Genomic DNA, 72,089 nt, shown 5'->3' with positions numbered 1-72,089 from the left:
TCCTATATAAAGAATAAATCCAGAAATAAGTTATTGCGTCAGCACTGCGTCACTCTGACGTCAGCTGGTCAGCGGGGTCGTCCAGGTCAAACCTGACGTGTGGGGTCCACACGTCAGTGTCACTGTTAGTTAACTAACTAATTTAGAATTAATTAAAAGTTAATCCAGGTTAATTAGCAGGCGGGCCCCACTTGTCATTGACTCAGGGGAGGGGGTCAGCCTGGGTCAAACGGGGTCAACTCGCCGGCGTTTAGCCGCCGGCGAGTCCAGACGTGGCGGCGAGCCACGGGTTTACCCTACGGGGCGCCGTTTGGCGCGCGGAGCACAGCTACGAGATGCGGACGCTCGTCCGCATCCAACCATGGGGGTGGCGCGGCCGGGGAGTGGCCGGAGTGGCACCGGCGACGAGCTCGGCGGTGGCGCGTTCGGACGTCCGCGGAGCGGCGTCTACGGCGTGCCGGGGAGGAAACGGAGAGCGGGGTTAGATGGAGAGGCTCACCGTGAGTGCAGCGGTGGCCTCGTCGAGCTCGGGGAGGGGCTGGTGACGACGGAAGGTCACCGGCGATCTCGGCGACCGAGAGGTTGAAGACGACGTCGTGGCGATGGAGCAGGGCTTCCGGCGAGGTGTGAGTCGACGGAGGGAACGTGGGCAGCGTGGCGATGCTCGTGGACACGTCGGGGAGGCGAGGGGAGCACGGTGGGCGCGACTACGTCGGCGGGACGGCGATGGCTGCTTCGGCCATGGCGAGGAGAGGGCGAGAGAGAGAAGCAGGGGGGAATGAGGTGTCGGGGCGGTCGAGCGGGCGACGTGGGCGTCGTCCAGATCCTCCAGAGGCGCGGGCGGCAAGCAGGTGACGCCGTGGCGTGCGCGGCGGCGTCGCGGTGTCCCTCCTTTGCCTACTGGCAGAGGTGGGGGATGACTAGCACCAGGCCAGGTGGGCTGAGCCAGCACAGGTGAGGCCAGGTAGGTTTCCTTTCTCTCTCTTTTTTTTATTTGTTACTGTTTTCTAATATTCTGTAGTCTTTAGGGCTTTATTAAAAATACTTAGACACTTCCAAAAATCATGAAACTACTCATGATCACTGTTGGGAATATATCCTACAGTAAACATTTTAGTTTATGATTATTTGAGCATTTAAAATATTTAATAGCATTTAAATGCCCAAATGCAAATAGAGTATGATTTAATCCAGAGCCCAAATATGTCATGGAAAAATGTGCATCACCTCTCGTTACTGTTTCCAGCATTTTCCAAGAATGATGAACATTTTTGAAAGCCATTTGGATTTACTGGAAATATTTTGGTTGAACCTAGTGAATTCCTTTAATGCTAGGGTTTTAGGCAATCCCCATTTCAATTTTCTGCAAAATTCAAACATGATGCACACATGAAGCTAGCCTAGTGCAATACGAGAAGCTAGGGATGTGACAGCTGAGATTATATCGAAAGATTATCAAGAACTTCCAGCAGAGTTAAAGCATTGGCTGGGATACAGTTCATTGTATTGTCTTGTGTAGTTCCAGTAAAATGTATGATTGGCACAACATGATCCCTGTTTGCACAAGTAGGAACAAGGTGAAACCTTCATTAGCTTAGTGAGAAAGGATAGGAAGACATTAGCATATTACTCAAACAATAGCATCAAATTCATGATGGATAATACGCAAAACATTGCCTCATTGAACCAATGGCAATAAATTGACATGCAAAACAATAGCACTATTATGTCATGACACTAATAATATTCCCTCCCTCCTCCACCGCATGATTCACCTCCATAGACAAATATACACACGTACATGATTCAGCATAGGGTCCTACTAAAGATTTGTTTAACTCCAACAGGAAAATTAGGCAGTAATAAATTAGTGGTACTTAAGTACTCCTAATTAATTAAGTGAGACAGCAGAAGTGGAAGGGCTCCCTGGAGGATCGTCTCACATGTAAGGTAGTCATTGCCGGAGCCCTTGAATGGCCTCGACTGAGGCCTCTGGCTTCAGCAAGATCGCCTTGGCACTGTTTATTCTTCTTCTTCCTCCTCTTCATGCTCTGTTTCTCTTTCTCCTCACCAGTTGGTGAAACCAAGTACATGATTGGCCTTCTAATTCAGAATTGGTTTTGTCAGTGAGGGAGTACAAGTGTACTAGTAAAAAACAGCATTATTTTCTCATGGCAGTCGGAAAATAGAGATGAACACATGCATTAAATATCATTCTTACCTAAAGGAAGGTTATGGTGCCAATATGGATGATGAGGATTGGAACACAGATCTCCCTTTGTGCAGTTCCACCAAAATGAACCAACTGTTCCATTCTGACATTCCAGTTAAACACCACAAAAGTCACTTCTTTTAAGAAGAGTTTTGTGCAGTGCACCAAAAGGTCACAACAGCAACCAGGTGAATTGGATATCCCTGTTTGCACAAAAAGGCACAAAGAAAACAGTCAGAGTCTCAAACAATTACAGGCAAAAACATTTGGCTAAACTTGTCATGGCTTATAACAGTGGCATGGCTTCATTTTTACCAGGGACATTAGATTAAGAACAGCTAAGGCTGCGTTCGGTTCACAGGTTTGGTGCAGGATTTTCGTAGGAACACAATTCCTACGGTATTCTTTCCCTTCCAACCGTTCGGAACACGGGAAAGGTGAATAGTGTTTCATAGGAAAGCTGGTCTGGTAGTACTGATTCCATAGGATTAGAAACATCCACGCGCTGCTCATTTTTTGGGTGGAAGCCCGAGGCAGGCGCTCGCTGCCATGCGTTAGACAGGTTGCTGTGCTGTGTTGCCGGAATAAAAAAATCAACCTATGTGTGGTACGTGAGGTGAGGACAAGAGTAGTCACTGTGCAGCTGAATAAACAAATAGCATCTCATACTGCCAAGCATGCTACTCTAAAAAAACAAATCTGTACATTTCGTAGTCCATCCGAACACATTCTCTTGAGAGTTTCCTCCGGTTCACTGTTCCATAGTTTTATACCTACATTCCTTTCCTATTCCTCTATTTTCATCAAGAGCTATGTTTTCTGCCCCTTTATTCTGAACGTAGCCTAAATATTTGGTATAAGGGCATGTGACGGTGGGTGCACCAGCAGTCCAGCACCATGTACGTAAACAGGGGCATAAAGTGGTGATTCATAGTTTGTTGCCCCGAGAAACAAACATCCAAGAAACATATCTGGGTTGGTCCCATTTTTGTTCACTCTAGCCACCTACTCCTATGTGTGGATAGCAAATCTAGTCCTGGTCATACCACTGTGTACAGCATTACCCCTATATTTCCCTTTTCGACCAAGAGACCGGTTGGATGACCAGTCTGTACTACTTTCACCCCCTTTCCTTCCTGTTTGTACCAAGTCCGATGTACATACTAAATTCCCCCACCCCCACTTTATTTCTTGTTTGGACCAAGTACTCCCTCCGTCCGGAATTACTTGTCATCAAAATGGATGTGTCTAGAACTAAAATACATCTAGATACATCCATTTCAATGGCAAGTATTTTCGGACGGAGGGAGTACAAGATTCGACTCCATGAAGTAGCTTTACCTCTAACAATAGAAGAAAAAAATATGTGACGTTGGACCATCTGATCGAGAGGGGCTGAGAGGTACAAAATGATGCACATGCAGCAACGTAGCGAGCTGGGGAAGTAGAGCTAAGGCGGTTTCGAACGAAGATATACCTGAAGGTCGTCGGGATGTGGATAGGTGGGCGGCGGGAGGCCGGATCCGCCCAAAGGCAACGACGAAGGGATCCGAGGACCTCCCGCGCCGGCGCTCGGCCAGAGATAACGGTGCGGCCGGCAGTGGGTCTCCTCCCTCGCTGTCGACGATGGCCTAAACGCTGCCCCTCCTCCCCTTCACCGGCGGAGGGGGATACGTCCGGATCTGTAACCAGCGGTGAGGATAGAAAGCCAGTGTTTTTTGAAGGGAGAAAGACAATGTTACTACCCCTATCTTATTTAGATCTGGAGAGGATGAGAGTGTGTGAATAGAGCAACCCTAGCAAGCAAGCGCGGAGGCTCCGGCCTATATATACGTAGTGGGGTAGTTTTCCTTTTTCACTCCATCAAAACAATCGTTTAAAATTGTGTACTACTACATGCCAGGTCGCGGTTTTTTTAGTTGTTGATTGTTTTTTGAGATAGCTACCTGCTTGTTCCAAGTGGTGTTACGGTGTGCCAGGTCGCACTTTGTATCATTCAAGTCTGGTACTACAAGTCCGTCCATTAAATGAACAACCACCCCCTCGTAAAAATTGTGAACAAGCCCACGGCTAAAATTAGCGGAAACATGGGTTGCCCCAACATGCATTATTATTTATATTTTCTACTCCCTCCGTTCCTAAATATAAGTCTTTTTTATAAGCCACACCTAAGACAAGAATTTTTTTATTAGCAGTGAACCCCACATGTCATAGACACAAAAATTGTGGCAAGATTCCCTTAGGCAAGCCAAAGTGTGTCTAACAATTTGAGCAACTCAGGTTAGGCAAGTGTGGCAAGTGTGGGAAAAATAATGTGGCAACATAAGGCAAACATAGTCACAATCCAAACAGCCCCGTAATTTTTTGTGACATGCATGAATATTTGGTTAGTTAAATTTATAGTCAAAATTTGGCAAGGTGCATCAAATCAACACATGCAAGTATCAAAAGGAAAGTCACGGCATGCATGCATGCGTTGTACTCCCTCCGTTTCCAAATATAAGTCTTTTTAGAGATTGCAACAAGTGACTACATACGAAGCAGAATATGTCTACTCCTACATACGAAGTAGCCCATTTGAAATGTGTAAAAAGACTTTATATCGAGTGCAGTGCTTTGATGTGTCGCGTCAACTCATACAAGACCGAGAAATTTGATTACTACAACGCCCTCTCCCTCGCGGACTGAGCTCCGGTGCCTTAACCGCACCTGCCTTTGGCTGCATGACAGGAGGGCCAACCACCTATTGGGCCCACCTGTCATAGACGCAAAGGCAGGAGCAGTAAGTAGAAGCTTTCGCTACACGCTATCCCTCCCGCACGAGGTGGACAGACATGCAGCAGTGGATTCGATACTATAGAAGTAGGAGTAACATCATTGTTCGTCTTCTCGAAGAGGCGAAGAGCCAAGCGCAACCCGAACGTGGCAGTTGCGAACGCTCGCGTGGTGCGGTTCCTTGGAGTACTAGCCAGGCTCTTGCATGAGACAAAATTGCTATTGTTTAACAATTAAACTCCATTATCCATTGGTTGATACTCATTCTGCATAGGTCCACGCGCTTAGCACCGTTTCGTCCTGGGGTCACCAATGTTTATTTGCTAATTAATAGCATTGCATGCAATGAACTAGCCATTGCAAGTCATTAAAAGCATGCACACCTCTCATCTCTTATTGGTTGATATGTCAAGAAACAAGAAACAAGGTAGAAGATAATGCACTGCGCCTAAGTGTTTTGGGACTATTTGGTTTTCGTAAGATGACTTACACACCTAGACGGAGGGAGTAGTATAGCCCTGTAAACCGGAAAGGAGTATTTGCCTTTCTAGAGATTTCAACAAGTGACTAGACTACACCGTGTGTAGTACTCCCTCCCTTCCGGTTTATAGGGATCAAATCTCAAATCTCATGAACCAAGGCATTTTGCGATTGGAGGAATGTATCTCGTACTTTACAAAACTACCCTAATTAAACTCATGCATTAATTACGTAGTTCTCTCGTTTTCCTCTCCGCCTTGGTCGCGGTGCACAATATTGAGCACTCCTATATGACTAGCCGCTCTATCTACATGCGGGACATTTCAAAGCATCCAGGCCCGCGTGCCATCCACCAAATCACAGCGAGGTGCTACAGTCGAGACTCGCCTGTCACCCCGGTCTGGCCGTCATGACCCGTCATATCACAAAACCCACACCTTTACCAGCAGTGGTAAGGTGGCCTCCAAGTTGGACTGGACGAAGCAACCATCATTTCACTGGAACGCTCGTTCAAGCCCTTTCTTCCCTTTCTTGAAGATCCCCCGGTGAGCTGCACAAGGTAAAAAATAATGGCTTATTACCATAGTTATCATTTTTGATTATTTGCAATGTGCTTGCTAATATGTTAGGGTTGTGCAGGTGCCGGTGGACGTCCTTGATGATTCCGATGGCATGGCCCGTCCTGTTGGCATCGCCCCGGAGATCGATTCCTATGCCGCTGTCCATCCTGTGGACATCGCCCCAGAGATCGATTCCGATGTCGCGGTCAGTCCTGTGGACATCGCCCCAGAAATCGATTCCCATGCCGCTGTCCATGCTGTGGTCATTGCCCGAGAGATCGATGACAAGAAATAGTTGGTCGCGCTAATCCTTCAGGGTAGTTTGCATTGCCCTGTGTTTAATTACCAGAACGATGTGTGTTATCAAACCATCTTAGGGCTAGTGCACTGTCTTGTGTGGGCGGATCTTGCTACTTTTGTTTGATAGTGAATCATGCGATGAATCATGCGAACCCTCTCCGAGTTATGGAAACAGATGTATCCTCACCAGCTTTTGATGTAATATATGGCATGCTTAGATGTAAGTTTGAACTGTTTATCATATTAGCAGGGCTTGTTTGATGATTCTTGGTGTTAGTAGGCTAGCTACTGTGCGAGCTATAGTACTTGCAAAACACTCACCGAAGAGAAACGTTGGGGCTGATGAGCTCGTGGTACGCTTATACTTATCCCTCGTCGATCGACCAATAGCCCTAGCTCCTAAAATTGTAGGCTTAGCGATCGATCAGACAATAGTCGACATACATTCAGGCCTCATTTGGTTCATAGGGTAGGAAAATCGTAGCAAAAGTACAGAGAACGTGCAACACAAAATCATAGCAGTGCAGAGACGTACTCCCTCCGTTCCAAAATAGATGACCTAGGCGGGCTAGTTTGGCCTAGTGGGTTTCAGTGATATGACGTGGTACAGTGTCGTCCAGTCTTCGCGTGTGGTAGCAGTATTGCGGGTACAGTAAGTTTTCTTGAAGAAGCGGAATTCAACAAAGTCATGATGGTTCCTTCGTCCGAACAACTTACAGTGGGAAAGGTTGGGCCTGCGATACGACCGGGGTAGACCAGGATAATTTTGTGCATGGCAGGTGGAACAAGATGGTCGACGTCCCACATGTCGGTGAATGAAAGTATTCTTTCTGATATAGAGGACGAGAAACGAGTATTCATTGTTTATTTTTGATGAAAGCTATTGTCTCCACTGTTACGACGGAGGAATGTGAAACACGGCAGCCCAGTGAACTTGGCATGTGCACCACTCCCTCCTTCCTCATGTAATGCCCAGGTTACAGCTTTTTCTCACTTTCTCTCTATCTATTTCCTCTCAAATGTTTTTTACCTTTCTTTTTTAAGACACAATTGTTTTTATGCCTTTTTTAGAATTATTTTTTTATACCTAGGAGCACGGTAGAGACGGGCTCTTGCAGAGCCCACTCCTTGACTTTGTCAATGCCTCTCTCTCCTCCACATAAGGAGTACTACTTGCTATGCATGCATGCGGCAGGCAGCTGGCGTCTTGAGGGGCCAGGGCGGTGAGAGCGGGCTCCGAAAGCGGTCCTGACTCCAGCATGGCCCACCTCACATTATCACCATATATTTCTTGGAGTCCATGCGCGGCGGGCAGGCGATCTCTTCTCCCTCCCCCGTTTCTCTCTTCTCAGCCGACACCCGCCGAGCGATTAGATTTCGGCTATCAACGGTTTATTCAATTACGGTCCCACATGTCAGTGAAATTGCAAGACAATGCGTGTCCCCTCTGGTGAGCGGCGTGCGAGCCGGACTGTCGAGGTTGCGACGCGTACGAGTCGTAAGTGTGCCGCCTTTTCCTCTAGAACTTGCGAAGCGTAACATTTTCGCGTGATCGATCAATAGAAATCCAGAACAAAATGACGAGGGTGGTGCTTTCCCGCTCGTTAGGCGGGCTAGTTCGAGTGATATGACGTGCTACAGTGCCGTCCACTTGCTCCATTTTTATGTAAGCAAGAGTTTACACTCTTACGCGGGAGGAGTGCGAAACACCGCGGATCTGATTTTGATCGAGGGATAACTGTTCCCTGCCAAATAATGGAGGATTGTTAGCGATTATAGCATGATAGTTAGGGCATCTCCAGCGCTGGCCCACAAATTTAACCGGCATCTGTCCGAGGACACTGATGGATGCCATCCGATGCTGCCCGCATACCTTTCGACAACTATATGAACTAATCGGACGAAATTCGTGCAAACAAAGCAAATTTCAAATTAACCGGATGAAATTCATTACATTTCGAAAACTTTTCCTACAAACCGGACGAAATTCATTACATATTTCGCACAAACCGTACTAAAACCTACTGTAAACCTAATCTAAACGATCACCGGCGCCCGACCACCATGTCCGGCCATGAACCTGAGAAAGCCGGCCATTGCCTTTGCCTCCGCCTCATCCGCCTCGATAACCTCCTCCTCCGGAGCACAAGGTTCTGAAGATTTCCGCCTCCACGTCGTCGTCAAGCGGCTAATCGGCCGCCGATGTTTACCCCACCAAGCTTGGCGTCGACTGAGTGGAGTAGCGGTGGCCTTCCCGGGACCAGAGCGGCGGCGACCTACCGTGTACTACTCTTCCTCGCTGCCGGCTGCGCCTGCGCACGCGCGCCGGCTTCGTGGTCGTGGCGGCGGAGGGCGGCCGGGGGGGTGCCGGCGATCTCCTTCATTTGCTCCTGCGACAGTACGTCAAAGAGAGCTTTGGAGCGCGCCCGGAGCGGAGCCGCCGATGTCCCTCGTCTGCTCCTGCGACAGTACGTCCAAGAGAGCTTCGGAGCGCCAGGAGGCCATGGTTGAAGTGGTGCCGACAGAAGGAAGGGACCGGAGGAGAATAAGTGTGGGTCTTTGGCTATGGCTGGGAGCTGGGGCTCAAGTTAGTATAGCGGGCGAATGGCAATGAGCCGCGGCAGACGGATGGACAACTGACGCCAGAGTAGGTTCGTCGGGCGTGAATGCGGACGCTGCTTCAGTGACTTAACTGCAGATGCGTTTGGGTTACTGACATGTGGGCCCAACGGGCATCTGGCCCGCATGTCAGTGACGCACCAATTGCACCAGCAGTTAAGTCCGGTGAATGCGGCATTGACATTCTGGAGAGACGGTGACCGTTTCAGGCGGGAAGCGCGCGTTAGCGATGGAAGGGGTTTCGGTGTGCAGTGGCACTAAGATCGGTCGCTCACGATAGTACATACTCTGTACCATACTACCATAGTACCCTCTCTAGCTTAGGCTGTTTTATAGATTGTCGTTGTGATGGATGATATACATGAGCAAGGCAGTCCGAGTATGACCGTTGGTGTTGAGCCAGGTAAATACATGCTCGGCGTTCGCGTAGGCCTCCATCAAACGTCTAAATAGTAATGTCAGGCACCGCCGGGGCGCGCAGGTGATGGGCTCGCCGTTTGCGTTGCGCCATGAGCAGGACTTCGATTTAGAGGGCGACGTGCATGCATTAGCATGCTTTGACAACGTGAGTGTGAGTGTCTGACGCGAAGTATTTCATTTTCATTTGGCTGACGAGGGTGCGTTGCAGCGACGAGTCCGTGGTTTGATTCCCCACATACGCATAATTTTGGTTTTTACAATATTTCTTTCTCCATTGACATGTAGGCCCGCGTAGATAGATAAAGAACACGAGCTGATGAGGCGCATGCGGACTGTTTGACTGGTCAACCAGACAAATACGGAGCTATACGCTGAGCCAGTGACCATATAATCACCATATCTCGTATACAATGATCAAAGTGAGCTATCAAGACAAGTTCGATGACCGCCAATGCATTTTACTCGGTAATAAATGACCAGGATTGAAGGGGAATCCAAATTTGCTTCGTCTTCTGTCCTTGAGCTCTTGACAAACCAATGCACTATACGGTTGTCCGACCACTCCACCCCAGAGCTCTCACCAAGCGTCGTTCATGCCACCGCGCCGCACACTAACCGGTAAGGCAGCGATGGCATCCCGCCGCGCCGAGTTCCTCGCCGCCCATGACCGCACACAAAATGGTAGGGAAGCGATGGCATCCCGCCGTGCCGAGTTCATCGCCGCTCGCGACCTCACAACTACGTGGGAGGAATTTGAATATGCCAAGGCCGAATGGGCGGTAGAGCAAGAGGCGGCCAAAGCCGCACAGAGGGAGCGGAAAACTCAGAAAGCACTCAAGAAAAGAGAGGCCCGCCGCCGCAAGAAAGAAAAGGACGCACGCGCTGCTGCGGAGAGGTCGGCGGAGATCCAAGCACGGTGGGGTGTCGCCGACAAAGCCGGGAAGGAGAACGACGGCGTCTGGCCAGCATGTGAGAAGTAGTAGTACTAGTAGTTAGTGTGTGTGTCTGTGTCTGAGTACGAGCATGTACCAATACTACTAGTTACTACTGTAGTTTTTAGAGCAAATTACCAGTACATTAGCCTAGACTAAATGGAAAAATTCCTATCCTAAGCATCAAATGGCATCTCTTTCTCTATAGGAATTGAGATGCATGTCATCTCACTTCCTATGATTTTCATATTCCTATCCTATGAACGAAAGGAGGCCTCTATTGGAGTAACTACTGTAGCTAGCAGTACTGCTGGTATAGTAGTTTTCTTCAAGAAGCGGAATTCAACGAAGTCATGATGGTTCCTTCGTCCGAGCAACTTCAAAGTGGGAAGTGGGCCTGTGATTTGACGGCTCATTAGTCATTGTTACTGCGGCGCGACGACCTGGGTGACTCTCCCTTGGAGTTCTGCGTGCATGGCAAGTGGACCAGGATGGTCGACGTCCCACATGTTGGCGAACAGAAGTATTCTTTCCGATATCGAGGAGCAAGGAAACCGTGTGGTATAGTATCACTGCTGATTGGTTCGCAAAAAAATAGTATCACTGCCGATTTATAATTATTTTTTATTTCTGATGAATGCTAGCATTTCAACTCTTACGACGAAGGGTGCCAAACACGGCACGTGCTGGATGTCCCACACGTCAGCGAAAGGAGTGGGACATGAACAGCGTGGTAAAGCCCAGCGTAAAAAAAACAGCGTGGTAGAGCGTCTCCACTTCTTCCACTTCTGGGTCGGAGAGCACACGTAGTAGTACTTAGTGATATGAACGATACAAAGTGCGACCTGGAGAGAAAGACACGTCTAGTTGGAAGGTCTCGGGGCATACACGTAAACAAATATAAAAGTTAATATGTGCCTCCAACTAATATAGTAGTAGTAGAGTACTTAGGCACGTACTCCATAACATCACCGTGCATTGCACGTACAACATTTAGTGGTAGTACGTAGTAAGAGACAAATGTCGCCCAAGAGTTCCCTTCTCGACCTACTTTTGGGTGTTTGGTAGAGTGTATGGAGGGTGCATGAGTCCACACTAGTTTAGCACAAAAACACTAGAAGCATGCATGAAGAGAGCATGCATGAAGAGGGGTGTTGAGTTGAGCATGCATGAAGAGGGAACAACTATGCTGAGATGAGAACACAACCAAACACACCCTATATGCCACGCATGTTCATACCATTTGTGCCTTTCTACTTCACTTACTACGCTACATTACTCAGGTTCGTACGTCCACTCCTAGGTACATGTCCATCTCGTAGTTCCAGTCCCACGTGTTCTTCATATAGATGGAACGATCCTTGCATAACACGTGCACCTTGATGCTAGATGTCTTGCGTGTTGGCAAAAGGATGAACAAAGCTCACATAAAAAAATAGAGTGGAAGAACATAGATTCCGGACGACCGAGAAGGAGCAAGGAACCTCGTGGTGGAGCGTCTGCACTCATAATATTTAATATTATTCAGCGATATAAAATTAACCAATCATCTCCACAGTGGACTGCAAGAGTACGAAACACGGCAGCCCAATGTAGTTACATCATACTAGTACATGGCTAACCCACGCTATCACCATATTTCCTGGCTTCCGTGCGACACCTATCTCTAGTAATCTAGCAGCCTGTATCGCTTATCCCTCCTCGTCTCTATCAAAATGCGGCGGGCTGGCGTTTCTGCCGTCTATTGAGGTCGGTTAACTATCACATGTTAGCGACATGCCAAGAGCATTCTAAAAGAAATTCCTTTCACGTTCCGTTTTCAAAAAGAAAAAAATCATTTCACGTACGAATTTGCCTGTATGCTTTGAGCAACTTGCATGTCCTATACTGCTCCTGTTTGATACTCTAACTTAGCTAGAGGTTAGACTAACTCATGACTAACCCTGAACTAACTGTAGCCAAAGAGGTGTTTGGGTGACAGGGTTAGATTGACAATAAATGCACTTCATGGAGAGAGAAAAGTGATTTTTCAGTGGTCCCAATGAGAACTATCTCCAGTTAGCACCTCTTGGGTGGGATAGTTTTTTTTGGTGGGTTCGGTGCAACTTGCTCCAATTTAAACCCTCATGCTTAGATACTTTAGGGCTATTTGAGCCCCAACTAGCTCAAACTAACTCTAACCCATTGATCCAAACAGGGCCTATGGCCAGTCTTGACGCGGAGCAGTCGCGTGCACCGGGAAGCGACGCTCTCTCGGCCGTCGCGCCACTTCAAAGCCGGCGCTAGTGAGAGGTCGCCTCCGCTCTGGCCGGGCATTAATGCGACACTGACGCTCCAGGGCGACGCAGACCGTTTCACGCGGGAAGCGCGCGCTGGCAGGGGAGTATAGGTTTTGAACCGTTTCAGGTGTAGTACTAGTAGTTTGCAAAACTACTCAATTATTGCACTCAGTTTCCTAAGAAATTATGGTAAAAAAGTTACTCCACAGCCCGCTTCCCTTCTCCTTCCTCTTCCACCGCCCGCGCACGTCCGCGGGAAGCGACCGGTCAACCCTTATATAGGAGTGCTAGCACAAAAAGATGCATGCATGACCACTAAAATTTCCATATTAAAGCGCCGCTCCGGCGGGAGTATGGCGTATGTTGTTACCTTCGGCCGGCCCATGGCTACCGGGCGACAGCGACCAGAGAAGAGGCGGCGGGAGGGGAATGAATGTAGCTACTGTTTGGGTTCGCCTTCCGGCTTAAATAAATGCGCAGCATCACGTGTACCCGCGGGTGCACAAATTGTAACATACGTGTCTGCTTAAGTGGGCGTCATGTAACTGGTGTGTGTGTGAGAGAGATTCTGAGAGACAGAGTGCGTGTGTGCGACTCTACTCTTCGGACATGTACTCAACCTTTTGCATCGGGATATAAGTATAATGGTATTTACTTTAGCTAGTGATTTACGTGCCCATGTTAACGTGGTTGTGTCAAAAAAATGTCACGTCCTGCTCATGATTTGCGTTATATAATTACAAGCAAGATTCTCGTGCATTGCACGGAACATCAATATACATTTTTTTAAGAACACCTGTTGTGATTGACCTATGCAGGAGTAATCCCATGTGTAAAAACTAATGATATCTCGAGAATTTTATCGGAAAACTGGTATCTCGAGAATGTCATCGAAAAAATGAAAGATGAGAGATAAGGCGAGGAGGAGTGGAGCGTGGTGGTGACTGGTGGTCGGAATGGGCGGAGGCATGGGGATGGACGGCGCCGGCAGGCGGCAGCGGCCACCATGCATGTTAGATTGTTCCAGAGACTTATTCCTTTTTTAATTGCTGAGCAATGAGGTTGCGGGAGATAATGATGTGGAGAGAGGTGCGGGTATCTTTTGTAAAATTATCATAGTTTGCTTTCTATCCTCAGATATAGATCATACGGTCTGTATTACAAGATGGCAGGCACACCATCACCGCCAACTCGTTTTTTTATAAGGGTACAGATGATAAGTTTGTTGACTACTAAAGTAAAGTGGAATTTGTCCATGTTATGCAAGTAAATAAAGGTGATTGTTTATCATACGGGTAAGGTTGGATGAAGGGTGGTAGGAACAAATGCTCCGCCTAGAGCATGTGTGTGTGAGATGGAGTCTTAGTGTGTGTGTGGGGTGTGTGTGTGTGAGAGAGAGAGAGAGAGGAGAGAGAGAGATGGAGTCTTAGTTTGTGTGTGTGTGAGAGAGAGAGAGAGATGGAGTCTTAGTGTGTGTGGGGGGGTGTGCGTTCGTGCGTGTGTGTGTTTGTGTGTGTGTGTGAGAGAGAGAGATGGAGTCTTAGTGTGCGTGTGTGTGGGGGGGGTGCGTGCGTGTGTGTGTGCGTGTGTGTGTGTGTGTGTGTGTGTCGCAGGGTCCTCTGTGGAGGATGTAATTTAAGTGTGCATGGCTTCATCATAGAGAGGTGATGTGTATGGCAGAGGCCACCAACGATGGGGTGCGAGAGAGAAAATGCCCATAGAGAGGGAAGAGAAGGTGTGTGCGTGTGAGAGGAGTCGACATCGAGAGAACGTGTTTGTTCGAGAGACACCGAGGAAGACTACTATATATCGATGGTGCATGTAGGCGGGAATTAAACAAAGGGATGGTCTTATTGGTTTCGGGGATATAGGGGAAGAGTGAGAGGCGGGGGGTAGCTAGAAGGAGATTGTTAAGTGTGAGTGTGTGTTTTACCCATCCAGGCGGAAGTTATGTGCACAAAAGAGGAGAAAGATTCGATGTGGCGTTAGGATTGAGGGTAATTAAACGTATGGAGACATAGAGACCTTGAACGTGCATGTGTGAGAGGTATACATGTATAGTGGGATGTGTGTGTGTGCGCGCGCGCATGATCGAGATAAAAGAAAGAAGACATAAGTCATAAGATCAACGACATGGGAGAGACGGATCAGTATGACAATATGCATGCATGTGAGAATGCAGGGAAGAAGACCCGACAATTGAGCATGTGTTTTTGTCTTTAAGAGATAGTGCCGTGGGCTGGAGCATGCATCTATGGCGAGCAGAGGGAGTGAGGCGCAACGATTGTGCAAAAGAGACCAACCTATAAATGCATATGTATGGAGAGACATATATAGTGTGGGTGATAGGAAGCAAGACTCCGTGCGAGAAAGAAATGTTGATGGAGAAACTACAGATAGATACAGAGATGGAGATGCTAGCTAGAGGGACATCCGCTAGTTTGGGTGTTGGAGATGACCGTCGGGTGGTTCAAAGGGTGAAGTTATATATGTGTGTGAGAGGGCACTTGACTGCATGTAGAGAGAAACATATGTAGTGTACGTGATAGGAATCAAGAGTGAGGGCGAGAAAGAAGGTTGATGGAGAAACAGATAAATAGAAAGATAAAGATGCTAGCTAGTGTGCGTTAGAGATAGGAGTCGAGTGGATCAGAAGGCTGGTTTATGTGTGTGGGTGTGAGAGAGATAGAGAGAGGGTGCATGTGAGTCACATACAAACAGATATCAGAGAGAAATGAGATCCAGAGAGACGGAGTTTTGTGTCTACGAGAGAGAAAGATATTTCACAACGAGAGTGATAGCTAGAGAGACATACGAGGGAACACAAGATATCTCTAGGGAGAGAGGGTGTGTGTGAGCGACATACAAGAGAACAATGGAGAAATATGAGACCCTGGGAGACAGAGTTTGTGTTTGTGTGTGAGAAAGAGATATTGAAGAGGAAGAGTCGTAGGTTCTCATATCTAAGGAGCGAAAGACATCTCTGTATGAGGGGTGTGCGAGTGGCACACATGGGAATAGTAGAGATAAATGAGACCCCGGGAAACAAAGTTTTGTGTTTGTGTGAGAGAAAGAGATTCCACATGGAGAATCATAGTTAGAGATACATAGCAGGGAGCGAGATATACTTAGAGAGAGATAGAGTGATGAAGGTCGAGGGAGAGAATACCGTCAGTGTGTTACGAAGATAAAAGATCATTGTCGACATACAGGTAGCACGAGAGATACCTGAGAGACGATGAACGCGTATAGGTCCAGAGGGATAGTCCTATATAAGCATGAGTGATAGCTATATGAGACGAATATCTGGATTAAAGGGGATTCAAATATTTAAACTGGAGATCACGACATCGATAATATCATAATGCAAATTGGTGTATCAAACATGCATATTCATTTGAATTTGGGCACACGTGTAATGTTATATAGTTTATCAATATTGGTGATCCATAGATTCTTCAATTACAAACAATGCATGGTTTATATGCAATTAATGTCTAAACGGGATTACACTATATGTTGCGTGTGTGAAACACATTATACATGTTTGAGAAGTAAAAAAACCCGCATGAAACACACATTAATTGGAGACAGTTAGCGAGGAATGCATACATTGGATTTCAACATAAAGTGGTTTCAAATATTTGAAAATCCAAATTGATGGATACAACCTTATGAATCTAAGATCATGCCATTTGTAAACCATATTTATGTATAAATGGTGTTGTGCTTTTGAAAGTATATATAAAAAAATGATGTATATAGAATGTAATTCCAATTGAAAATGGATCCCGCCCGAAAAAATAGAATACAAACGGGATTCGAATTGAGTTGGCACGGTAAACGTGCACTCTGCAAAATTTGAACGAAGTGGGGAAAGTCGCAGTAACCGCCCGAAACCAAAATCTGCGAGATGGAAATCACTACTGCCTATCCCTGCCACGCAAAGCCTATCTGATGGATTTCTATAGGTTTCGATAGGGGTAGGTTTGTAATTTCACCCAAACGTGATGTAACCACCTCTCACCCGGATTCATACACGGTGGGCGCCAAACACACAGTGTGTCCTCGGCCGAAATCGACTCCCTCCCCGATTCATATTCGTACACGGTGGGTGCCAAAAACAAACCCTCGTCAGCAAATATTCGGTGTATGCGAGATTAGCGTCCTATCCCCAACCGACTAATGTTGCTGTGATGTAGTAGAAATTTGAAACGGGGGTTAAGTTTGTAAATTTTCTCGCATTTGAGACAAGCGCGCCCTGAATACATGGTTCCCCCCTTCCTCTCTACCTCCCTTTTCCCCATTCGTACTCCGTGGGCGCCAAAACACCCTCTCCACTCCACCCTCCTCCGTCCGCCGCCGTCCGCCACCCCATCCACCGCCGTCCTCCTCCACCATGCCGGAGCTGATACCCCGACGCTGCCGTCCATTACAAGAGATCGACCTCTCTCATCCACGGCTTCGGACCGGGATCCTTGCATCCCGTCCTCTCGCTTCATCCCCGCAGTCGTCCACCTTGCCGGCGCCGCTCCTACGACCGTCTCGTCCACCGCGCCCCGCCGCCACCATCTACCCTCCTAGATTTGCTTCCACGTCGCCGACAGCCATCACTACCGCAGCACCGTCAAATTCTCAGCAGATGCGTACACGGCGCCGCACCAGAGGCGGTACTCTTTCGTATCTGCTCAACTTATTTATCGCAGCAAGAAAATAGATCGCCACTGCTTTACTCTGATTTCTTGTCTTGGTTGCGAAGTTGCCTTTGTCCGGGTTGCACCTTCAGATCCGCCATGGCACGCTCAACACTATACTCCCAATGCTTATGGTTTTCCCCTTTTATATTCCACACTAGTTAAATCACAGTAGACTAAATTTCAAAATTGGGTCAGTCGATTTTTCAGAGCTCGCCGGAGTTCGCCGGTGCGATCGAAGGGGCTCGGGTGGTTGTGGGGCCTCGCCGAACGAAGAAAACTCGACGCCGGTGGGGGTTGGGGCGGGGGTGGGGGTGGGGGTGGCGGAGGAACACAGGCGGTGGGGGTCGGTGGTCCGGCCGGCGGCCCGTGCGGTGTTCTGTATGGGAAGAATCAGAGACGAGGAAGAAGAAGGGTTAGGAGACGTAGGATCTTCATCCAACCGCCTGAAATGGTCGAGAGACAGCTGGGAGTTGCATTCTTAATGCGCTCTGGTTCATCATGTGTGGGCACTGCGCAACCAACATTTTATTATCCAAAATCTGCTTGCTCTTCTTTACCATGTTCCTCTTCCGTTCTTCTTTAATATGTACTCTCTCCGTTCCTAAATACAAGTCTTTGTATAGATTCCACCATGGACTACATATGGAGCAAAATGAGTGAATCTACAGTCTAAAATGTATCTGGATACATCTGTATGTGATCCATAGTGGAAATATCTACCAAGACTTATATTTTGGAACGGAGGGAGTATGATAGTAGTACAATATGTTCCTTGTACTGAAGATGAGCAGGGACATTTGCAGTGTAGAGGTCTATACGGTCGATTGTGATGGACACTTTGAGCCTCTTTGATTCGTAGGATCTTGTAAACATAGGAATAGGATTTGTAGTAGCCTGCCCACTTGAATCCTATAAGAATAGCAAGGAAATGCGGGGAGCTGTGTCGCCTTTGAGAGTTACACTGATATTACACCTTCACTTGAAGAGAGGTGGTATCCGAAGCCTTTCTAGCCGTACCGGCAATACTAGCACATATATTCCAGCAAGTTCCACTTTGCTGATTTTACTCTGACGCTTAAGGTTTTCCCGTTATATCTACACTATGATCTGTGTAGCTGCTTTGTGTCGCACTAGCAGCAGTCCACTCTTGAAGCTAAACACTGCAATGACTTACAAAATTGGCACCAAGGCATTGAGTGCCATTCTGGATGCAATGAAACTCATACGCTCCCCACATGTTGATTCTTGTTCAGAATATGATCCTAATGACTATTCTAACCTCGAGGAGTCAAAGGCAGATGGCCTGTCCTGTTCACCCATCAAGGTGCCTGTTCTAATTTGGCAATGTTTTATTGATTGCGGGTATCTTGCATATGTTGTCTTGCATTTCTTCTACTTTGTTGCACCGCCATCTGCTTAGTTTACTCATCATATATGTCGAGATGCCATGCCCATCCATTATCAATACATATTCCATCTGTCATCATACCATGTTTTTCCACTCAAATGTTGTTCTTGTGCATCAGACATCAAAAAGGAAGAGGGTGATTGCCGAACCTGAAGGAGCACCAGCAAAGTCCTTGAAAAACGTGGTGGTGCCGGAGAAATCAGACAACACCCCACTTATATTGGCTGTACAACCAGTGACACAAAACGTAGGACCGACTCTAGCAGACTGTACCCATACTTCACTGGCCACACCACTAGCCCCACCACACAGGACCTGCACTCCAGCAAAAGGTATACCGATTTCATTTGCCATAGCACCAGCTGTACCACAGAAAAATCCCACTCCAGCAAAAAGTACAGCAAGTCCACCGGCTGAAGACCTATCCCAACTGCAGAGACGGCCAATTCCTGCAGATTGGAACCCCATTCCATTTATTCCCAGTTTAAAAGACAATGCTTTCAATGTTGTTAGGGACTACGTGCATATATTCCCATCATGGGAAGATTATTGTGAAGACAAACACCATTTTCACATCTTCCTGTCCAACTTACGTGTAAGTGCTATTATTCATGGTTATATTTTCCTGTTTTCTGCTGATTGAACACATCAATGATTTACATTACATTGTTGTAACTAGGCGAGGGTCAATCTGGATAGTCATGACGAGCAAAGCTTGCTTGTGCTTTTCAAGGAAGCATTGCAGCAGTATCGGTGTTACCTGAGGAAATCACACTTTGATGGCAAGTCTATAAACGAATTTCCGGTGAAGTCTCTTGTGCTAAATTTAGAAGACATTGAATGGAAAAACCTTGTTATGCACTGGTCTCATTCCCAGGATGAGGTACTGTCTATGAAATCACATGACAATTTGAACTTCTACTTTTCCGCATGTGCCTTACGGATCTTTTTTGCAGGAAATCTGCTCGAAGAAGAATTCTGGTTTGACAAGAACGACAGGATATCGCAAATATGCTGCCCGCTGCTTTGCTCTTGTTAGTACCTGTTGTCCTGTATCACTGTACTTGCATACATACCTGGTTCATTATGTGACAGCAGTATGCATGATAGCTTGCTTATCAATTGTTCGCTCCAAATTATCTGATCTGTATGAATGGTTACATTTGTGTAGAATATATCCAATGCCAATGTTTTTTTAGCTCTGCATTGTTCTTGTAAGTACATGCTGTCCTTTATGAGTGTACTTATAATGATAGGTAGTTGTTCATGTACCATCACTCTGCAGCTTATTTTCCTTTGCTCTCCATTTTCTACACATCAGATCTATATTTACTCTTACCATAAGGTTGGTACTGAAGAAGTTTAGCTGTGCATTGCTCTTGGCTGTACCTTTTGCCTGTATCGCTGCACTTACATTTATAGCTACTTGGTTATGTAGCATCACTCTTCATCTTATCTTAAATATTCTCCATTTTTTCGTAGATTATCACATCTATATTTACACTTAACAAAATATAGAATAAAGGCAATGCTTTTGAAGAAGATTCTGTGGTAAACTTCTTGAATTGCCCCCCATCAGCATGGACAAGGCCTTTATAGAGCCTGTCTTCACCAATAATGTAAGTTTGTCCATCTTAAGCCTTCAAACTTTATTGTATATATTTGGTTAGGCATGACTGCAACAGCTGTTTATTTTTGGTGTTTGCATCAAATTGCTTGTTTAAAGTTTATTATGTAGTTCATAAACAAAAGTTTGTCCTTTCTCAATTTAAGTTTTCAGTTGTGCAACCAAGTTCCTTCTTCATACCATGTAAATTAAGCTATACAAAGCAAGTGATCTTCTTTTGCACTACATGTATGCTTCTGTTCTTCATCCGTAATCCAGTGGTGTGGTGAACCTACCCACTACAGCACAATGTCATATTCTGCAATGTCTTAACTATGAACAATGTCATATCATTCTACTATTATTTAAACCATCTCTTTATTTGCCAATCTGAAATGGTATAAATTGACATCACACTAACTATTGATACTTATGAGTTCTAGATCTGTAATCCAGTGGTGTCGTGAAGCTACCAACTCCTTCGCAATGTCATTTCCTGCCATGTCTTGACCTGAACAATACCATATTGTGTTAATGCAATTTTAAACTGTGTCACTTTATTCGTCAGTAAGAAATGTGATGAATTGTCAGCACTGATACTTTTATGTGCAAAACCTGTCATCTGTCTGCTTGTTTATCTTTCAAAGTGAGGAAGATATAAGTGTTGAACAAGCGCAGTCTCATCATCTTGCTCAGCTGCTTGCGCTGCAGCTCCCCAGCAGGGCTAGCCTTTCTTGAACTCTATTGAAGTGCTGTCGGTTTTGTATATTATTTTGTCGGCGTGTTTATTTGCACTGGTGGCGATCTTTGATGCCCAGTGTATGTAATCTGCTATCTGCTTGTGCTTTATTATCATAGTGGCGAACTTTGATGCCGAGTGGATGTAATATGCCGTAATTTCTTTACTGTATAGTCTAGGTTTTTTCTTATCCATGATGCTGAAGTTATTTTACTATATATATATCCTGTCTTCGCAGTAAACCGGCCAAACCGTAAAATTACGGTACATAATCGGGCCGTCATGCAATCACGATGTAGGTTGGGCCTGAAACGTGCCGAACAGCTCACGGGCCGGCAGCAGCCCGAAATGAACCCCGGCCCATGATTGTGCGAATCAAATCACGGGCTTTTAACAGGCCAAAATTGTCTCGGTCCTTGTTTGGCCCAATCAGATATCGGCTGAGAGCAGGCCGGATGCAAACCGGGCCGTAGTTAAGCCCAACTATATGACGGGCTTTTAACATGCCGAAATTAATATAGGGCCGAAATGTTAAACGGGCTTTTAACAGGACAAAACTAATATCAGGCCGAATTACTAAGTGGGCCTTTAGCAAGTGGGTCCAAAAGCATAGTGTCCAGTTGACGCGCCGAATCTAATATGGGCCATAATTGAGCCCAAAGCCTCTTAAAGAGCCGGACCTGATATGGGCCGTAATTTGGCCCAGAACGTGGTAGGCTTTTAACGGGCCGGATCTCATATGGGCCACTATTAGGCCCGGAGCGTGGCAGGCCATTAATGGACCGGATCAAATATGGGCCGGCATTTGGCCCAAAACATGGCAGCCAGTTAATGGGCCGGCCTACTAGGGTCCTCAAAATCTTATAGGCCTACAGCTGGGTCGGCCCATTAATGTTGACGAAATCTCATGGGCCTTTAGCTGGGCCGGCCCATTATGATCCGCAAGAATCTTGTGGGCCTTTACCTGGGCCGGCCCACTATGGCACAAAAAAATCTTGTGGGCCTTTACCTGCGCCGGCCCATTATGGCCCGCAAAATCTTGTGGGCCTTTAGCTGGACCAGCCCATTATGGTTCGCAAAATCTCATGGGCCTTTAGCTGGGCCGGCCCATTATGGTCCGCAAAATCTTGTGGGCCTTCAGTTGGGCCGGCCCATTTAAACTTGATGAGCCAGTCCACGTGTCAACATATCATAGGCGCGTCTTGCCCATTGGATGAGTGACACCTGTGCCAACGCGGACCTGACACGTGTCTCCTCCAGTCAATGATGATTTTACACGTGGAAAATCCCCATTGGTCGGGCTGTTAACGGGTTATCGGATCCAAAACCCGACCGGATAGCTTAACGGCGTTCCGTTACAGTGGATGCCACGTGTCGGTCACCCTTGACGAAAGCACTTCTGTGACGCGCGATTTATCGTCATGGAAGTGGACACTTCCGTGATGATAATTTTGGTAATGTCATGGAACACTTCTACGACAGCACAGGTATGACTATCTTGATTCTGTCATAAATTTGTCATGGATGTACATGCATGACAAAAACGCGACCTACTGTGACAAACACGTATCATCACGGAAGTGTATTTTTTTGTAGTGATTACAAGAGAGTAGAGGGGGAGAAACATCATAAGATCCAACTATAATAGCAAAGCTCGCGATACATCAAGATCGTACCACCTCAAGAACACGAGAGAGAGAGACATCAAACACATAGCTACTGGTACATACCCTCAGCCCCGAGGGTGAACTACTCCCTCCTCGTCATGGAGAGCGCCGGGATGATGAAGATGGCCACCGGTGAGGGATCCCCCCTCCGACAGGGTGCAGGAACAGGGTCCCGATTGGTTTTTGGTGGCTACAGAGGCTTGCGGCGGCGGAACTCCCGATCTATTCTGTTCCCCGAAGGTTTTAGGGTATATGGGAATATATAGGCGAAAGAAGTACGTCAGGGGAGCCACAAGGGCCCACGAGGGTGGAGGGCGCGCCCAGGGGGGTGGGCGCGCCCCCCTGCCTCGTGCCTTCCTCGTTGATCCTCTGACGTGCACTCCAAGTCTCCCGGATTGCTTTCTTTCCAAAAATAACTTTCCCGAAGGTTTCATTTCGTTTGGACTCCGTTTGATATTCCTTTTCTGTGAAACACTGAAACAAGGGAAAAAAATAGGAACTGGCACTGGGCTCTGGGTTAATAGGTTAGTCCCAAAAAATAATATAAATGTGTTTAATAAATCCCAACATCAAAACAGATAATATAATAGCATGGAACAATCAAAAAGTATAGATACGTTGGAGACGTATCAGCGCACCATAGGGAGGCGCCGGCCAGGCAGACGGCGGCGGTGGCATGGCACCGTAAGCCGATGCAGGAGCACCATACGGCGGTGCTGGGACGCCATAGGGCGGCGGGGCACCGTGGATCGGCGCAGGCAGAGCGCCGTACATGGGCGCAGGACCACTGTAGGACGTCGGTGCAGCAGCGTCGGTCGAGAAGGACAGGCCACCGGAGGAGACCGGCGGAGGCAGATCGCCCTACGCGCCAGATATGATCGGGGAACCAGGAGGGGCCCCACCGGGGGACCGAGCTTGCCACCAGGCCGCAGCAAGGGGCCGAGAAGCGAGGAAGGGCGATGCAGGGGCAAGGACCGGTGCAGCGACGGCGGCGACAGGAGCCGACGCGACGGCAGCGGCGACGGGGGCAGTGAAAGACATCATAACCTAATCTGATACCATGTAAAACGTGTATTTTGAAAAACTGCTCGACACCCTAAACGGGTGTGGCTATCTCATATATATATATATATATATATATATAGAGAGAGAGAGAGAGGGGTACCAAGAGGTACAATACAAGTATACAGAGTCTACATATATACAGTCTAACTGGATGCACACGGGATGTCGTCGCTGAGCATGCTGCCGTTGTGGTACGTGAGGCGCTTGCTGGGATCCGACTCGTACAGCTCCATCAGCCTCCTGGCTCCCATCAACCGATCTGCGTGGACCGGCTTCATGGACGAGGTTGATGGCGAGGTGGACGATGTTGACGGTGAGGTAGACGAGGTAGACGATGGGCAGGGCCAGCTCTGGCTTGCCGCCATGGTGGAAGGATGTGTCCGTCGGAGAGCAGATCGAAAAAAAATCGAGCCTTCTCCTCACCCAGGGAAACAACGCGGCAAAGGAGGGTGAATCAACGCGGCAGAGGCGTGGGCGGGGAAGCTTTGGCGAAGCCCGGGGAAGCTGCATGGGTGAATCGAACAGGGGAGCTTCGAAGCAGGGGAGAAGAACGGGGAGTGCAGGTTGTGTCGGCAATTTGCGGAGTTTTTTTTTGGAAAATTGCCATAGCGACCTTCTTTTTCGGACGAAGGGGTATTTTATTATTTTCAGTGTTCATTGTACTATCATGATTGAAGATGAATAGATCAGAAGATTTCGCAAAAAAAAGGAAACCGTACTTCAATCAACCCTCTCCACTTGCAGCGACCTTTTTTTTCTTTTTTCTTTTTGGGTCTTTGGTGCCTTCTTCATTTTTTACTAGGCCTTTTCCGATTATGTGCTTTTGGATTCCCGTGGTGGTCTTTTTCCGATTCCATTTGCTTAATCTTTTTTGGGGCAATCCGATTTCATTTCCTTTTTTTGAGACAAATCCGATTTCATTTTTTTGAGACAAAAATCCGATTTCATTTTTTTGAGAAATCTCGCCTGCTTTATTTATTCAAGAACAATTGTCATAGGTATAAGGTTTGGGTCATGGGGTGCCCAACCAAACATGTCTACCTATATCTACGTTACAAGCAAACTTGGCGAGATTATGAGCTTCAAAATTAAAATTCCTACGCTCGAAAACAAAAGAGCAAGAAATAAAACTATTACAATGATTCATTATTTCATGTACCAACGCAGCATTGGGGCCTCCTGTTCCGCTGTTGATGTCATTCACCGCCTCTTGGCAGTCCGAGGCCACACAAACCTTCTGCTCTCCTAGGTCGTCCGCCAAAGCAAGGGCCTCGCGGCATGCATAAGTCTCCAAAGTTAAGGGATCAGTGATCCCATAGTAAACCACCGCCGATGACCCCAAGTATTGTCTGTTTTGGTCACGGCATAGAGCTGCAACAGCTCCACCTCTCCGTGTTCTCACCACAGCCCCATCAATGTTAATCTTCGCATTGCCACTCGGTGGGGGAAGCCACCGCTTCGGTCGTGGTGGTGCAACACTCGGAGTACCTTCATGCCCTCCTCCGGCGTTCACTTGGCCCGGCTCGTCAATGTAGTTATTGATAAAGGGCGCCGTTTGTTGAGGGCTTTGAAAAATCGATTCATATATAGCCTTCCTCCTAGCATACCATAATGACCACAGGGTGATAAGCATCCTTGTAAAGCTAGCATGGTCCAACTTCTCACTCAGCTCGAACGACCAAATTCTTGCGTTGGATTCCTCATTTTCAGACATGAGTGTAAGGGCATATTTATCCCTAAGATGTTTTGGTGATTGATGACAATGCTTTTGCGGACTAATCGTGTGCATTGAGTGTTTTTCAGAGATTCATCCTTTTGGCACGAGACGATTCCCTCCCCTCGGAGCTTGAAGCGAAGACGGTGTAGTCCTTTTGGATTAGTTTGGTGGACTAGTTTCATAGGGATCACCGTACTATCAAGAGGGGGTCCGTTTTGGAAAGGCTAGGGCGAAATCATCACGTACACTTCCTTTGCCCCTCCCTCCGAGCCTTTCCGTTTCGATGATGGGCTTGTTTCTCTTCTCAATGTGCCCTCTCTGGTCCCAGCGGTAGTACCGCGGGCCAGAGCGGTAGTACCGCTTGGGTGCTACAAGCGGTAGTACCGCTCTAGAGCGGTAGTACCGCCCAGAGCAGTAGTACCGCTAGTAGCCCCCACTTGTGTGCTCACTCTGGTCCCAGCGGTAGTACCGCGGGACGGAGCGGTAGTACCGCTTGGGTGCCACAAGCGGTAGTACCGCTCTGGGAGCGGTAGTACCGCTCCAGAGCAGTAGTACCGCTAGTAGCCCCCAGCCGTAGTACCGCGGTGGTCTCGTGCTAGTACCGCCTCGATTCGAGGGCTCTTTTTTCGTGTCGGGTTTTACGGTACTGGCCGCGGCTGTGGGGGCCGTAGTACCGCTCGTATGCGGTAGTACCGCCCTCCCACCACGGTAGTACCGCTGTGGGCCAAGCGGTAGTACCACGATGAGGAGCGGTAGTACCGCTTATAGTGACAAGCGATAGTACCGCTGGCACAACGGTAGTACCGCTCTCTGCGGGGCAGAAGTGGAGTAACGGTTGGTTTGTTCCCCCCACTATTTAAAGGGGTCTTCTTCCCCAAAGTTGACCTATCTCTTCCCCCAAAAGCTCCATTGTTGCTCCAAGCTCCATTTTCGCCCGATCTCTCTCCCTAGCCAATCAAACTTGTTGATTTGCTCGGGATTGGTTGGGAAGGCCACGATCTACACTTCCACCAAGAGAAATTTGATTCCCCCACTTATCCCTAGCGGATCTTGTTACTCTTGGGTGTTTGAGCACCCTAGACGGTTGAGGTCACCGCAGAGCCATAGTCCATTGTGGTGAAGCTTTGTGGTGTTGTTGGGAGCCTCCAATTAAGTTGTGGAGATTGCCCCAACCTTGTTTGTAAAGGTCCGGTCGCCGCCTTCAAGGGCACCAATAGTGGAATCACGACATCTCGCATTGTGTGAGGGCGTGAGGAGAATACGGTGGCCCTAGTGGCTTCTTGGGGAGCATTGTGCCTCCACACCGCTCCAACGGAGACGTACTTCCCTTCAAAAGGAAGGAACTTCGGTAACACATCCTCGTCTTCACCAGCTCCACTCTTGGTTATCTCGTTCCTTTACTTTCGCAAGTTTACTCGGGTTATATCTCTTACTTGCTTGCGTGCTTGTTGTCATTGCATCATATAGGTTGTTCACTTAGTTGCATATCTAGACAACCTATTTTGATGCAAAGTTTAATTTGGTAAGAAAAGCTAAAAATTGTTAGTTGTCTATTCACCCCCCCTCTAGTCAACTATATCGATCCTTTCAATGAGTGACACCAATGTTTCATCCGACAGCGCCCAAACACAACGGGCCATCGTGCATGCAACCAAGGCATGGCGCCATGAATCCTCACATCCACACAGCGGGCATACATCTCGATCTGTCATGTTTCACCTCTTCAGAACATCCGTTGTGGGTAGTGAATGATGTGCAAGCCTCCATAGGAAGATTCTCACCTTCGACGGAATTTTCAATTTCCATAGAGAGGTCCAAGCTTTTTCATCTTTCTCAGAGTGAGATGATCCGCTCCCCCCGTACAGCCACTCCTCCCTCTGCAACTTCGTCTTAAGCAAAAATTTGTAGGCTGAGCTAACACTGAAATTGCCTTTCTTGTCCGGGTACCAAGCCCAAAAATCCTCTATATTACACGTGCATACCGGGATCTTCAGAATAGCATCAGCACCTATCGGCAGGAAAACTGTCCGGACTAGAGTCTCATTCCATGAGGCTGTTGCTGGGGAGAGCAACTCCGATACATACCTTGGGGGATTGGCGACCAGCGACGTGATGGGCCGTGGCGCCATCTCCTTCAGTATCCAGTTATCGTTCCAAATCTCCGTTGTTTGTCCATTACCAATCCTGCGAATTATTCCTTGCTTTACCAAATCCAGACCCTCCATGATAGCTCGCCAAATCTGAGAAGGTCTAGATCCCAACTCAGCGTGAAGGATCGTACTGTCAGGGTAGTATGCAACCTTCAGAATCCTTGCGCTCAAACTCAACGGTTCTTGCAAGAGTCTCCAGGCCTGGCGCGCCAACAAAGCTAGGTTGAAGATCTCCAGATCTCTAAAGCCCAGCCCGCCTAGGTGTTTTGGACGTGTCATCACATCCCATGACACCCAAGCCGGTTTGCGTTCACCTTGCTTGCAGCCCCACCAAAATTTTCTGATGATGGATTTGATGTGATCACATAAGCCTCTTGGAAGTTTAAAGCATGACATAGAAAACACCGGGATAGCCTGAGCTACCGACTTGATTAGCACGTCCTTTCCCCCCGCAGACAAGCATTTGCTCATCCAACCCTTCACCTTGTCCCAAACTCTGTCACTCAAGTATTTGAAAGTTCCCTTCTTAGAATGACCCACATCCGTTGGCATGCCCAAATATCTGTCGCTCAACGATTCATTGGGTACTTGCAAGTGGCCTTTGACAGCATCACGAACTATCTCGGGGCAGCCCTTGCTAAAGAAAATTGAAGATTTCTCTTTATTTATCCTTTGACCTGATGCCTTACAATACGTGTCCAACAGGTTTGACACTGCTTCAGCTCCATCAACACTTGCCCTAAAAAACAGCAGGCTATCATCCGTGAATAAAAGGTGGTTTACCGCCGGTGCCGATTGTGCCACCTTAATGCCGCTGAGCTGGGATGATTGGTTCTGGGATTTTAAGAGGCATGAAAGGTCCTCTGCTGCTAACAAGAAAAGGTATGGAGAGATTGGATCTCCCTGTCGAATACCCCTTATAGGTTTGAAAACTTCTGACTTCACACCATTGAACATTACTAAAAACGATACTGAGCTCACCATGTTCATTACGACAGACACCATGGTGCCGCAAAACCCAGCTTTTCCATCATTGATCTCAAGTAAGTCCACTCCACCCGATCGTAAGCCTTCATCATATCAAGCTTCAGAGCTGCATAACTGTTATTCTTTGATCTGTTTCGCTTCATGAAGTGTAGACATTCATAAGCCGATATAATGTTGTCAGTTATCAGTCTTCCAGGGACGAAAGCCGACTGCTCCTCTGATATAATATCCGGGAGGATTACCTTGAGCCGATTTGCGAGCACCTTTGAAGCGATCTTGTAAAAAACATTACACAAACTTATAGGACGGAACTGGGAGAGCAAGGTTGGACTAGATACCTTCGGAATAAGAACCAGTAGGGTATCATTCAAGCAAGCCGGACTCTCATCGCCCCTGACTATAGCCAATACTGCTCTAGTGACCGCTTCGCCACACGCATCCCAATGTCTCTGGAAGAAATGAGCCGGAAACCCGTCCGGACCTGGTGCTTTGGTGGGAAACATCTGGAAAAGAGCACTCTTAACCTCCTTCGGCTCATACGAGGCCAACAATGATGCATTCATCTCCGGAGTAACCTTCAATGGCACATGTTGAAGAACATCTTGCAAACCCTCCACTCCCTCTGAGGTGTATAGTTTTTTGTAAAAATCATGTGCCATCTGCTGCATTTCTGTTAGCTCCGTGGTCACTTGCCCATCTGGTTTCTGTAGAGCCTTGATCAAGTTCTTTCTCCTCCGCATGGAAGCCCGCATATGAAAGAAACGGGAGTTCCGATCCCCTGCTGATAGCCACTCAACCCGAGAACGTTGTCGCCACATCAGCTCTTCTCGTAGATAGAGTTCAATTAGGTGGTCGTTGATCTTGATTTCCGCATGGGAAGGGCCAACTCTCATGCAGTCACTCCGCAGGCGGTCTAGCTCCTTCTTTAGACTGCGTATTTCTCCCCTCACGCTCCCGAAAGTGGTACGCGACCAGTCACCCAGATTATTCGCTAGGGCCTCGAGATTTGCGCGGACTTCAACCGCCCTTAGATTATGGCCATTGGGCTCCCACGATGCATGCACCGCAGGTTTTAAATCGGGATGGGTCTCCCACATCACCTCATACCTGAACTGCTTGACCTTCTTGGCTCCTCCACTCGGTTGGGTTAGCTGTAGTACGATGGCCGAATGATCAGAAGTCGCTGCTGTGACATGTTCAACAGCCGCCGATGGGAACAAACCACACCAATCCACCGAGCCCAAAGCTCTATCCAGCCTGACTCGGGTATACGAGCCTCCTATTACTTTCTTCTCATAAGTCCACTTTATACCTTTGTATCCGAGATCAAGTAATCCACACACGTCAACCGCGTCTCTGAAGCCCTGGATCTGCGATTGACTTCTCGACCCAATCCCGTCATGTTCATTGTGTCTCAACACCTCATTGAAGTCACCTATACACACCCACGGTAGATCATGGAGGGTGGACAGGTTTTTCATTGTATTCCAAGTATGATGGCGAAGGTGCATCTGAGCTTCGCCATAGAAACAAGAGAGCCTCCATGGTTGATCTCCTACGCCAATGATCTTACAATCAATATGATACTTAGAATAACCCAAAATCTCAGTCTTTATTTCATTATTCCAGAAAATAGCCAAGCCTCCACTCCTACCGGAGGCATCAACAGCAAAAGAACAATCGTAACCTAAAGTACTTTTCAAATTCTCAGCTCTTACCCCGTTGATCTGGGTTTCAACTAGACAAAGCACTCTAGGGGCAAACTTATTCGCGAGTTCGCGCGGCTCTTGAACTGTCGGGGCGTTGCCAATCCCCCGACAGTTCCAGCATAGAAGATTCATTGCGTCCGGCGGTCCTCCGCCGGGGAGGCCGCCGATCTCGTGTCCGAGCTCTTTCCCCCACTGGGGTTCTTCTTCAGCACACCAACTGTCCCGTCCTTCTCGCCCGAAGTTCCTGTCTTCCCCATCTGCCCCATGAGTTTAGACTGGTTTGGGTCTTGCTTAGGAGGAGGGATGATCGGCACCGTGCTCGCACTCGGCTTCGTCACCGCCACCAGTTCCAGCCCCGACGATTTGGGGTTTGGAGATCTAACCACCTGATCGGACGATCGCTTCCTGTTGTTGTCCAGGTCCATACCTTCGTCTGCATGTACCTCTTGTTGACTTATCGCTGGATTGTATGCCGCATGCATCTCTTGCTTCTGGTTCTGCTGCTTTCTGTTTCAGCGTCGGGTTCCCCACGCAGTGGTCGCTGGAGCCCGAAGGTTTTTGAACACCAGAGCAGAGGGGGGGGTGCACCCCGTCGCCATGCTCCTTGAACTCATGACCCATCATGCCACACACCTGACACCAATCGGGCAAGCGCTCATACTTCACCGCAAAAATCTCCCTCTCTCCTCCCCGGATCAAGGATATAGCTTTCTTCAGAGGATGACGGACGTCCAATCTAACTTTGACTCTATAAAAGTTTCCTTCAAAATCAAAGGATGAAGGCTCGGAGTCAACAAACTCACCAATCTTTGATGTAAGCGCCTTAACCTTTCCATGAAAAGCGATCGAAAGCTCGATGATTCTCGCCCAGATCTTGAAGGTGAAAAGCTTAATAGAGGAGGGTTTTGTATATCCATCATACGGGGCGATGAGTACTGGGTTTCCCCTGAAGTGCCATGTACCGCCCTGGGTCACACGCTCCCAATCCCCCAAGCAATCAAATTGCATCTGGAAAAGGTTCTCCTCCAAGGTTTTAATCTTGACTGGCCTGGCTAGATCCCATGCTGTTCTCATGTTACGGAAGAACCAGTAAGAGCTGAAATCCTTGTCCATATAAACTCGGGCTAGAATCATCCAGCGGAGCGCCTCCTCTGCTGGTGCATCATCATCCTCAAAGATTACATCATCGAGGTCATCTTCCTTGAGGGCCAACTCCTTCATCATCTCCTCCAAGTTTCCTTTTCCCTTGCGGTCAGCCGCCGACGAACTCCCCCGGCCAACCATCTGGATCAGACACAGGAGGCGGACGATCTTCTCGAACCAGCAAAAACCCCAGCCCCCGACGGTGAGAGACCAGCCCCGGGCCTTGACAGCGACTAGGCTGACCCGATCCCTGGATGCGCAGCTCAAACCACCGGCGGGAGGAACGGTAGATCTCAAGGCGCCCGAGGCGGCGAGAGGAACGAAACCCTAACTAGAGGGAAGCCCACACAATAAAAAAATAAATCCGATTTCATTTGCTGCAACAATCAATGATGGAGGGCCAACACAGGCCGTGGTGGTCTTCTGATAACTGAGCCCAATCACTTTCCGGCCCAGAGATCCTAACTACCCTAGCCCCTGAAGACCATTCTCCCTTCCACTTTTCGGCCTCCAGAACCCACGACGCAGCTGCCGCTAGAGGTACAGAACAATGGCGGCCGCCGCAGGCGACGGCGGCAGCGTCCCGCCGAAGACCCCAATAGCGGAGGCGCCTCCCGCTTCTCGTCCGCACGTGACCCGCAATGCCATGCCGTGGGAGAGGTGCGTCGCCGGCGTCCAATTGGCTCTCAAAGGTGCGCGCTTGCTTACGCCTCTACTCACCCATCGCCCTTTCTTTTCTTCCTCTATACGTGCTTGTGAACTCCCATCTCCTGACTCGCGTTGTCAATTGGTGATAGATCCGAAGGTGGTGTTCCTGAGGGAGCAGATCGAGAAAGCCGGGTGCACCGTATGGCCGACGTTTTTCCGGGCGGCCATCTGCACGTCCAGCGGGAACTACGCAAGCGGCGTCGGGGTATGCTGTTCTTCATTCCCTCTCCCCTCATTATCGGTGCTTTATGGCTGGCGCTCCACTTACAGGGGTTCACGTTGGCAATCTAATAAAAAAAATCGATCAAAAGGAGCCTCGCCCCCGGTTCATGTTGGCACTCCACTTACAGGGGCTCAGAGAAGCACGCCCTCCATGCTCAACACTAACAACAGCTTCAGCCCAGGATTGACGCTCAGTTTCCTGAGCATCAATTCCCTGAAAAAAGACAGCCTTTTCCCCAAATGGTTCTTTGAGGGATTTTGCCCAGTCCCCCAGAAACCCTACTGTCAGATGCCACACCTGTTTTTTCACAGAGATCCAGGTGCATTTGGTAAAAAACTAAGCCATTTCTGCAGTTCAAAAGTCCCCACAGGACAGCATAAGAAACAGCTAAAGATCTAAAATCTGCAATGCTAACACCAAAGATAAGCTCAGCATCATTCTAAATGGATTTAGCAACAATACATTCAAACATTCAATGTACAGATGTCTCAATTTCACTACAATGTCTCAATTTCACTACAATGTCTACATTCCAGAGGTTTTGTCATGCCGCTCCTCCTCAGGCTATCACAGGTGATAAGAGCAACAAGAACCCCTGAATCGTAGGGGGGACTTTAAGTTGCTAGACAGCCGGTAACAGGACAGGTTGGACCCCTCTCAAGTTCACAATTGCATATAGGGATTTATAGGAACATACCCCTTTAGACTCATACTACCAAACTAAGCTTTCCTCCTGCTCTACAAATACAACAGATTCTAAGTCTATCCACATGGCCATGAGATCTTCAGTCAAGGTCCTCCTAAAGGTGCACTTCAACTGAATCCCATCCCAGAGCTCAAACAGTCTTATTTGTCTCATTGACCACACAATAGATATCCCAAAATTGTGTGGCCAGAGGAGAGTTGCCAAACCAAATGCCTTCCCCAAAACGAACTGATCTACCATTACCTACATGCCACTTGTATCCAGATTTAACAGCTTGCATGGCCCACATAACCCCTTTCCAGAACCGAGAGGGGCGAGAGTCATGGCAGCAGAGCTCATTAGGATTTCTAGTATTATACTTAGCATCTATAACTTTTCTCCACAATGTTCCTTCCCTTGCAATATACCTTTTGGATATTTGGCACTCCCGTACCCCCATATTCCTTCCTCATGATCATGTTAAGGCCTTGGATATTTGGCACTCCCATAACCCCCGTACTCCTTATGCAGAGAGATGGCCACTTTGCAAGATGATTTTTTTATTTCCTTCACTATTACTCCACATGCATTTGGCCATTTGAGAATTCACTAAAGCTATAGCCCACTTAGGGAATTTTAAGAAGGAAAGCATGTAATTTGGAATACTGAATAAACAAGACCTAATTAAAGTCACTTTGCCCAACATAGAACGTAACTTGCCTTTCCATCAGCTATTCTAGCTAACATAAAATCCACTAAAGGTTGAAGATCCTCTCTCCTCAACTTCTCAAAGTGTAAAGGTAATCCTAAATATTTCATAGGAAAGTATCATCAGCATATTCTAAACAAGCTACACCCCCAGGAATAAAGTTTGGACAAAGACCTCTAATGAGCCCTACTTTCCACCTTTAACTAGCATTTCGTCAAAAATATCCACAACGAGATTAAACAAGGGAGAAAGAGGGTGCCCTTGCCTAAGCCCTCTACTAGTGGTAAAGAACACTCTCCCCATTAATCTTGCCTCCTATGGTACCATTTTGAGCAATCATGTCAATCCAGTTAATCCACTTACTACCAAAACCTCGAAAATCCAAGTTATCCTTGTCATAGGCCTTCTCATAGTCAATTTTAGGGCATGTTTGGTTGTTGGCCTGGGCTTCATGCCTGGTAAAAGAGGCTGCCTGCCATCCGCCTGGTACTCCCTTGCTTTTGTGCATGGTGTGGCTGCCTGGACATCATGTGTTTCGTTGGTGGCCTGGCCTGGTGAAATATTTAAATAATTTACTAGCATGATTGATGGAGATTGAACGCCCATAAGCTCAATGAGGCAGGGAAACAGTGCCCAGGCAGCTACCCAGGCGTCCTTTTTTGAGCGCCTGGTCCAGGCTAAGCGGACTGCCTGGGTCAAATTCCAGGCTAAGCAAAATGTCAGGTAACCACGCCAGGCTAGCAACAACTTTTGCAGGACAGCAACCAAACACTGTCCAGGCACAGTTCAGGGAGGCTCCAAGCCAGGCACGATTCAGTGTGGACACTATCAAAACAGACCCTTATAAACACTAGCTCAGTGTGGACACTATCAAAACAGACCCTTATAAACACTAGCCCTTTATCACTAGAAGATTGGACACACATGAACAATTTCATGTGCTGTCACTACACTCTTTAAGATGTATCTACCTCTAATGGAAGCAGACTAATGTTCAGAGATCATCCTACTAATAATCAGAGCTGTTAGGAAATATGCAATCTGTATTTCCAGGTGGCCATGGGCTAATATATATACATGTACGGATGTGGTAAATATGCAGGAAACCCCTTATACAATGGGGATATTACATGACAAATATATACAACTCTAACACCCCCCTCAAACTCAGGGTGGATCAACAACACTAAGTTTGGAGAGATAGAAGCTGTGCTATGCTCTAGTCTGGGCCTTCATAAAGAAATCTGCCAACTGTAACTCTAATAAGCTAAAAAGCACTGATATGGGGACACGGACACGGCGACACGCAAAGGGGGGACACGGGATACGGCATTTTCCATAAACAGCCCATCGGAGACACGGCAAGTATATATAAAAATAAATAAAAATATGCCATGTAATATAGAGTTAAAGACAAAAAAATAACGAGAAAGAGATTGCCCCATTCAGCAGTAACTGGGCCACAAAGAAGATGATCCATTAGTAGTTGGGCCGGCCCAGCTAGTGCCATTTCAAGAGCAACTGGATGCTACAGATTAATCTGCACCGTCAAAAACTCAAAACTCTATCTCTCTCTGCCCTAACGCTTTGACCAAGCCGCCACTCTCCTCCCAGCGATGGATCTCTCATCTACCCGGCAGCAGGCCAGCAGCTCTCGCCACCGCCCTCCTCCTAGCGTGCTCCTCTTGCCGCAGCAGCAGCAGCGGCCAGCGCTGCAGTGGGGCATGCAGCAGCAGCGGCGGCGGCGTCACGGGCGCAGCAGCGCGGCGGCGAGGGCACATCAGCAGCACGGCGGCGAGGGCGCAGCAGCAGCAGCGCGGCGGCGGGAGGGTGCTCCAGATCTAGCATTGGCTTGTATCCCTTCCGTGTCCCAGCCGTGTCCTCCCTTTTCTTTCTTTCTTTTAATTCTTAATTCGGGAAATACGGTGGGATACGCATATCCCTGCGTGTCCAAGCGTGTCCCCGTGTCCCGCCGTGTCAGCATGGGGATTCGACAACTTTTGCCGTGTCCATGCATTGTAGCTAATAAGAGCAATGATCTGATCATGCACACCAACGCTCACAAAAGGAGCATAAACACCAATATGCTTGATGAGCTTATGCTTCATAGGGTTACACACAATACTTATAGCACATGTACCCTTTGACAAGAGGGGAGTAGGTGTAGTAACAGAAACACCAAACTCCTTAAGTAACCATCGTAACCAAGTCACCTATGCCGTCAAAACAGTCATAGCTTGCAACTCGGCCTCTGTACTCGAATAGGAAACTGTAGTATGTTTCTTCGTTTTCCTGGCAATGAGAGAACCACCAAACACAGTAAGTACAAAGTGAACAAAAGGGACCACTAGCCCACGTAGCATTTGAATAGGGCCTGAAGCTGTAATGAACTGGAGCGGGGAAAGAAAGGACGGGGAGAAGTCGTGCAATGAAGATATCATAGAACACGAAGAACGTGACTATAATGAACTGAAGTGGGAGCAGAAACAAACTGACTCAAAATATGGACATGATAGGAGATATCTGGACGAGTGACAACTAGATAGACAAGACTCTCAACAAGACGATAACACGCCGGACCAGACAAGGGGTCACAATCTAAAGCACGTAGGTGAACATTGAGCTCCATGGTAGTCTTAACATTGCGCATATCAGTAAGAGCAACACGGGCAAGAAGATCCTAGATATACTTATCTTGGGAAACAAAGAAGCTATCAGAGGTAGAAGAAACCTCAATCCCAAGAAAACAATGAAGAGGGCCAAGACCAGACATAAGAAACTGCTCACTATGATGTGCCTTCACAAAGGCAATGTAAACAGGGTAGTCACCAGTGTTGATCATGTCATCAACATATAAAAGAAGAAGAGTCAGACCATGAGCAGAAAGGTGGGCAAACATTGCAAGATCATGAGCACTCGCCAAAAAACCCAACAACAATCACCACAGAGGCGAAACGGTTAAACCGGGCACGAGGGGCTTGCTTAGGGCCATATAGAGAGCGATGAAGACGGCAGACCATGCCATCAGGGACAGAATACTCAGGATGTGACTGCATGTAAACTTCCTCACACAACTCACTATTAAGAAAGGTATTCTTAACATCAAGCTAAGATACAGACCAATGATGAACATAAGCCACAGCAAGAAGTGTGCGAGTAGTGGTCATATGGGCCACTAGAGGAAAAGTCTTATCGTAATCAAGACCATGCCCCCGCTGAAAGCCACGAGCCACAAGACGAACTTTGTAGTGCTCAAGAGAATCAGCGAAGCAAGTCTTAATGAAGCAGCACAAAGGTTGTGGAGGAGCAACTCCACCTTGCTGCTATAATGTGTACAGCACAAGTGTTGAAGGAACAACTTCAACGTGCTGCGTTAGATATCGCTCTAGAGGCGAAAGTAGGCCGATAGGGCAGCAAGAGTTCAATCCAGAACTCCTAGGGCACAAGATCTACTCCAAGATCTTAGATAAGAACAACAAGTTCTATTATAGGTAGTGGGTGCATAGTCTGGGTACAAAGTAGAGGTGAGGACCTCTATTTATAGGGCTTTGGGAAGCTTTCACATACTTCTACTTATAGCTAGAATACTCTAGAAAACATTATTTAAGTTCCACCATTCTACTCATAGCTACTCACAACTAGAAGACTCTAGAAGATGGTAGGGTAGAAAAGAAAAGAAAAGAAATACTACACTGGAGTGGAAGCATCTAGAACTCTAGAAGTAGCCAAACAGATCTGGCATCTGTTTTTCTTCTTTTTCTCTCATCTATTGTTCCTCATCATTCTCCCCTGGTTGTTTGGAACTCACCCTCGAGTTATCGTCATAGAGCACTTCTTCTAGGTGGTAGAGAGTCAAGTCCGCAACATTGAAAGTATTGGATATGCCAGCGATAATCGTGTCCTGTCCAACATGGCCATTAAGATCAGTTGAATGGAGTTCTCTAATTAGTTTGTCACGCAGAGAACTCCTTGGGATGCACAAACGATCATTTTTGAAGAGATAGCCATCCTGCACCAGTCGTCACCTAATGGCTGGCCCTTGATGTGCTTCACCCAAACATGGCCAAAGTCTTCATCATCCTCATACAACTCCTTTATTTGATCCATGCCTGGAAGTTCAGCTTCAAAAGAAGTCAAGAGGCATGCATGACGACTCAAAGCATCGGCCACTCGGTTTGTTGTCCCAGATTTATGCACGATATGTTGCCCATCTCGCTAGCATGCGGTCAACATGCTTTTGATTTCTAAAATGCTTCAAGGATTGATTGTCACTATAAACAATGAATTCTTTAGGCAGCAAATAGACTTCCCAAGTTTTCAACGCTCTGAAAACGGCATATAATTCTTGCTGATAGGTACTCCATTTCTGTCTAGCTTCACTTAACTTTTCACTAAAGAAAGCAATGGGCTTCCTTCCTTGAGATAGGACAGCTCTAATGCCTACTCCACTTGCATCACTCTCAAACTCAAAAGTCTTGTTGAAATCAGGTAGCACCAAGACAGGAGCTTGTGATAGTTTTTGTTTAATCTCATTGTAACTAGCTTCAGCTGCTTCTGTCCATTGGAACTTTCCTTTCCTCAAACACTCGGTAATTGGTGCCTTGATAGTGCTGAAATTCTTCACAAATCGCCTATAGAAAGTTGCAAGGCCATGAAAACTTCTTACCTCAGAAATGGTCTTCGGAGTTGGCCATTCTCGGATTGCTTCAACCTTAGAATCATCAACACGAATACCGTCACATGTTATGACGAATCCTAGGAAAGGAAGTTGTGTTTGCAGGAAAACACATTTCTTCAAGTTGACGTAGAGCTCATTTTCCCTTAGTACTTCTAGCACCTTCTGAATGTGATCAAAGTGTTCATCCTCATCCTTGCTATAGATCAAGATGTCATCGAAATAGACCACAACAAAGTGGGACAAGAAAGGTCGGAGGACTTGATTCATTAAGCACATAAAGGTACTTGGTGCATTTGAGAGTCCAAATGGCATGACTAGCCATTCAAACAACCCTTCCTTTGTCTTGAAGGCGGTTTTCCATTCATCCCCGGGTCTGATACGGATTTGATGATATCCGCTTCTTAAATCTAGCTTTGTAAACACTCTTGCTCCACTAAGCTGATCCAACATATCAACTAGACGGGGAATCGGGAATCTATACCGTACGGTGATCTTGTTAATGGCTCTACTGTCCGTGCACATGCACCAAGATCCATCTTTCTTTGGCGCGAGTAGGGCTGGTACAGCACATGGGCTAATACTTTCTCGAATGTGCCCCTTTTGCAGCAATTCCTCCACTTTCTCCTTCAATATATCATGCTCCTTTGGGCTCATTCGATAGTCTGGAAGATTAGGAAGACTTGCTCTCGGAATTAAGTCAATTCTATGTTGAATTCCTCTCATCAGTGGCAAGCCTTGTGGCTCTCCCAGTATGTTCTGAAATTCTGCCAATAAACCACGTACCTTTGCTGGAATTTCAACAGTCGGGTGCTCTTCTCGTTTTACAACAAGTGCAACACACAAATCTGCCTCCTTTAAGCCTTCCATAAACTCATGAGAGGTATGGGAGATAGTTAACGTAGTTTTCCCTTCCTCCTTAGAGGTATTACCTTCGGTTTTGTTTGGTAAGATAATGATCTTTCTCTTGTTCCAAATGAAAGAGTAGAGTTTTCCTTGCCCTTGTGTATAGTATCCACATCAAATTGCCAAGGTCCCCCAAGAAGAACATGGCTAGCGTCCATATCAACTACGTCACACAACACACTAGTAGAACGCCCGTGCGTTGCTACGGGCTATAATCCATATATAAATGAATCAAACAAATAGTTAAGGTGTCTTCAAGGCCAAAGCTTATTTCTCCGACGTACGTCCATGCGTGTTTGGACATCAAACGGGCATCCGGTAGGATCCCCAAAATTCATCTGTCTAGACAATCCGGGCTCTCCTAAATCTAGACCATATATGGGGAGAAAATTGGTTGTCCAGACTATCCGTCATGTTATCTCCAACACGCGGGCCCAACACAAAAAACCCATCCCACCACGCACCCTTCCCTTTTCTCGTCGAACCCGCTCGGTTTCCCGCCATAGCGGGATATTTCTCCCTGGAGCCCTCTCCTTTAAAACCGGATGATGCCCACCTCATCTACGTCGTGCATTGCAACAGGGATGAAATGGTTCGTATTTACAATATAATAGAGCGGGTTAAACTAAGTCAATATTATTGACACAAAACAACAAATAACTACATAGACCATTCTCAAAGGTCCATTCAACTTTGCAAATGCACATGGACATGGAAGGCTAGTGGCAACCTAAACACATTCCTAGTTTCCAATAAGCTCCACCTCCAGCCCACACAACATTCATTGCCAGAAGGGATACTTTTGTTCGTCTCTAACTCCTCCTTCCCTATATCTTCTACTCTTAGCCTCTTCGTCAACCAACATCATGTCAACAGTGCATTCGTCAGTGACGCATCATCTTCTTCCTCCTTCCTCGTCAGCTTATTTCTTGTTCCTACTTATTTCCTAAAATACTCCTTTATTTTTTTCACTTTATTTTTGGAACACTCTCTTTTCTTCTCCAACACCATGGACCATTTGTCCGCTTTAGTTCTTCCTTCTTATTCCTGGAAAACTCTTCCTTTCTACTCTAGCATGAACCACCTGCCGAATGTAGTGTCGTGTTGTCATCATCCGTGAACGTTTCGGCAACCGTCAGCGTGTCGACATCCCGTAGAGCATGTTCGTCATGCATCTTGGTGAACGCTTGGTCGCCCATGTCGTGAGTGAATGGTGGCCGTTGTCCATGTTGGCACGCGGTGCTCGGCCATGTCGCTGAGAGCATGTTGACCGTCATTGCCCAGGAGCGCTTTAAAAAAAAATCGACGCAATTAACTGTTTGCTTACTTAATTAATTACACAAATAATTAGCGTCCGACTTAATTCACTGCATGCCTAATTAACTGCCAACCAAATCAATTATTTATCTATCTAATTAGGAAAAAAAATCCCTACTTCTAATTATATGCAGGCATAATTAACTGTCTACTAATTAATTAATTACATTAATGACTTGGTTTTCAAATTGATTCACTGCAAAAACAATTCCTATTTAAATGGACCTAATTAATTGCATTAATTGTTTGATTTCTAAATTGATTCAATGCTCAATTTCCAAAATATTTTTCGCAAGAATGGCTGCTAGAAGTGATGACCACGTAAATATTTCCTTTACTAATAGAGATATTACAAATAAACTATGGAACATTTTCTGCCTATCTACATCCAACAGCAGACCAAAAGCAGACACTACTTGATCAAGGATGGACCATTCACACCATTTAGGCAATAATAAACCTCTAAGCTGGATCCAAGTTTCAGTTAATTCCTCGAAATTTTCTAATTCTTCCTTCCAGACTGCAACTCTGACAGTCATGTCTTCCTTTGACAGCCCAAAACAGGGATAGCCAGCCACCTGTTCAACTTGAATATGAGGGGTGAACTTAACTAAGAAGGACCACTGATCAAGCTCTCTAATCTGCCAAGGCCAATTGGTTTTATATATTACAGAGAACTCTTTGGCAAGTTCATCCTTAGAAATCTCACCAGACTTAGTATATGCAACTCCACAATTCTTCAAAGACCCGATTGCAAGGTTACCCATCTCCTGCACTTCTATGTGCTAAAACCTAGCTTAGCTATCCACCTGGTGTGCACTTGATTTGCATATGAAACAGATTTTAGGTCTCTTACACATGGGTTTTGTGATGTTTTGGGTTATCACAATTGAAACACAGCACATGAGCATACTCAGTAAACTCCTCTCCGACCTCTCTGCTAGTACCAGCACCATTGGGGTTTCCTGCAGCCATCTGGGATGGTTTTTCGGCGTTCTCCTTATGAGCATCCTTGGGCTGCCCTTCCTAGCTCTGCTGTTGCTGATGTTGAGGCTGACCAAGAGGTACCCACTGATTGCCTTGCGGAAACACAGGAGGTGGGTACTGAGGATAAGAACCATCAGGTAATCAAACTGCAAAGGAGGAGGCGGCTGCTGTGGACGCGTGCCCCCCTCTCCCTTCCTCCTCTACCTCTGTTCCCCTTAGCCATCCTAACCCTAAGCAGCAGAAGCTGGAAATCAAGGCGCTCCCAACCCAAGATGTTCGCAAGCAGCTGAAACTCACCTTATCACCGAATTCCTTGTCCCAGATGATCGCGAGCAGCTGAACTCACATTCTCACCGAATTTCTTGTCCCAGATCCCAGAAGGAAAGCAATCCTCGATCACAACGCAACAAACAAATCTTGCTGGATCCACACTGCCACCTGTGACTTCTCTCGGTCTCGGCAGGGGTGAAGGAGTGATTGGGGAAAAAGGCTCCCACAACTGTCCAAAATGGTCTAACCCCACCGCAGACGCTGACAGCCGGATCCAACGCACATCTGACCCCAACCCTGGAAACCCTCACGGTAGCGTTCTCCTCGTCCGCGCCAGCAACCCTTGAATTGGAAACCGGCAAAGTCATCAAGGACCAACAATGGCGAATCCGCAAACATGATCCCAACATAACCACATGACCAGCAATATGTCGAGCACCTGGAGATGTTCTCAACAAATCATAGATTGCAGCACTATCCTCTGTAGGAATTGACTTAGAACCCAAATGCACCCTCCATCGTCCCCGACGGCAAATCCACGACGCCTAATCTAATCTGAACAGCCTCCATCGTGCTTGCTGAACTTTGAATGTCGAGGTGGCCTATTCCGCAGCCCGCGCTAGAATCTGCTCCGCTGTCAGTGCTTTGCCTTGTTGGAACAAGCGACCTCGCTCCACTGTAATCCTGTCCAGAATCCACAAAGCCAGCTTGAGCCTGATCTTCTCCAATGCTCGATCTGCGCGAGCTACCGCGTCCATCAGTGCTAAGAGCTCCTGACCCGTCAGTTGCCTCCCCCTCCCATGCGGATCCATAGATTCTCCCTCGGGACCACTTAGGGAGCCCAGGATTTAAATCAGGAGACACGCCAAGCACAACCCCGAGACCCACTCTTGAACGAGGTGTTAGGGTATGCCGAGGTAGAGGAGAGAACACGGCGGCAAATCCAAGACACATAATCTAACCTGAACAACCTCCCTCGTGCTTGCTGAACTCTAAATGTCGACATGGCCTCTGCCGTAGCCCATGTCAGAAGCTGCTCCGGTGTCAGTGCTTTGCCCTGTTGGAACAAGCGACTTCACTCCAGACTCCACTGTAGTCATGAAGTGTCTGGGGTTGTCACAAATCATAACAATTCCATGCAAACCAGAGTGTACTATGGTCTGTATACTTTTGTAAATTATAGTGCTTTTGTTGTTTGGGGACATGTTTTAGCAAAAGATTAACTAGGATAATATTGGCTTGTCAAGATATGGGTGAGGAGATAATTGTCTTGTATGAATCTTGAAAGCATTCACTTGGTAGGACAACCAAAGTTGTGAATTTTACCTGGGTGTTAAATATTTGAACTGAAGTGTTCAAAAGATAGGTTCATCTGTTTTATGTACGTGAATGGAATTTTTCTCTGAAATGTATGTAAAATTCACGTTTGCACCTCTGTCAGCAACATTTACGGCAAGGGTAGGCCGAGCTGGTTCCTGTTTTCTTGTTATCGGTGCATGTTGACAGGAATTGCTGCTGCCCTATTTGTAAAATTTTCTCCAAAAAATTTTGGGCAGCCCTAAAATACAACACCAAGTGCTGCAAATATACAGCAGCCGTGGCTGCCACAAAATTTTAGGGCAGTGGGGGGCCATGCAGGACGATAAAAAAACGGCTGTTTTACATCACTGTGTGCCAAAAAAGCTGCTCCAACATCTGCCCTAAAATAGGACACCCACAAAAAGACCGACATGATGTATCTTAGGGCACCAATTTGAGGGCAGCTGTTGGAGATGAACATTTTCTGGTGCTCTAAAAACAACTTTTTGGTGCCCCAAATTTTATTCCAACCACTTTTTTTCTGCTCTATTATAGGGCTGCTGTTGGAGATGCTCTTTAGCAACTAGTATAAGCCAGTGCAATTGCCTGACCTATTACATTAGTTTCTCAAAATTCTTTGATTGGCCTTTTTCCTTGTGGATTCTATTTCAAGTGAACTATTAATGAGAGAGCTGCTCTAATATTTTCCAGTTATTTATGTTCAGGTACAAGTTTGCTGTAATCACATGCGAAGGCAAGATGAGATAACTCAGGTCATAATTCATGAGTTAGTACATGTTTATGATGACTGTGTTGTCAAGAACATCGACTGGAAAAACTGCGCTCACCAGGCTTGCTCTGAGGTAGTGAAATACTTGTCATATAAATGGAAGTTATTGGCATGTTACTGTGCCACTGAAACTTATGTTCTGTTGTGAGTTATTGTAATTGGCTTACATTGTGTTATTTATTCTTAGATTCGAGCTAATCATCTTAGTGGCAATTGCCATTACAAACGTGAACTGATGAAAGGCTTCCTGAAGATAAAGGGGCATGAGCCAGTAAGTATTTTTTTTAGCAAAAGCAAAACAGCCTTTTTGTAGTCCTGTTATTGAGCTCACACCACATATGGCATTGGTTCTCTGTTAGCAAGCTACAAACTTTGAATAGTTAAATATAGTGAATCACTATTGGTAACTATTGAAATTGTTTACAGCTTCCCCGTGGTTCTTTACTTGTTAGCTAATGAGCGTGATTTTCCTATTTTCATTTTTATTTTGCCAATCGAATGTTTATGCCTGCTGTGACGTTTTCTGCATTTCTGAAGGAATGTGTCAAAAGACGTGCACTGCTTTCTGTCAAGAACAACCCGCACTGTTCAGAAAAAGCTGCAGAAGCTGCAGTTGAGAAGGTGTGGGATATGTGCTACAACGACCCACGCCCGTTTGATAAGGCTCTATGAAGTGAAAGCTGCCAGGGCAGTTTTGTTAACTTTCAGACGGGTTCTATGAAGTGTATCCTGTGGGACAGTCTAGTTTCTCTTCAGACGGGCTCCATGAAGTACAGTACTTAGCAAAGCGTTGCAACAAAATCTGGAAATTTGGTGCTGGAGCAAAACTTTGAATGCCATGATATTAGTCCAGACAATCTAACAGATTATTCCATGTAATTCAATTGTTTTACATGGCATATAGGGACAGCTGACTGAGCTCTAAATAAGAGTGGCTGTGAATGATTAATTCTTTATACCAGCTAAGTATTGCTTAAGATGTTCCCTTTTTTCTCCCTTTTTGAAATTTCAGCCCTTTGGAAATGCATTTAGAACTACAGGGATGCCGACAATGTGGCGTCGGTTGGCTTGTGTGCCCTGTGTGGGCATGCGAGGGCGTGCGGTGATGCGGCATGGCTGCGCAGGGAAGCGTTGTGTTGGCGCGTTGGGTGTTCGGCAGCCTGGAATTGGTGCCTAGATGTCCGGGCAACGCCTTGGGTTGCTCAGACCTGGTGAGAAGAGGACGTGTTGGTGTAGTGCGTCAGCGATCGGGCCTGAGCTACTGCGTGCAATGGTGCGTTGTGGGGGTCCTTGTTGCATGCCATTTTGATGCGAAGCATACTACGGCCATCCCCATGGACCTATCTTCCCAAAACACCATGACCGATGACACGAGCGCGTGCAAGGGTCATTGAGAACGAGGTTAACTCTCTCCTTGTTGAACTCCCCTTTGACCCACTTGAGACATGACTACTACCTCAAACGAAGATGTTTTGTGTGCTTAGGTATCAAGGAAGCAACCAAGGAAAAGTTACAGCGCAAGATGGACATTAAGAGCATGAAGAGAATCTGCCCAGCGCAGAAATCCCGGTACAACCGCCCGTGTACCGCCCAACTACCGCCCGGGCGGTACAACCGCTCGACTACCGGCCAACTACTGGTCAAGCTTTTGTGATCGAGCGGGTCAAGGCCGGTACAACACCGGTTTATCCCTGTAACAGCCATCAGACCGGTACAACCGCTCCAAACACCTGTCGGCGTTCTGGGAACGGGGGTCTCCAGACTTGCCTGCCTGCGGCCCGTGGCGTGGCTCTGTTAACAGGCCTGTACGGCCCATCTTCATCAACAAGGCATCCAAGACCCTCACGAGGCGGACGGCCCAAGACCTCCTCAGGAGCGGCCTCACCAGGTTGCCTCGTGAGGAGCGGAGAGATCAAGGCAGGGCAAACCTCGCGAGGTTCTCGTGACGTGAGCCATGACGATCAAGATCAGGCGGGCGCCAGCGCGCGCAGTGTCCTTATTTCCTCTTTGGTGCTAAGGGAGCAAGCGCAGGCGCAGAGTAACGAGGCATCAAGCAAAGATTTCCATATCAGTGCAACGAGACCAAGACCAGCAGGACGGTAAGACGGAGGTCACCATGGAGCCTAAGGCGGCGTCACCACCAGAGCCCTTTGCAGGCGAAGACCGCTCTTGTCAGGATAAGCTGTACTAGCTGTCCCCTTTCAAATTGGCCGTTGTTGGCTCCCTTGCCGCTCAATATTTGGGAAGAGGACCAGGGCCTATATAAGTAGAACTAGCCACCACAGTAGGGGGATCGATTCCATCTTCCATCCTCACACCCACAAGTTCACTGAGTACAAGAACACCTCAACCTCAGAAGGCTGTTCTTCCCCTTGTACGGTTCATCATCAGCCCAAGAGGCAATCCACCACCACCACCACACTGGAGTAGGGTATTACACATTTACACCACAACGGTGGCCCGAACCAGTATAAATCTTGTGTCTTTTGTGTTGTGAGTTCGTCGAGTTCGTGCTCGAGATCTTAGCCAGTTAGGACGTGGATCGGTAGGAGGGAAAGAACTTCGCGTGCACCCAGTGTTCGAACCTTGAGGGTTTTGCCGGAACCCGTGATCCGACATTTGGCGCGCCAGGTAGGGGTGCGCCGGAGCCTCCCTTCCGTCGATCTGCGCTCCCTCGCTCCGTCGTCTCCATGGCGGACGCTCGCCGTGCTCGTGCTGAGCGCCGGGCTGCCCTTGCCACCCGCGTCGCTCAGACGACTCTCGTCGGCGGGCCACCTCGTCGTTCTCCGTCGCCTGCCGCCACCGGCCCGGCGGGGAACGAGCAGCAAGCGTCCTCACTGCACCCTCGGTGCGGCGGGACGACTGCACCGCCACTCCATCGCCGACTCCCGCTGGTTCGTCGTCCCACGCTCGTCGGGCTCCCATGGACGCACGGGCCGCGCTCCTCATGGTGCACGAGCTCCTGCGCTACCGCCCGGTCGACGACCTCTATGAGGACTGGCTCGACCGCATCGCAGAGCTTGTTTGCGCCGCAGGGGGCTCCCCTGCGCCATCCCTTTCTCCGCCTCGCCCTCCGCCAGCTACAGGCGATGTAGCTCATGCAGCACCTCCGCCACCTCTGCCCCAAGACGGCGCCCTGGCGCCAAGGCGCACGCCTCCACGGCGCGACCCACCGCGTCCGGCGCCTGCGCGTGAAGAAAGAAGCTGCCAAGAAGTCCCTCGACCGCAAGAGAACGCTCCGCCGCTCCTCGCACCGCCGCGCCAGGATCGTCTGCCGCGGCCGGCCCTCGCGCAGCTTGCTGCGGTGGCACATGGGCGTCAAGACCAAGCTCCGCCTCCAAGACGGGCCCCGGCGACCACGGCCGGCTGCCGTGCCTTCACACCCGAGCTACGTAGCGTCGCTTGGCCGGGCAAGTTCAAGCTGGATCTGCCTCCTCGCTACGACGACACCACCGACCCCACGGAGTTCCTGCAGCTTTATGAGCTGAGCATCGAGGCGGCCAACGGCGACGAGAAAGTCATGGCGAACTGGTTCCCCATGGCGCTCAAAGACGGCGCCCGTTCGTGGCTCCTGAACCTTCCTCCAGGCTCGATCTCCTCCTGGGACGAGATGCGCGACCGCTTCGTCGCCAACTTCCAGGGCACTCGCGACCGCCCACCGACCGCGGGAGACATGCGTCGCGTCAAGCAACAACCAGGAGAGACCCTCCAGAAGTACATCCAGCGCTTCAACAACGTTCGTCTCAAGATCCCCAAGGTGACGGATGAGGCCATCATCTCCGCGTTCTCTGATGGCGTCCGCGACGTCAAGATGAAGGAGGAGCTCGCTATCCACGAGGAGCTGTGCACATCTCAGGAGCTGTTCAACCTGGCGACCAAGTGCGCAAGAGCTGAGGAAGGGCACCTCTCCCTCCTCGAGCTCTCGGCTACGGACATGGAGGAGAAGAAAGCCAAGGCCAAGGACGTGAAGCGCAAGGGAGCAGCCGTGCTCGCAGCGGAACTAGACACCAAGCGCGTCAGAGACCAGCCGGAGTCATCCAAGAGCAGCCGACCATTCTGCGCCTTCCATAACCTGCATACCCACAACACCAGTGACTGTCAAGAGCTCAGAGCCATTCGAGAAGGACGCTTCGGTCGACGCCCCGAGCGCAACGACCGGGGGCTACGGCCGGGGAGGAGGACGTGGTGGCGGACGCTGGGACGACCGTGGCCTGCGCCAGGAGTGGCGCGACCGGCCTCGTGAGGACCGCTGGCAGGATCAGCCTCGCGAGGGTGCCTGGAGGAACCAGCCTCGTGAGGACCGACCTCAGGGCAACGCTGGCCTTCCTCCGCTGCCGCCACCGCCGAGGAGGAATGACGACCACCATCAAGACGAGGGGGCTGGGGGCTTCCAGGAACCACGTGCTATCGCCTGCATCTTAGGCGGAGCTCAGGCCCAAGCCTCGCAGCGTATCTTCAAACAGTTTGCTCATGAAGTGAATGCGGTCCTCCCCAAGCTTGAGGCCACACGCCCGCTCAGGTGGTCCCAGTGCGCCATCACCTTCAGTTCGGCGGATCAGCTCAAGTGCGCGGCCACCGCTGACGCCCTCCCGATGCTTTGCTCCCCAGTCATCAGCAACGTGCAAGTCACCAAAACCCTCATCGACGGCGGCGCAGGGCTCAACGTCCTGTCCGTCAACATGTTCGACAACCTCCAAGTGCCGTATGACCAGCTTCAGCCTACCAAGCCTTTCTCAGGAGTGACCGACGGCTCAACCACACCGATAGGGTAGGTCCGCCTCCTTGTCACCTTCGGAGAACGCAAGAATCACCGCACCGAGCTCATCGACTTCGACGTCGCGCATATCCGCCTGGCGTACAACGCCATCCTCGGGTATCCAGACCTGGCCAAGCTCATGGCGGTGACCCATCACGGCTACAATGTCCTCAAGATGTCGGGAAGCGGCGGAATCATCACGGTTCCATGTGAAGAAAGAGACGTGGTGTGCTCCCTCGAGCGTTCCTTTCAAGCCGCAGCAATCGACGACCCCGACAGCAAGGGCGAGTGCCCTCCTGAGGCCACCCCAAGAAGAAGAAGAAGCCGCGCCGTGCAGGGCCTCAGGAGGGTGGCGTCGCGACTGGAACCCCGTCAGGATCAGCGCCCGCGCCAGGGGCGCCTCCCTCCATCGCATAGGAAGGCGTGCCCGGCGCCCTTCTCGGGCAGGGCTCGGGGGCTCTCTTTTGGAGGGCCTCCGACCTTGCCAACATCACGAGGGAGGCGCTCGGGCACCACTTGGAGGCGTGCTTTGCGGCACGTTTCCCTCAGGAGAACCCAGGGCGAGGAGCGCCCACCGCTCAGGAGTTCATCACCAAGACCACTCAGGAGCTGCAAGACGCTAGGGCCATGCGCGGCGACCGCCGCTCACCAGGCGCAACTCCCCATCCAGGCGAGGATGCCGGGCTGCGCATCTACATCGATGTCCCAGGGCTCAACAGGGCCGCATCTCAGGAGCCCTTCTGGCCTTCGCGCGTGGGTCGCTGCGAGGGTCCACCGCACAGTTACGTTCGCATGCCTTTTGGCCTGCCGAGCGTGTCGTCCGTCTATCAGCGCAACTTGCGGCGTGTCCTGGCAGCGTAGGAGGCCAGGCATCACGCCGTCCTGATGGAGATGGAGACGGTCCTCAAGGAAACACCTGGACCCCCAGAGCCTCCCGAGGCTCAGGGCCCCGGTGGCTCGTGAGGACAATTCCTTCACCGCGTACCTTCAGCTGCCCCAACTCTCCTTCGTCAACCGAGCCAGGTGACATTTTCCAAGTTTATTTAGCTGGGAGCGCCCCTCGGGCTGCATCATTCCCAGGCCACGTGGGTCCGTCCCTGTGGCATGTATCCCTTTTTATGTCTTTAGGTTACCTTGTTGGGGGCGCCCCTCGGGCTGCATCATCCCCAAGCCGCTCGGGCCTGACCCAGTGGCACGTATCTTCTTGCTACCTCTTGAGCACTGCGTTGGTTTTCCCTTGAAGAGGAAAGGGTGATGTAGTAAAGTAGCGTAAGTATTTCCCTCAGTTTTTGAGAACCAAGGTATCAATCCGGTAGGAGGCCACGCACGAGTCCCTCGCACCTACACAAACAAATAAATCCTCGCAACCAACGCGATAAGGGGTTGTCAATCCCTACACGGTCACTTACGAGAGTGAGATCTGATAGATATGATAAGATAATATTTTTGGTATTTTATGATAAAGATGCAAAGTAAAGAAAGCAAAATAAAAGCGGCAAAAGAAATAGCTTGTTGTCGGAAGATTAATATGATGGAAAATAGACCCGGGGGCCATAGGTTTCACTAGTGGCTTCTCTCAAGAGCATAAGTATTTACGGTGGGTGAACAAATTACTGTTGAGCAATTGACAGAATTGAGCATAGTTATGAGAATATCTAGGTATGATCATGTATATAGGCATCACGTCCGAGACAAGTAGACCGACTCCTGCCTGCATCTACTACTATTACTCCACACATCGACCGCTATCCAGCATGCATCTAGAGTATTAAGTTCATAAGAACAGAGTAACGCTTTAAGCAAGATGACATGATGTAGAGGGATAAACTCATGCAATATGATATAAACCCCATCTTGTTATCCTCGATGGCAACAATACAATACGTGCCTTGCTGCCCCTACTGTCACTGGGAAAGGACACCGCAAGATTGAACCCAAAGCTAAGCACTTCTCCCATTGCAAGAAAGATCAATCTAGTAGGCCAAACCAAACTGATAATTCGAAGAGGCTTGCAAAGATAACCAATCATACATAAAAGAATTCAGAGAAGATTCAAATATTGTTCATAGATAAACTTGATCATAAACCCACAATTCATCGGTCTCAACAAACACAGCGCAAAAGAAGATTACATCGAATAGATCTCCAAGAGAATCGAGGAGAACATTGTATTGAGATCCAAAGAGAGAGAAGAAGCCATCTAGCTAATAACTATGGACCCGAAGGTCTGAGGTAAACTACTCACACATCATCGGAGAGGCTATGGTGTTGATGTATAAGCCCTCCGTGATCAATTCCCCCTCCGGCGGAGCACCGGAAAAGGCCCCAAGATGGGATCTCACGGGTATAGAAGGTTACGACTATGGAATTAGGTTTTTGGCTCCGTATCTGGTAGTTTGGGGGTACGTAGGTATATAGGAGGAAGGAGTACGTCGGTGGAGCAACAGGGGGCCCACGAGGGTGGAGGGCGCGCCCGGGGGGGGGGGGGGTAGGCGCGCCCCCTACCTCGTGGCTTCCTGGTTGAAGTCTTGACGTAGGATCCAAGTCCTCTGGATCATGTTCGTTCCGAAAATCACATTCCCGAAGGTTTCATTCCGTTTGGACTCCGTTTGATATTCTTTTTCTGCGAAACTCTGAAATAGGCAAAAAACAGCAATTCTGGGCTGGGCCTCCGGTTAATAGGTTAATCCCAAAAATAATATAAAAGTGTATAATAAAGCCCAATAATGTCCAAAACAGAATATAATATAGCATGGATCAATCAAAAATTATAGATACGTTGGAGACGTATCAAGCATCCCCAAGCTTAATTCCTGCTCGTCCTCGAGTAGGTAAATGATAAAAACAGAATTTTTGATGTGGAATGCTACTTGGCATAATTTCAATGTAATTCTTCTTAATTGTGGTATGAATATTCAGATCCGAAAGAATCAAGATAGAAGTTCAATATTGACATAAAAATAATAATACTTCAAGCATACTAACTAAGCAATTATGTCTTCTCAAAATAACATGGCCAAAGAAAGTTCATCCCTACAAAATCATATAGTTTAGTCATGCTCCATTTTCGTCACACAAGAATGCTCTCATCATGCACAACCCCGATGACAAGCCAAGCAATTGTTCCATACTTTAGTAATCTCAAACTTTTTCAACTTTCACGCAATACATGAGCGTGAGCCATGGATATAGCACTATGGGTGGAATAGAATATAATGATGGGGGTTATGTGGAGAAGACAAAAAAGGAGAAAGTCTCACATCAACGAGGCTAATCAATGAGCTATGGAGATGCCCATCGATTGATGTTAATGCAAGGAGTAGGGATTGCCATGCAACGGATGCACTAGAGCTATAAATATATGAAAGCTCAACAAAAGAAACTAAGTGGGTGTGCATCCAACTTGCTTGCTCACGAAGACCTAGGGCACTTGAGGAGGCCCATTGTTGGAATATACAAGCCAAGTTCTATAATGAAAAATTCCCACTAGTATATGAAAGTGACAAGACAAGAGACTCTCTATCATGAAGATCATGGTGCTACTTTGAAGCACAAGTGTGGTAAAAGGATAGTAACATTGTCCCTTCTCTCTTTTTTCTCTCATTTTTTTGGGCATTCTTCTTTTTTTTATGGCCTTTTTTTATTCCTCACTTGGGACAATGCTCTAGAAAATGATGATCATCACACTTCTATTTATTTACAACTCAATGATTACAACTCGATACTAGAACAAAGTATGACTCTATATGAATGCCTCCGGCGGTGTACCGGGATATGCAATGAACCAAAAGTGACATGTATGAAAGAATTATGAACGGTGGCTTTGCCACAAATACTATGTCAACTACATGATCATGCAAAGCAATATGACAATGATGAACGTGTCATGATAAACGGAACGGTGGAAAGTTGCATGGCAATATATCTCGGAATGTCTGTGGAAATGCCATAATAGGTAGGTATGGTGGCTGTTTTGAGGAAGATATAAGGAGGTTTATGTGTGAAAGAGCGTATCATATCACGGGGTTTGGATGCACCGGCGAAGTTTGCACCAACTCTCAATGTGAGAAAGGGCAATGCACGGTACCGAAGAGGCTAGCAATGATGGAAAGGTGAGAGTGCGTATAATCCATAGACTCAACATTAGTCATAAAGAACTCACATACTTATTGCAAAAATCTACAAGTCATCAAAAACAAAGCAGTACGCGCATGCTCCTAGGGGGATAGATTGCTAGGAAAAGACCATCGCTCGTCCCCGACCGCCACTCATAAGGAAGACACTCAAAGAACACCTTATGTTTCAAATTTGTTACATAACGTTTACCATACATGCATGCTACGGGACTTGCAAGCTTCAACACAAGTATTTCTCAAATTCACAACTACTCAACTAGCACAACTTTGATATCACTACCTCCATGTCTCAAAACAATCATCAAATACCAAACTTCTCTTAGTATTCAATGCACTCATAAGAAAGTTTTTTTACTAGTCTTGAATACCTAGCATATTAGGATTATTTAAGCAAATTACCATTCTATTTAAGACTTTCAAAATAATCTAAGTGAATCATGAGAGAATAATAGTTTCTATAAAACAAATCCACCACCGTGCTCTAAAAGATATAAGTGAAGTACTAGAGCAAAAACTATATAACTCAAAAGATATAAGTGAAGCACATAGAGTTTTCTAATAATTTCCGAATCATGTGTGTGTCTCTCAAAAGGTGTGTACAGCAAAGATGATTGTGGTAAACTAAAAAAATAAAGACTCAAATCATACAAGACGCTCCAAGCAAAACACATATCATGTGGTGAATAAAAATATAGCTCCAAGTAAAGTTACCGATGGAAGTAGACGAAAGAGGGGATGCCTTCCGGGGCATCCCCAAGCTTTGGATTTTAGGTGTCCTTAGATTATCTTGGGGGTGCCATGGGCATCTCCAAGCTTAGGCTCTTGCCACTCCTTGTTCCATAATCCATCAAATCTTTTATCCAAAACTTGAAAACTTCACAACACAAAACTTAACAGAAAATCTCGTGAGCTCCGTTGGCGAAAGAAAACAAAACACCACTTCAAGGTACTGTAATGAACTCATTCTTTATTTATATTGGTGTTAAACCTACTGTATTCCAACTTCTCTATGGTTAATAAACTATTTTACTAGCCATAGATTCATCAAAATAAGCAAACAACACACGAAAAACAGAATCTGTCAAAAACAGAACAGTCTGTAGTAATCTGTAACTAACGCAAACTTCTGGAACTCCAAAAATTCAGCCAAAATCGGAAGACCTAGAAAATTTGTTTATTGATCAGCATCAATTGGAATCAATATTTTATCACGTTCTGGTGATTTTTAACAATTGTTTTCGTGAACAGAAAGTTTCTGGAATTTACAGCAAGATCAAATAACTATCATCCAAGAAGATCCTATAGGTTTAACTTGGCACAAACACTAATTAAAACATAAAAACAAATCTAACCAGAGGCTAGATCAAAGATTTATTCCTAAACAGAAGCAAAAAGCAAAAAAACTAAAAATAAAATTGGGTTGCCTCCCAACAAGCGCTATCGTTTAACGCCCCTAGCTAGGCATAAAAGCAAGGATAGATCTAGGTACTGCCATCTTTGGTTTTTAATTTCTTAGCGGAGTTATGCTCGAATCCGGGAGGTTCTTTACGCTTCCCCTCATATTCTGATATTTTCAGATCTAAAGAATCCAACCGCTTATTGCAAAGAGTAATCAACATATTCATGCGGTGGAGATTTCCACTAACACTCTTGAGGGGTTCAAGAGCTTTTTGTAAAATTTTCGTTACTTCGCAAATTTTATCAAAAACTTGCGTTTCTTCCTGAGTATGATGAGGCCCCTTTTGTTTAGGTAGTGTTCCCACTATACCTTCTATAACTTCATGCGCAATATGGGGATGAATTTCAATAAAATTGCCTTTTGCAACGCAATCCAAGAGTTGTCTATGAGACATATTTAATCCAACATAAAAATTGCGAAGCAAAATTCTAAGGTTCATTTCAAAGGTACAATTACGGTAAGACTCCATCATTCTAAACCAGGCATCTTTTAAGTTTTCTCCTTGTCTTTGTTTGAAGTGAAAGACTTCAAACTTAGGGGACAACGGAGTTGATAAGGGACTAGCCATAACGACAAGCAAACGGAAAAGAGGCAAACGGAAAAGAGAGGGCGAATAAAACGGAAATGGTGAAGTGGGGGAGAGGAAAACGAGTGGCAAATGGCAAATAATGTAATGCGGGAGATAAGGGTTTGTGATGGGTACTTGGTATGTTGACTTTTGCGTAGACTCCCCGGCAACGGCGCCAGAAATCCTTCTTGCTACCTCTTGAGCACTGAGTTGGTTTTCCCTTGAAGAGGAAAGGGTGATGTAGTAAAGCAGCGTAAGTATTTCCCTCAGTTTTTGAGAACCAAGGTATCAATCCAGTAGGAGGCCACGCACGAGTCCCTCGCACCTACACAAACAAATAAATCCTCGCAACCAACGCGATAAGGGGTTGTCAATCCCTACACGGTCACTTACGAGAGTGAGATCTGATAGATATGATAAGATAATATTTTTGGTATTTTATGATAAAGATGCAAAGTAAAGAAAGCAAAATAAAAGCGGCAAAAGAAATAGCTTGTTGTCGGGAGATTAATATGATGGAAAATAGACCCGGGGGCCATAGGTTTCACTAGTGGCTTCTCTCAAGAGCATAAGTATTTACGGTGGGTGAACAAATTACTGTTGAGCAATTGACAGAATTGAGCATAGTTATGAGAATATCTAGGTATGATCATGTATATAGGCATCACGTCCGAGACAAGTAGACCGACTCCTGCCTACATCTACTACTATTACTCCACACATCGACCGCTATCCAGCATGCATCTAGAGTATTAAGTTCATAAGAACAGAGTAACGCTTTAAGCAAGATGACATGATGTAGAGGGATAAACTCATGCAATATGATATAAACCCCATCTTGTTATCCTCGATGGCAACAATACAATACGTGCCTTGCTGCCCCTACTGTCACTGGGAAAGGACACCACAAGATTGAACCCAAAGCTAAGCACTGCTCCCATTGCAAGAAAGATCAATCTAGTAGGCCAAACCAAACTGATAATTCGAAGAGGCTTGCAAAGATAACCAATCATACATAAAAGAATTCAGAGAAGATTCAAATATTGTTCATAGGTAAACTTGATCATAAACCCACAATTCATCGGTCTCAACAAACACACCGCAAAAGAAGATTACATCGAATAGATCTCCATGAGAGAGGGGGAGAACATTGTATTGAGATCCAAAAAGAGAGAAGAAGCCATCTAGCTAATAACTATGGACCCGAAGGTCTGAGGTAAACTACTCACACATCATCAGAGAGGCTATGGTGTTGATGTAGAAGCCCTCCGTGATCGATGCCCCCTCCGGCGGAGCTCCGGAACAGGCCCCAAGATGGGATCTCACGGGTACAGAAGGTTGCGGCGGTGGAATTAGGTTTTTGGCTCCGTATCTGGTAGTTTGGGGGTACGTAGGTATATATAGGAGGAACGAGTACGTCGGTGGAGCAACAGGGGGCCCGCGAGGGTGGAGGGCGCGCCCAGGGGGGTAGGCGCGCCCCCTACCTCGTGGCTTCCTGGTTGAAGTCTTGACGTAGGGTCCAAGTCCTCTGGATCATGTTCGTTCCGAAAATCACGTTCCCGAAGGTTTCATTCCGTTTGGACTCCGTTTGATATTCTTTTTCTGCGAAACTCTGAAATAGGCAAAAAACAACAATTCTGGGCTGGGCCTCCGGTTAATAGGTTAGTCCCAAAAACAATATAAAAGTGTATAATAAAGCCCAATAATGTCCAAAACAGAATATAATATAGCTTGGAGCAATAAAAAATTATAGATACGTTGGAGACGTATCACTTACCTGCATTTACCTAAGCCAGTTTGCTTTCCATGCTTAACCTATCTATGGTTATTACCTCCTCGATCGTCACCCATCATGGGAGCCGCGCGCTGGCCGTCTTTCTTCAGGATCCTTCGCGTGAGTAGGCTAGGCACGGCGTCTGTGCTCGGGCCCGTCCCTGCAGCGTCGATAAATCCAACGGCTGAGCTCTGTCTGGCGGGCCGGCCCCGTTCATGTCACCTCCTGGGGCCGTTGGTGCTCCGCCCTCTCACCCGATAACCTCAGGAGATTCGTTCGGTGCAGGTTGTCTGACCACCTCGCAGGACCAGCACAGCGAACAAGAACCAAGACCAGGCGCAACCCGCCTTGAGGTAGGGCCTCATGAGTCCTGGCTCACGAGTGCCCAGATACACCTCGTCTAGCCCTGCCTTGCAAGCCACATGTCAGGGCGGGGCTGTACACGCCCCGGGGGATCTCCGCACAGGGAGCCTCCCTCCCACGCACAAGTGGAAGCACCATGCTCCGCGCTGGCCGGCAACACTGCCGAGGAGCGGCTATGCCCGTGCACAAGCGGAAGCACTATGCTCTGCGCTGGTGATAAACAACTGAGGGCGGCCTCACGGTCGTACCAACCTCAGGGAGCCCCAGAGCTCAGTATCCGGCCTCACCGCAACGCCTCCCCTCGGGAGAGCCGCGCGAGGGGGTTGGGCACGGGGGCTGCGCTCGGGTCACGCCCAAGCGTACGCCACCCAACCAGGTCTCCCGGACCTGGTCGTCGCGCGCCCCTCCCGAGCCGGGCCTCGGCGAGGGCAAAGGTATGGAAATTGTTTGCACGTCAAGGGGGACTCCTGAGCATCGCGACTCAGGAGCCTAACTGGTCATGTAGCCCCTCACTCCTTGGTCCGTCCTGGTCTCCGATCGGCCCAATGGCGGTTGAGGTATGCGCGGGGCCGGGCCCTGCCGACATAGAACATTAACCTATCCTCGCGTATTCTCCTTATAAGCTGTTTGCGCGTCAAGGGGGACTCCTGAGCATCGCGACTCAGGAGCCTAACTGGTCACGTAGCCCCTCACTCCTTGGTCTGTCCTGGTCTCCGGTCGGCCCAACGGCGGTTGAGGTATGCACGGGGCTGGGCCCTGCCGACGTAGAACATTAACATATCCTCGCGTATTCTCCCTATAAGCTGTTTGCGCGTCAAGGGGGACTCCTGAGCATCGCGACTCAGGAGCCTAACTGGTCACGTAGCCCCCCACTCCTTGGTCCGTCCTGGTCTCCAGTCGGCCCAATGGCGGTTGAGGTATGCGCGGGGCCGGGCTCTGCCGACGCAGAACACGAAGCAAATAGGAAGAAAAATCACAAAATCTCGGAGCAAATATTACAAGACATATTGTTTCCACAATATCAAACGAAAGTTTAACGCCTCCACGAGGCCTGATGCATGCTGCAGGAATGAAACAGGAAAGAAGCCGCAGGTCACCCCTGGACACTGCCATCACCCACAAGAGGTGCCCCTTCCTTGGTAGCATCGCCTTCACCTGCACCGTCGGCCAAAGGCGCGAGAGCGGAGCCGCGAAACTTCTTCAGCAGGGCCTCCACCTGGCCCTTCACGGCGGCGGCGGCAGCCGCACAACGCTCCTCATCTATAGGCTCCAGCAACTCGTCAAGGCGGGCAGAGGGATCGCGAAGGTAAAGGTGGCTGAAGACCCGCATAAGCGCGGCCAAGGAAAGGAGGCGTGCCTCGTCCTCTGCCATGGGGCCGATGCCGGCCACGATCTCCTCAAGCGCGTCGACCAAGTAGGGAAGAAGCTTGGAGGGGCCGTCCTTGTCGGTGGACAGTGGCCTCTCCAAGCCCTTCTTGTAGAGTGCCTTCAGCGCCACGCGAGACCTCTTCTCGAGAAGCGCAAAGGCCTCGCGGTCTTCAGCCAGGACCTTCGCCTTGACGTCAAGGTCGACCTCCTTCGCCTTCACCTTCCGCTCCAGCTCCTCCAGCCGGTCACGCTCCCCGGCTTGCGCCTTCGCCAACTCCCCCAGCTCGGCGTCGCGGTCCCTGACGGTGTCCTCCCTGGCCCTCATCTCCTCCTCCTTCGCCTGGCGGCCACGGGTTTCTTCGGCGTGCTGGTCACGCAGACTCTTCAACTCGTCCTCCAGCACCCGGCAGCGGTCGCGAGCGGCCTTGGCGTCCTTCAGCACCGCCTCACGATCGGCCGCAGCTTGTGCGGTGGCCCGCTTCTCCTCCTCGGAGGCCGTCGCGGCCTGGTTCAGTGTCGCTCGGACCGCCGCGTCAGAATGAAGCCAGCCGGAGGCCAGCTTGTAACGCCCACGATGCGGCTATATCTCCCACGTGTCGAGGCACGACTTAGAGGCATAACCGCATTGTAGGTATTGTCGCAAGAAGGGTCATCTTCACACAATCCCATGTAATGAACAAGAATGGGATAACGAGAGTTGGCTTACAATCGCCACTTCACACAATACATAAATTAATTCATACATCATCCAAAATCCACACATAGACCGACTACGGTCAAATCCAAATGAAAATAAGATAACCCCAAATGCTAGATCCCCGATCGTCCCAACTGGGCTCCACTACTGATCATCAGGAAACGAAACATAATAACGACCACGTTCCTCGTAGAACTCCCACTTGAGCTCGGTTGCGTCACCTGCACTGGTATCGTCGGCACCTGCAACTGTTTTGGTAGAATCTGTGAGTCACGAGGACTCAGCAATCTCACACCCGCGAGATCAAGACTATTTAAGCTTATAGGAAAGGATGGGGTAATGAGGTGGAGCTGCATCAAGCACTAAGCATATGGTGGCTAACATACGCAAATAAGAGCGAGAAGAGGAGCAACACAACGGTCGCGAAGCTAGAAATGATCAAGAAGTGATCCTGAAACTACTTACGTTCATGCATAACTCAAACCGTGTTCACTTCCCGGACTCCGCCGAAAAGAGACCATCACGGCTACACACACGGTTGATGTTTTTAATTAAGTCAAGTGTCAAGTTCTCTACAACCGGACATTAACAAATTCCCATCCGCCTCTTAACCGTGGGCACGGCTTTTGAAAGATAATACCCTGCAGGGGTGTCCCAACTTAGCCCATTATAAGCTCTCACGGTCAACGAAGGATAAACCTTCTCCCGGGAAGACCCGATCAGTCTCGGAATCCCGGTTTACAAGACATTTCGACAATGGTAAAACAAGACCAGCAAAGCCGCCCGATGTGCCGACAAATCCCGATAGGAGCTGCACATATCTCGTTCTCAGGGCACACCGGATGAACACTACGTACAACTAAATCCAGCCCTCGAGTTTCCCCGAGGTGGCACTGCAAGTGGTTCTAGTTTGGACCAGCACTCAGAGGAGCACTGGCCCGGGGGTTTAAATAAGATGACCCTCGGGCTCGCAAAAACCCAAGGGAAAAAGGCTTAGGTAGGCAAATGTAAAACCAAGGTTGGGCCTTGCTGGAGGAGTTTTATTCAAGGCGAACTGTCAAGGGGGTCCCATATATCACCCAACCGCGTAAGGAACGCAAACTCAAGGAACATAATACCGGTATGACGGAAACTAGGGCGGCAAGAGTGGAACAAAACACCAGGCATAAGGCCGAGCCTTCCACCCTTTACCAAATATATAGATGCATTAATTAAATAAGAGATATTGTGATATCCCAAAATATCCATAACATGGAACCAACTTCAACTTCACCTGCAACTAGCAACGCTATAAGAAGGGCTGAGCAAAAGCGGTAACTTAGCCAAACAACGGTTTGCTAGGAAAGGATGGTTAGAGGCTTGACATGGCAATATGGGAGGCATGATATAGCAAGTGGTAGGTAGCGCAGCATAGCAATATAACGAACAACTAGCAAAGCAAAGATAGAAGTGATTTCAAGGGTATGGTCATCTTGCCTGCAAGGTTCTAAGAGTTGTCGAAAGCTTGATCCTCGTAAGCGTACTCAACAGGTTCCTCATAAGCGTTCTCGTCTCCCGGCTCTACCCAAAGCAAGAACACAAGCAAAAGACCAACAATCAATCACGGGAAATGCACAAGCAACATGATGCAATACATGGCATGATATGCGAGATGTGATATGCAATGCATATGCGTGCTCCGGAAGGGAAAAGATGAACAGGGCATCAACCTGGCAAACCAAGTATGGCACTGGAAAGATGAGATGATTTCGGTCGAAATCGATATAAGATCACTGGAAACGGATGCACGGTTTGCAAATGGCAAGCAAAACAAGAATGACACGATTATGAGATTAACATCATGATAGCACTTAGAATACATCAAGTAACTATGCTACAGCACCCCAACATAGCAACAAAGCATATGGCAGTGATCTACAAGAGATGCTTGACAAAAGATGAACACTCAGATATGGCTAGATCACACAATAACAGGTTAAAACAAGCATGGCAAAAGTGCAAAAGATATCAGCTCCACAGACTTGGTGAAAATACTAAACATGGCGGAAACAACATCAGGTAACAATGTTCAGAGCACGCCAAACACATGCTACAGGAACTTAACATAGCAAAACAAGGCATGGCATGAATCTACTAAATGCATAGAACAAAAGTCCCTTACTGATCATGAGCCAAAAAGGCACAAAAGATATGATGGCACCCATGTAAACATAGCAAGTTTCGTTAACAGGTTCAGACACTGCAGAAAACAGAACATGGCATTAACAGAATTATGAAGGCATCTTTGCGAGCTTGATTCACTCATCACAAAGCAATGCATGACAAAAAAAGCATACCTACAGCAAGATGGCATGTTCATTAAGCTAACAATGGAAAGAGCAAGTTCATAGTATGTATGGATCAACTACAACAACCTTGGCAATATTGAATATCATGTTAACATTCTGCCAGGAACATTTTATAGCAAAAGTAGAGGAAGATTGAGACATGCTAGGGCACTCCATAATTGCCAACAGGGGCATGGATGGATAGAGCACAACTATATCTACAAAACATCCTTACTGAACATACCCAAAAAAAGCATGGATCTCTCTGTAGACACATGGATACATGGCATCAAAATAACAGCAGGTAAAAGACAGCAAAATCCCAAGTCCCTGAAAACAGAAACATCACGAAGCCTAGTTTGCATGCTTGTGCTAGTCACCACATAGATCACAAAAATACATGGCATACACCTATATAAAGATGGCATGGCATAGATCAAAACACCTGTTGAGCTCATGCCCATAAGATGCACACATCAAATGCAACAAAAATAACAAAACATCAAGTTCTGATAAGTTAACAACAGTAAACATCATATAGCACTCTTGCACCAGAGATTTGGGCATCAAGATGAACTCAAACGAGCATGGCACAATGGAACAAAATGAAGAGCATCTCGTGATGAACATTTCGATATATCATGCGCATGAATCGGAGCAGTATGCAAGGAGATCTGCCATGATGAACAGAGCAACATAACGGGATATAATCGGGACTTGGCAGAAAAGCGAGGGGGGAAACAACCTTGTCAGATCCAGATCCGGCGCGGAATTCGAGGATCACCGGGGCGCTCGCCGGAGATGGGGAAGGAGGAGGGCGGCCGGATCCGGTGAGGTTGCGGCCCGCGGGGTCGGGGCGCGCGGTGGAGCGGGCGGAGGCGGCGACCGGCGGGCGAGGCGGCGAGGCGCTGGCGCGGGCGGCGGGGCGCGGGAACGGCGGCGGTCGGCGGCGGGACGCGGCGGCGGTCGGCGGGCGCGGCGGCGGGCGGCGACTCGGGCCCCGCGGGCCCTGGCGGCGGAGGAGAGAGAGGGGGCCGGCGGCGGTGACGTGGCGAGGTGGGATTGGCCGGGGGCGACGGCGCGGACGTGTCCGGCGGCGGGGTGGACGCGGCCGGCGGCGGGAGGAGGAAGAGGCTAGGGTTAGACCGCGAATTTGGAAGGGGAAGGCATATTTATAGGTAGAGGGAGCTAGGAGACTCCAAATGGAGTGCGGTTTTCGCCCACACGATCGTGATCGAACGACCGAGAGCATGGAGGGGGCTTAGATGGGTTATTGGACTGTTTGGAGGGGTGTTTGGCTGCAACACACAAAAGGCCTTTACGGTTACCCGGTTAACCGTTGAAGCATCAAACGACCTCTAAATGGAACGAAACTTGACAGGTGGTCTACCGGTGGTGTACCAAGGCCACTTGGCAAGACTCGGTCCATTCCGAGAATGTTTAACACCCGCTCACGAAAAGAGATAAGAGGGGGTGCGCCGGTGCATGTGGGAGTGCCGGATTGCAAAACAGACAACGGGGAAAATGCTCGGATGCATGAGACGAACACGTATGCAAATGGGATGCACATGATGACATGATATGAGATGCATGACATGAACAAAATGCAAAACGAAAGACAAAAACCCAACCACGGAGGGAATATCATAACACATAGCCGAAAATGGCAAGAGTTGGAGTTACAACTATGGAAAGTTACATCCAGGGTGTTACACAGCTCCAAGCGCCCGGCCACCAAGCGCGGGCCCGCGCCCAGGAGATCTCCCCACAGCTGGGCCATCTCTGAAAGGACGCGCTCCAAGGCGGTAGAGGAAGCAGAAGAGCCTGGGGCCAGAGGCGCAACAGGAGGAGGAGGCGACGTCATTACCAGAGCCTGGGAGATCAAGGGCTCTAGGGCCTTTGGGACCTCATCAGCCGAGCCACGCACCGGCTCTTCTGGAGCCAGCGGGGCCACGGGGGCTGACTCCTCCCGACGATGCTCCTCTTGGCCTTGCGAGGGCGGCTGGGCCGGGGAGGTGCGAGCGCTGTCGCCTCCTTTCTCCGCAGAAGGGGCACGGCCGCTGCAACCTCCTTCCTTTTTCTTCGCTGAAGACATCAGCCTGATCAACCAAGGGTGAACGTCAGAAAATAACAAGTACAAGTAGGAACAAGGCGAAGCTCGAAGCACTTACTGATCCACCGCGACATAGTCCACCTTCCGCTTGGGGAGCCTGAAACCCGAAAGCTTCGGAGCCTGAGAAGTGGGCACACGGGCTCCGGGAGTAGAAGACAGCGCAGCAGAAGGGCTGGAGGCGGCTCCAGGTGGTGTCAAGGCGGAGGCAGCATCTCAAGAGACCAGCGATGATCTGCCCCTTGTCGGGATGAGGGGCAGCTTCCCCTCCTCCTGGCGGGCGTCGATCTCGGCGTCGTCTGGCAGAGCACGGAGGATGTCGGCCTTGCTCAAGGGGGAGGTTTCTCCCATCCCCTCGGGGGTCTCCTCCGAGTCCACCTCCTCTTCCTCCTTCCCGCGGGACTCGTCAGAAGACAGCTCCACCGGCTTCGGCGTGGCAGAGGCCCCGGTGGGCGCCGGCGACACCAGCCCGCGCGCATCAAAGGTCGATCTGGAGGCCATGATTGGCTCCCAGTCCTTGCGGTGGAACAAAGGAACGAAGGCGCTCGGCGGGTACTCCTGGTTGTCCCCAACCAGGAGGCGCAGGACAGCAGTCAGCTCATCGTCAGGCAGGGCTGCCGGGCTCAGGCGAATCTTGTCTTCTTCATCTCCAAGCCTCCACAAAGGGTGCGCGCGCGCCTGAAGTGGAGCAACGCGCAGCGTCAAGAATTCCCTCAGGAGCATAGCCCCGGTCACTTTGGCCGCCTTCGCGTTGCCCGGCTTCAAGTCGGTCTTCATCTGCTCCAAGACCGACGATGCCCGCTCGTCAGTGAGCTCTGCACGAGGCCACCCCTTGTTAGACTCGGGCGCCTCCGTCGGCAATGCCAAGTGCGGGTGGACGCACTTGGCGTCCATCATGACCCATTTGGCCCGGATGTTGTCGGTTCTCTTCCCGGTGTTCGAGATCGAGTTGGCCTTGCCGGATGCGATGAAATTGGGGCACCCGGAGACATGGCCCTCACTGACGCGAAGGAAGAAGAAGTGGCGCAGAAGAGCCACGGACGGCATCATGCCCAGATACGCCTCGCAATAGTAGGCGAAGATGGACATGAGGAGGATGGAGTTGGGATGAAGATCCAGCACCTGCAGCCCGTAGTGGTCAAGGACCTCATAGAAGAAGTTAGAGAAGGGGGAACCAACCCGGCGGTGATGCTGCTCGTGAAGAAGGGGAAGAAGGTGCTTCCCTCAGGCTCCGGCACGTCGGAGGCAAGCCGGAGCTCCATCTTCCCCCTCTCATTGCTCTCCCCCGCCGTCAGCAAGCGCGTGGCAGCTAGGCTCTTCTCCGTGATGTTGGGCGCTTCAAGAGCTGGCTCGTACCAAGCCGGCACCGAGGAGGCCTTAACCTTGCGCGGCGCCATCGATCGCAGATGCGGAGCAAGGTTGGAGCAGATCTGGAGGTTTCGGCAGCGAGGAGCGAGAAAGGGGATCTGGAGCAAGGCGAAGGGGAGCAATGAAGGCAAGCGCTGTCCGCGCCAGCCTTTTGTCAAGTCGGGCAGTTGCCGAGGCAACGTGGGGAAGTGGAGACGCCCACGTCCAATCAACCGCCATGCGTCGACCAAGGCCGCAGGCTTTGGGGGCCCACGGCGCTCCGTACTTGACCTTTGGCTTCGCCTCGAAGCCAAGCCCGAGCGCGCCTTGGGTCCGGGGGCTACTGTCTGCGTTCTGGGAACGGGGGTCCCCAGACTTGCCTGCCTGCGGCCCGCGGCGTGGCTCTGTTGGCAGGCATGCACGACCCATCTTCATCAACAAGGCATCCAAGACCCTCGCGAGGGGCCAAGCCCCGCGAGGCGGACGACCCACGACCTCCTCAGGAGCGGCCTCACCAGGCTGCCTCGCAAGGAGCGGAGATATCAAGGCAGGGCAAACCTCGCGAGGTTCTCGTGACGTGAGCCATGACGATCAAGATCAGGCGGGCGCCAGCGCGCGCAGTGTCCTTGTTTCCTTTTTGGTGCTAAGGGAGCAAGCGCAGGCGTAGAGTACCGAGGCATCAAGCAAAGGTTTCCATATCAGTGCAACAAGACCAAGACCAGTAGAATGGCAAGATGGAGGTCACCATGGAGCCCAAGGCGGTGTCACCACCAGAGCCCTTTGCAGGCGAAGACCACTCTTGTCAGGATAAGCTGTACTAGCTGTCCCCTTTCAAATTGGCCGTTGTTGGCTCCCTTCCCGCTCAATATTTGGGAAGAGGACCAGGGCCTATATAAGTAGAACTAGCCACCACAGTAGGGGGATCGATTCCATCTTCCATCCTCACACCCACAAGTTCACTGAGCACAAGAACACCTCAACCTCAGGAGGCTGTTCTTCCCCTTGTACGGTTCATCATCAGCCCAAGAGGCAATCCACCACCACCACAATGGAGTAGGGTATTACACCACAACAATGGCCTGAACCAGTATAAATCTTGTGTCTTTTGTGTTGTGAGTTCGTCGAGTTCGTGCTCGAGATCTTAGCCAGTTAGGACGCGGATCGGTAGGAGGGAAAGAACTTCACGCGCACCCCAGTGTTCGAACCTTGAGGGTTTTGCTGGAACTCGTGATCCGACAACACCGGTACAACTGCCAAGCACCTCCAGAAACACCTCCAGGCACCCACACTTGAGCTCCCAGCGGTACAACCGCCCCGATGACCGGTACTACCACCCTGCCTGTGCGCAGTGAAAGGGGTTTCACCCCATGTATCCCCAACTTACCCCTTGGACTATAAATACTCGTCCCCTAGCTCCGTATTAGGTTAGCGTTGTGTTAGCTCATATGTGAGATAGAGCTTCGCTCATCCATCCGGATCTACTCCACCGCGAGGGACCGACACTTCTTCGGAGAAGATCCTCCTTGGATTCAAGACCCCTTTTGGGAAGATCATCAAGACCCCCTTTGGAGATGAACTAGCTACCCTATGTATCGTCCTTTGTTGGATTCGGATCGTGTATCTCTTTGTGTTTCGAGGATCTAGCATATGTGTGATCGTTCTTGTTGGTTTGAGTGTTTCTCTCGTGTTTCCCCTCGTGTTTCCCCCTCGTGTTCTTCGTGGGATTTGCTCCATTCGTGAAAGATCGGCCACCTAGGGTTCTACCCTACATCATCTTGGTATCAGAGCCAGGTTGATCATGAATTTGGAGTCTCCCCTGCCGTTTTCTAGCCTTCTTTTGTTTGTTTTCATCCTAAATTCGAAAATCCGCACCAAAAATAGCGCCATTTTTTTGTGATTTGTTGGTGTGATGAAGTTTTGTTGGATTTGATCCATGGATTTCGTGTGTAGCAGTTAGATCTAGCTTCCCCACAAGTTTCCCCACCTCCCATCCTCGAAATCTTCGCAACTTTGCCCCCGAACTCATCCATTTCCGCCCCAAGTTCATCCCACATCCAGATCTGAGAATTTTTTTTCCGACAAAAGCGGTACAACCGGCCCCCGAGGCGGTACAACCACTAACCCATCCCCTGATACTTCTGCCAGCCCAAAACTGGAACTCTAGGACGCTCCAGGAGCGGTACAACCGCCTGCTCAAGCGGTACAACCGCCCCTCCCAGTTTGAGCCTCGGTTGATTGACAGTTTTGACCATAACTAATTCATCCGGACTCGAATTTTGACGCTCTTTAGCTCGTTGAGTAGCTATCGACATCCCCGATCCATCTAGTTAGGTTCCAACACCATTTGACTCCATCAAATTTTCGAAATTTTATAATCTTTGCCTAGGGTGACCACCACATCATACGCTATACCACCACCAATGTCCGCACCTTAACCCATTTTGTTTCCCTTAGCATTTGTGGTTGCTTGAGTTGTGATTTGAGTCTCCTAAGGTGTTTCGGCTACTTAGGGACGGTTTCTTCTTCTTCAACCACCACCACTACCACCATTTGACTTTGGTATTGAGAATTTGAGTTGTGGTTCATCGTTTCCTAGGGTGTTTCGGCTAACTACGAACGGTTCAACATCGACATCACCGCCGCTCATCTTCGCCACGGACTCGTCATCAACGATGACCACTTCACCATTTTTACACTGTCATCCGTTCTTGCTTACAAACAACCAACCTCAACGGTAACCTCCATATCATCTTGGTATCGTGTTATATCATCATTGTACATTCTTGCCATTGCATTGATAACCCCATAGACCATTTTGCGTACCTTTCCTATCGAGACTAGCCTTTGAGTATTGCCGGCAACATTACTTGTGCACATTAGTGATCATAGCTCACATTGCATACATACCATATCATATTGGTCCATATCTTGGTATCATCTCTTGTGTCACAAGGTTGTCATAGCATATACGCAATTACTATCTTGGTTCGTGAAGTATTGCATGAGAAAAGAGCTCAAAAGAGAAAGAGCCATCCAAGCTTTTAAGCAAAAGGAAAAGATAAGCAAAGAGCTTATAAGCAAGAACCATATCATCATACTACATTAAGATTGTCATACTAGATCATCTTGGATAATATCACCGGAATACCATACATATAGCATACTTGGAATAGAAGTCGCTTGCATTTTTGCTTAGTAGGTCGTGCACAAGTTTCGTATCCGCCTATTGTGCAATCGTGCTAGCGTCTCTCTAGTGTTGTGCAACAAGAGCATTTTTTGTGGATTCCACATTTTGGCTCATTCCATGGTCGCACGACCCCACTTATCTATTTGCCCGTGTGTTTCCGTGTACCATATCTTCTGTTGGTCTACTTGTTGCATTTGCAAATTTGTGAATCTTTTCCAACATTATTGAGGCTCACTAACAATTGCATAAATTTTTGTGCCACCATCCTAACCGAGCTCCACTATAAGCTTTTACTTGTGTAGGTGTGAGAAACTGACAAGAATTGGTACCAATTGTGCTATTTCCTTGTTTCACATTTGAGTGATCACTGATCCATCTTCAACATCAGTCAAGGTACATTTGGTATAAGTTCTTCTCTTTCTCCCACTCACATATTTGCTTGGAATGATGGATAGGCCAAGTACGTCTACCAACCCACTCTTCATCGAGCAAGACGACGACATGTCCTCCTACGTCACAAAGAGCCACCTCTTTGGTGCACAACGAGCTTGCATCAAGAGCAACAAGCAATGAATGAACGCATCGACAACCTTGCCACCGACTTACGACTCTCCGAGCAACATACAAGAGACTACTTCGACAACAAGCTCGACGACCATAAACAAGAGAATGACGCAAGAATGGACGAGATTCGTGCTTTGTTGGTCAACCGCTCTTCTACCACTTCGTCCTACTCAAGACGGAGCCGCTCAAGTCGACACTCCGACGACACCATCTCCGGCTCAAGTACTCCGACATCGAACACTCTTCGACGAGCCGCGTGACAAGACCGTCAAGCAAACCACAATCCTCTACACTGAAGGAAATATGCCCTAGAGGCAATAATAAAGTTGTTATTTATATTTCCTTATATCATGATAAATGTTTATTATTCATGCTAGAATTGTATTAACAGGAAACTCAGTACATGTGTGAATACATAAGACAAACAGAGTGTCCCTAGTATGCCTCTACTAGACTTGCTCGTTAATCAAAGATGGTTAAGTTTCCTGACCATAGACATGTGTTGTCATTTGATGAACGGGATCACATCATTAGAGAATGATGTGATGGACAAGACCCATCCGTTAGCTTAGCACAAATGATCTTTTAGTTTTATTGCTAATGCTTTCTTCATGACTTATACATGTTCCTCTGACTATGAGATTATGCAACTCCCGAGTACCGGAGGAACACTTAGTGTGCTATCAAACGTCACAACGTAACTGGGTGATAATAAAGATGCTCTACAGGTGTCTCTGATGGTGTTTGTTGAGTTGGCATAGACCGAGATTAGGATTTGTCACTCCGTGTATCGGAGAGGTACCTTGATACGTCCATTTTGCATCATGCTTTTATATCGATATTTATTGCATTATGGGCTATTATTACACATTATGTCACGATACTTATGCCTTTTCTCTCTTATTTTATAAGGTTTACATGAAGAGGGAGAATGCCGGCAGCTGGAATTTTGGGCTGAAAAAGGAGCAAATATTAGAGACCTATTCTGCACAACTCCAAAAGTCCTAAAACTCCACGAAAGTCAGTTTTGGAATATATTAAAAATATTGGGTGAAGAAAGCACCAGAGGGGGGCCACCCACTGTCCATGAGGGTGGAGGGCGCGCCCTACCCCCCTGAGCGCGCCCCCTGCCTCGTGGGCCACCTGGAAGCCCCCCGATGCTCATCTTCTGGTATAAGGTGTCTTTTGCCCTGGAAAAATCATAAGGAAGCTTTCGGGACGAAGTGCCACCGTCTCGAGGCGGAACCTTGGCGGAACCAATCTAGGGCTCTGGCGGAGCTATTCTGCCGGGGAAACATCCCTCCGGGAGGGGGGAAATTGTCACCATCGTCATCACCATCGATCCTCTCATCGGGAGGGGGCAATCTCCATCAACATCTTCACCAACACCATCTCCTCTCAAACCCTAGTTCATCTCTTGTATCCGATCTTTGTCTCAAAACCTCAGATTGGTACCTGTGGGTTGCTAGTAGGGTTGATTACTCCTTGTAGTTGATGCTAGTTGGTTTATTCGGTGGAAGATTATATGTTCAGATCCTTTATGCACATTAATACCCCTCTGATTATGAACATGAATATGATTTGTGAGTAGTTACGTTTGTTCCTGAGGACATGGGAGAAGTCTTGTTATAAGTAGTCATGTGAATTTTGTATTCGTTCAATATTTTGATGAGATGTATCTTGTCTTTCCTCTAGTGGTTTTATGTGAACATCGACTACATGACACTTCACCATTGTTTGGGCCTAGGGGAAGGCATTGGGAAGTAATAAGTATATGATGGGTTGCTAGAGTGACATAAGCTTAAACCCTAGTTTATGCGTTGCTTCGTAAGGGGCTGATTTGGATCCATATGTTTCATGCTATGGTTAGGTTTACCTTAATTCTTCTTTCGTAGTTGCGGATGCTTGCGAGGGGGGTTAATCATAAGTGGGATGCTTGTCTAGGAAGGGCATTACCCAAGCACCAGTTCCCCCACATATCAAATTATCAAAGTAACGAACGCGAATCATATGAGCATGATGAAAACTAGCTTGACGACAATTCCCACGTGTCCTCGGGAGCGCTTTCCTTTATATAAGAGTTTGTCCAGGCTTGTCCTTTGCTACAAAAAGGATTGGGCCACCTTGCTGCACCTTGTTTACTTATGTTACTTGTTACCCGTTACGAATTACCTTATCACAAAACTATTTGTTACCGATAATTTCAGTGCTTGCAGAGAATACCTTACTGAAAACTGCTTGTCATTTCCTTCTGCTCCTCGCTGGGTTTGACACTCTTACTTATCAAAAGGACTACGATAGATCCCCTATACTTGTGGGTCATCAAGACTCTTTTCTGGCGCCGTTGCCGGGGAGTGAAGCGCCTTTGGTAGGTAGAATTTGGTAAGGAAAAATTTATATAGTGTGCTGAAATTTACTGGCACTTGTTACTATGGAAAATAATCCTTTGAGGGGCTTGTTCGGGGTATCTTCACCCCGACCAATAGAGCAAAGAGTTGCTCCTCAACCTACTGAACCTACTGAAAATGTTTACTTTGAAATTCCTTCGGGTATGATAGAGAAACTGCTAGCTAATCCTTTTACAAGAGATGGAACATTACATCCCGATATGCACCTAATCTATGTGGATGAAGTTTGTGGATTATTTAAGCTTGCAGGTATGCCCGAGGATGTTATCAAGAAGAAGGTCTTCCCTTTATATTTGAAGGTAAAGGCATTGATATGGTTTAGGCTATGTGATGATATTGGATCATGGAACTACAACCAATTGAAATTGGAATTTCATCAGAAGTTTTATCCTATGCATCTGGTTCATCGTGATCGTAATTATATATATAATTTTTGGCCTCGCGAAGGAGAAAGTATCGCTCAAGCTTGGGGGAGGCTTAAGTCAATGTTATATTCATGCCCCAATCATGAGCTCTCAAGAGAAACTATTATTCGAAAAAATTCTGCTCGGCTTTCTCTCAATAATCGCTCCATGCTTGATACTTATTGTACTGGTTCTTTTATGATGAAGACTATTGAATTCAGATGGGATTTATTGGAAAGAATTAAACGCAACTCTGAAGATTGGGAACTCGACGAAGGTAAGGAGTCAGGTATAACACCTAAGTTTGATTGTGTTAAATCTTTTATGGATACCGATGCTTTTCGTGAATTTAGCACTAAATATGGACTTGACTCTGAGATAGTAGCTTCTTTCTGTGAATCATTTGCAACTTATGTTGATCTCCCTAAAGAGAAGTGGTTTAAATATCACCCCCCATTGAAGTGAAAGTAGTTGAACCTATTAAAGTTGAAGAAAAGACTATCACTTATAATGTTGATCCTATTGTTCGTACCGCTTATATTGAGAAACCACCTTTCCCTGTTAGAATAAAGGATCATGCTAAAGCT

At 48.1% G+C, this 72,089-nt stretch overlaps 1 protein-coding gene across 1 annotated transcript; it reads left to right on the top strand.

Moving 5' to 3' along the window:
* The first annotated feature begins 31,906 nt into the window (after window positions 1-31,906).
* Window positions 31,907-45,011, top strand: LOC109781063 (mitochondrial inner membrane protease ATP23). Its single transcript, XM_020339645.3, has 5 exons — window positions 31,907-32,157; window positions 32,263-32,378; window positions 43,970-44,107; window positions 44,222-44,305; window positions 44,572-45,011. Exons 1-5 carry the CDS (start codon window positions 32,016-32,018, stop codon window positions 44,704-44,706), a joined length of 615 nt encoding a protein of 204 aa, XP_020195234.1. The 5' UTR covers window positions 31,907-32,015; the 3' UTR covers window positions 44,707-45,011.
* Window positions 45,012-72,089: the final 27,078 nt, after the last annotated feature.

This window comes from Aegilops tauschii, chromosome 2, assembly GCF_002575655.3.
Source record: "Aegilops tauschii subsp. strangulata cultivar AL8/78 chromosome 2, Aet v6.0, whole genome shotgun sequence".
Lineage (NCBI taxonomy): Eukaryota > Viridiplantae > Streptophyta > Magnoliopsida > Poales > Poaceae > Aegilops > Aegilops tauschii.
Note: the sequence above shows the minus strand (reverse complement) of the source record. Positions and strands in the feature narration are given on the sequence as shown.

Coding starts and splice junctions, on each gene's coding strand:
- LOC109781063 (XM_020339645.3), top strand. CDS start 32,016: ATGGCGGCCGCCGCAGGCGACGGCGGCAGCGTCCCGCCGAAGACCCCA. Junction 32,158..32,262: donor CGTCCAATTGGCTCTCAAAG/GTGCGCGCTTGC, acceptor AATTGGTGATAG/ATCCGAAGGTGGTGTTCCTG. Junction 44,108..44,221: donor CTCACCAGGCTTGCTCTGAG/GTAGTGAAATAC, acceptor ATTTATTCTTAG/ATTCGAGCTAATCATCTTAG.